Source organism: Rhinolophus sinicus, chromosome X (genome assembly GCF_036562045.2).
Source record: "Rhinolophus sinicus isolate RSC01 chromosome X, ASM3656204v1, whole genome shotgun sequence".
Classification (NCBI taxonomy): domain Eukaryota; kingdom Metazoa; phylum Chordata; class Mammalia; order Chiroptera; family Rhinolophidae; genus Rhinolophus; species Rhinolophus sinicus.
The window spans coordinates 31,576,981-31,649,069 of NC_133768.1; positions in this window are offsets into that span (position 1 = coordinate 31,576,981).

The window sequence follows — 72,089 nt, forward strand, 5'->3', positions numbered from 1 at the left end:
CAGTGAGAAATGATTTAATAATGAACTTACAACTGCAGGGCCTCCAGTCAGGCCTCTGGAGCCCCGAAGAGTGAAGAGGCAGTGTGGAGGGGCTGAGGGCTGCCAGGCTCCATCCTGTTCTGTCCCTGCTCAGGCCCAGGCTCTGTGACTGAGGTTACCCCAGAGCAACTTGGTTCAGACACGGGTAGAGTCTGAGCGATAATTTTCCTCCCTCGCAAGATTGCCGGGTGCCTCTAATTAACGACAGTGAATTCCTTAGATGGGGTTGTTATCAGATGGAAAAGGGCTAATTGTACTGGTCACAATAGTTAACCTCTTCCAGAAGGAAGGGTGTGTGTGTGTGTGTGTGTGTGTGTGTGTGTGTGTGTGTGTGTGTGTGTGTCTGCCTGGTTTTTCTTTTTTTGTAAATTAGGCAGAAAAGCATGAGAATCATCTGAATTCTTTGGCATCAAGACACCAGTAAATGAAAGATTGTATTCACTGAGACTTTTTCACTAATCAAAGAGTGGTCAACATTTAGTGGGATATTTTTGTGTGCCTGCCAGGGCACTAAGAGCTTTGCCAGCCTGATCACATTTAACCCTCAGCATTCCCGAGTCTTAAGGGTGATTATTATTATTCTCAGTCTACAGGTGGAGAAACCAAGGCTTAGTGAGTTTAGAAGACTTGTCCAAGGCCCCACTCATGCTGGCAAAATGTGAGAACCTTTTACATTCAGAAGATCCTGCCAAAGACTGAGAGCTGAGTAGAGGAACTTCAGCCTCCTTCATCAAGAGGAAAGTAGAACCTCCCAAGTAGGGATCTGGACAAGTTGGCCAGGGCTGTTCCACTCTGCACACATATGGGCAGTCTCTTGCTTTGTGTTTTTCCCCAGCTCTAGGCTCTGCTCTGTGTTTACTTTGGTCCTTCCTTGGACTACAAATAATATCTCTGTTGTATTGCCGTGTAGCTCAAGTATCTGGCCTTCAGTTTGCATATACCCCTCACAGGCAACTCTACTAAGGTACACAAATGTTGGTTTGTACCATGTGCTGGGTGTTCTGGGTAGATGAAGAGGCAAAGATAAATGGCATCAAGGCACTACTTGAGAAGCTCATAGCCTGGAGAGAGAATGAAATGTGAAAATACGTAATCGACACAGCAGGCTCAGAATAATAATAATAATAAGAAGAAGAATAGAACAGTATTACTAACAACAACAGTGATAACTGTTTTTGGAGTGCTTCCTATGTGGAAGGACTTGTGCTGAGCACTGGATTTAATAAGCCTACGAGATAGGTATTAGTATTATTTCTACTCTAAAGGTGAGTACTGAATACAAAAAAACTATACAGTCCCCTCTTCTGCTACTTGCCTTAGGTTTCCTGTTCCAAACTGTAGGCCGTTAGGATCAAAGGGCTAAGTATTTTATGAGGAGACAGTATGTTTGATATATTAGAAACGCTATGATCCTGGACAAAATGGTGGCTTTGTGAGAAAGAAAGAAGTGAAAGCAAGGCTAATAGGGAAGCTGGGAAGAGGGACTAGAACTGGGAGTGGGAACAGCTGTAGGTCTCTTGGTAACTAAGCCAAGGAGATTAGCACCTCAGAAATCTATCATTTTGATCACTGGCCAAGCCCATGTTCTGATTCATGATTCATATGAGAACAGAATCTATTCCACCAGATTCTCCTGCTTCCAGGCTGGATGTTTGATTGTTGACCACATGCAGAAGGAAGCCACCAGCAATATTTTTAGTGGAAGAACTTGGATCCTGTTTTCTTCTTTCTACTTCAGTGCCTGCACATATGTGGGTTGTGTATATATGGGAGTATCAAAACATTTAATGAATAAATTGTTATTCAATGTCAAGCTAAAATATTCTATTGGAAATTAACATGGATTTAATAGACTCAACACATAATGGCATCCTATTATGAGGTATGATCAAATAATACGGTGAATGTTTAAATTTTAAAAAAATTTATTACAGTAAAAACACATTGCCATTAATCCCTCTCAAAATACTCCCCCTCACTTCGAACACACTTATCCCATCGTTCTTGCCACTTTCTGAAGTAGTTCTGGAAGTCCTCTTTTGTGAATGTCTTTAGTTGTGCTTTCGTGGCTGCCTCGATGTCCTGAATCATTTAGACTTTGGGAAAGAGCCAGAAGTCACATGGTGCCAGATCTGGTGAATAAGGTGGATGAGGACACACTGTAAGATTTTTATTTGACAGAAATTGCCATACCAGAAGTGATGTGTGACACAGAGCATTGTCGTGATGGAGAACGATTTATAGCACACTTTAAAACACACCTTCTTCAACCATAGCTCACACCTGACTGACTGCTGAACAAGTTGAAACTTGTCACACACTGTTACTAAGGTTCGACATGCCGCTTCCCGTATTGAAGATCCCTACCTTTCCGTTATCTGGCACTCAACAGCAGCATTCACTGTATTTTGTGATCACGATGGAAAGGCTCCGTGTCACACATCACTTCTGGTACAGCAATTTCTGTCAAATATAAAAACATTACAGTGTGTCTTCATCCACCTTATTCACCGTATCTGGCACCATGTGACTTCTGGCTCTTCCCCAAAGTCAAAATGACCATGAAAGGTAAACATTTTGAATCGATTCAGGACATCAAGGCAGCGACAACAGCGCAACTAAAGACACTCATGAAATAGGACTTCCAGAACTGCTTCAGAAAGTGACAAAACGATGGGATAAGTGTGCTCAAAGCGAGGGAGACTATTTTGAGGGAAATTAATGGCAATGTGTCTTTTACTGTAATAATTTTTTATTTAAACATTCACTGTATTTTGTGATCACATCTCATATATGCTAGGCTAGGTAGCATGCTAATATACTAGGATAAGGTAAAGAAGGTGGTAAGCAAAAAAGATATAGCCCCTGCCCTATGGTTCTTGTGAGATACATATATTAATCAAATAACAATATAGATAAATGTATCATTTTGAACTGAGAGAAGTATCACAAAGGAGAGGATGGAACATTGGAAGATTAAAAATAAGAAACACTGAAGAAGTGATGCTTGAGCTGAGATCTGAAAGATAAATAAGTTTGAAAACATGGGAGGAAGAGCATTTCAAGTAGTGGGAACAGCATGTGCGAAATTTATTTGTGGAACTGAAAGGACCCTAGTGTGGTTGAAGCAGCAGGAGTGGAGGTGGGCATGGTGTAAGATGAAGGTGGATAGATTGGCAGGGACCAGATCATGCAGGACCTTATGTAGCCATGCTAAGAATATTGGTCATTATCCTAAACAATGGGCCATCATTGAAAGATTTTAAAGCAATACAAGGACATGAAGAGACCTGTGCTTTGAAAATATCACTGTTTGCCATATAGAGCCTGGATTAGAGATGATAAGACTGGAGGCAGAAAAACCAGTTAGGAGGCGATGTCTAGAAGACAGATATTGGACCATGATGTTGGTAATGGAGATAGTCAGAAGAGGGTAGAATTGAAATATGTTTAGGATGTAAAACTGACAAGTCGTTGTTACCTGGAAGGTTAAAACAAGCATCAAATCTCAAAGACCAGGTGAGAATATGGAAGGACGATGGGAATTCAGAATGGAGGTTCTAAGAGGTAAGAAGAAGAAAGTGGTGTGTGAAAAACAGGTTGGGTAAATCAAGTTAAGATTTAGTCTGAAGAAGGAGGACTGTGGTGCCTGGAGTGTTTAAGCAGTAGACTTTTTTCCTAAGAGGCATTGGCCATTCCTATACAGGGCTCTGGTGTGTAAGTACCTGTGGAGCTGTAAGCAATAAATCTGTAATGATCAATATTGCTATTCTATAAAATAGCAGCCATGTCATGTCACCAAGTGCTCCCTAGAGGCCTTCACTGAATAGAGCAATTCTTCTAGTTGTTTTTTTTTTTTTTTGTGTGTGTGTGTGTGTGTGTGTGTGTGTGGTTTTTTTATGATAGTTTATAAAACAGGGTAGGTTGTATCAAAGGTGGGTTTTCAGATGGGGAGATTTGAGTGACCTGTCCTCATGAGTGACTTTAGACTGTACTTCTGAAATTATAACTGAATTTAATTTAAAAATATAGGTAGTTTATAAATAGGAGGGCCCAAGACAATGGAATAGATTATAAAGTCTAGAGATGTAGCCAAGTACATATAGGAATTTAGTTATAAAGGTGGCAGCTCAAACTAATGCGGAGAAAGATGGACTGATTAACAAATGGTGTTGGGATAACTGGTTAGCTATCTAGATAAAATAAAAATGAATCCAGTCCTCATATTATATAACAGGAAAAATTCCAAATTTGATCTAAGATTCAAATGCAAAAAGATGAAATCTTTTAAATTATTAAAGAAAAACGTGGGGGAAATTCTTGTATAACCTTGGAGTAAGCAAGGCTTTTCTAAGTATGACTTGGAATCCAGAATCCATAAAAGAAAAGTTGATAAATTTAGTAATATGTAAATCAGACTAAACTCTCTTCATGGCAAAAAGTACAATAAACAAAGTAAAAAAATAAATAAATAAAGACAAACTAGAAGAAGAGTTGCCACCCATATCACAAAGTACAAATCTCCCTAAAAAAATCAGTAAGAACAACAACCTAATAGAAAAATGCACAAAGAATACAGATAGTTCACAGAAAAGGATATATAAATGGCTCCAAATATTATGAAAAGATGCTCAACTTCACTTATAAGGTGAGAAATATAAAATAAAACTATACTAAGATATCATTTTTTTTTACCTATCAGATTTATAAAAAATAACAACAACCAACTACCAATTGTCTATTGGCAAAGCTGTGGGAAACAGGCATGCACATACCTTAATTGTGGGAGGGCAAATTTGGCATGACTCTCTATGGCAGACAATTTGGCAATATTCATCAAAATTACAAATGCCTGTTCTATTTTGCCCAGCTGTTTAATTTTAGTACTTTATCCAATAGGAATACTTGCCCTCTTGTGAAATGATATACATGAAAGGCATTGCAGCACTATTTGAAATAGCACAAGATTGGACACAACCCAAACGTCCAACAATAGAGAACTGGTTAAGTGAAATATATTACATCCATTCAATAGAATACGATGCAGCTGAAATGAATGAGGGCAATCTCTATACAGATACGATCAGCTCTCCAAGATATATTTTAAAGTGAAAAAAAGCAACAAGGAGACAATTATATACTCTTTGCTATCTTTAGGATATAGACCTGTCATCTATACTCATGTTTGCTTGTATATGTATAAAGAAATTAGTAAACATACACAAGGAGACGACCCTATTTCGTTGATTCTGAGATATACATTCTTTTCTCATTTGGACATCTGTGAAACAGGAATGTATCTTCCATTATATGGCATATTAGAGTTATAGTTAGCCATATTATTTTCTGTCTTAATGGTACATAAAATAATGATGTATCTTAAAGTTGATGATGTCTTAGATTTGATGGAATATAGTAATAATAATGGTTACCTAGGGTGAGGGGAGACTGGCAAAGCGATGAGCAGAAGTCTTTTCATGTATGTGCTTGTTAATATTTTTGTTTGAGCCTGTTAATTTATCACCTACTCACAAATTGAATAAACAATATTTATAAAAATTAGATTATACATATTATTACATATTATTTTATTACTATAGTTATATATAGTTACATATAGTTATATAAATATATATTTATTTATATTTATATAGTTATATATATATAGCTACATATATATGTAGCTATATATATAAATATATAAATATAAATATATATAAATATATATTAGATTAGTTCCTGGGGTCTATATCCTCCTGTGGTGATGGTCTAAGTAAGATACCGAGTTCTAAGCTATTAAAATGGGATCCAAACTGACCCACACTTGATGATAAGACAGCAGCCATATGCTGTGTTGACCTGGGTCCACCTGGAAAGCTATTGGCTCCTCAGCATCACACCTGGTTCTGCTGGTAGGCAGGACATATTATTTTTCTAGATGTGACTAATGCACATTTAGTTTGGGAACCAGGAAGACATTGCCTCATCATAAAGCTTTGTGAGAGGTGGAGGCACACTGCTAAGGTTCCTATTATGATCTAGTAGACATTTTCAGAGCTCTCAGACAAAAATCAATGCTTGGGCGAACGCACAACTAAACCAGGATCTTGCTTGTACTTTTTTCTCTTTTCAAAAACAAGATAAGCTCTGAATTAGGTAGGTTTTTCTTTTTGGCATTTATTTTAGTGATGAGAGCAGTTGCTTTTCTTCCCCTCCTCCCCACTCCATAAAACCTCTATCAGCCTCTTCTGGGTTAACTGTAATTTCTAGGTAAGACACTGACAAGAAGCAGGGTGACAAATGCCACAGGAAGAGCCAGATGTATAGCATCCTGAGTTGTGTTCCAAACAAATATTTTCTAAAGAAAAATAGAACTGGAAGAAATCCCAGCAGGTCTTTCTTTTTGCAAGACGAAAGGTTCATAACTTTGGGGAATGCCTAGTTTAGGTTCAAGACACCTAAATTTTGGATCCAGGTTCTTCAGTAAACAGATGCTTTTGAGGGACTCTTTTAGTGGCTCTTTCCCTCAGTTTCCTTATCTGAAAAATGGATGCAATAGTACCTATTTTGCTTTTCTTAAAGGGCTGTAGTGAGGATAAATGAGACAGGTTTGGGAAGACACTTAAATGTACATCTATCAAAGTACTACAGATAGAGGGAAGGTTCTATTTTTGACATCATTTGAAGGGGAATTGAATTTGTGCAGAGAGGCCATTTGACAGACACTCGTCATGTCTCAGCTAGAGATTCTTCTTTCCCAACTGCTCTGTGTGACAGTTAGGAAACATCCCTGAACAATGACAGTTGGGAGCAGGGAGGGGTTAGGCCTGTCACCACCTGATGTAGTAACAACAATAATAACTAAATTGTCTTTCCTAAAATACTTTCACATCCTTTATGTCACATCATCCTCTGAACAGTCCTGTGAAGTAGGTATTAGCATTATTATTCCTATACATATTACAGAGGAAGAACCTGAAATCACTGAGCTAAGCTGGAAATTGGACCCAGGTCTGTCTAGCTCCAAACTCTGTTCTTCTTCCACAATACTGTCCTGCCCACTCTCCCCTATGCTCTGAACTGATGTCAGCAACATGTCGCAGAAACCACAGAAAGCTGGGACTTGAGATGCTCTGGAGACCAGAGATGGAAACAGGGAGGGGAAATGGAAATTTTTTCTTCTTTGAACACAGGCTATTAGCACACACGTACTAGGACATACGGTGACCATCTGGGACTGGAGTCACTTAGGTCATTGCTGAAATTCAGCTTAACAGCAATATATTCAGGTTAGATAGCATTGTGATGCCCTAGTCCTCTAAAATTTTGCCTTCAGGAGAATGCCTTTGGCAAACAGTGATCAAGAATAGCCGTATATCTGTTGACACATAAAATAAAATGGCAATCAATGTAACAGGCCATGGTACTAGTTGACCTTAAATGTCTTCAGGCAGATTGTGTCCTAACCTAACCATGGATGTCACAGTTAATGATCCAACCATGCAAGATTATACAAACAAAAAGGACGCCCACACAGGGATTCAACTTGGTTCCATAAATCAGGTGCTCCTATTGGAGAGCCAGATAACCAGTTCCAGCTGGTGGTGAGTAGGGCTGTCTGAGGATACATGAATACAGCCCTTGAGCCAAATCTGGCTTCTGACCTATTTTTGTAAATAAAGTTTTATTAGAATAGAGTCCATACTTATTTGTTAATGTACTGTTTGCTGTATGCTACAATAACAGAGTTAAGTGGTTGACAAAGACTATGTAGCCTGCAAAGATGAAAATATTTACTATCTAGCCATTTACAGAAAAGCTTGTCAACCTTTGTTCTAGGCAATGAATGTGCAGGTGAGTTCAGATTTGTGAGTGCAGCCAAAAGTCCTGGCCATGGGCCCTGCTGATGAAACACAGGAAGAGAAGGATAATAGAGATCTCTGGCTAACCATGCCCATAGAGATGCTCCAAGAGGCCTGGCTCCAGCTGAAAGGAGGCAATGGTCCTGTGAATTCAAACATCAAGGAGCCCTAAACCACTTGTATATAGTATAGTGTATCTATGTAGGTCGAGACATGAAGAGACTCAGAGACTTGGTTGAACACTGTTGGCTGCCCTCTCTACCAACCTCTATGATGTTTGAATTAAGCTGGAACGAAGTGAGACCTCGTTAGAGGCTATTGTGTGCGATGTCTTGGGCACATTGGACAGGTAAGTGACTTGATAGGCAGTCTTCAAGGGATACTAGAGAATGCAGTAATAGCAGTTAATCAGGTTCTCACAGCCCTGGAGAAGCCTTTTGAATCAGGAACCCAAACTAGTAGATCTTGAGGGAACCTCAGAGATCATCTTTGTCAAAAGAATGGAATGGCTCATTCAGGGGATCCCCATGAGTTAAGTGGTGAAGTCTTCTAATCCCATTCAGGGTGTTTCCCACCGTTCCCTTCACTGTGACCTAACATCAAATCCACAGCACATTGTCTCAGATACTCAGTGGGCTGAAGAAATGTTTATAGGTTCAGAATGACCTCTCCCTTGTGATCTGGACCTGCTAGGCAGATGGCTGTTTGAGGGAAGCCACACACCCACGGACCTCCCTGAAGCTCAGTTCCTTTCAGGAGTTAAGAGGATGGGGAGGACTGTGAGAAAGGCTTTGTGGACATATGGCAGAGGAAGGAAGAGGTATCTGAGATGGTTGATGTATGGCTCTTTCATAAAAGACAAGAAGAGTAAATCTGAATCAGCACCAATGGAGCAGTAGCCAGGACAAATAACCAAGACATTGTGAAGAAAGGAAGTCCATCCCAAGAATATTGCCAGGGTCTATAACCTTGGAAAAGAAATCAATCAGCTCAGAATCTGAATCCGAAGTCAGAGTCACTAAGTAGAAATGAGGACAATGCAGGGAAGGAAAGGCATTTCATCCTAAACACTGGGATGATTCAGACGGGCTAAGGTCATGGCAACAATGTGAGGCATGTTGGATTAGAGATTCCACATACCGATAACATACCTGCTCTCCTATAATAATGATTATCGTGTTCCAGAATGCCAATGTTGTTTTAGAGGTGACTCTGTAAAAACCTTAAAGAAATGTGTCTAACCTCGGTCTTCATCACGACAACTATTGCTACAAATATATAAAAGGATAACCAATTATAAACCCAGGGGACTTTCACAACACCTACAGAAGTGCCCTAGGAGTTGAAAGGTTGCATAATTGAGTGCCACGTTCTGTTCAGCAAGAACCGAGCAAACACAAATGAACACAAGACTAGGTCAGCAGAAGACCTCAGCAGCATGGTGAACAAAAAGGTTAAAAAAAATAGTAGATTAAGAAAGAGCTTGAGAAACAGGGTTTGGAGGCTCCCCACTGAATATGGAGCTAGCTCTAACCCCAGCTCTTCTCACCACAGGCCACTTTTGAAATCTGGCTGACCTTCTAGAATATGGGCCTTTGAGTAAAGGAGAAAGAGCACGTGTGCTGGGAAACGTAATCCTGAATAAACTGTAAAGCTGAACATTGGTTTAGTTTGTCTTTGGCATTTGTTTGAAACCAGTTGAACAAATTTTACTGCACACATGTGGACACTGTACTCTGTAATAGGTACTGGGGGCATGAAGATAAATCAACACAGCCACTTCCGACTGGGGCCTTCTTGTTTAGTGGGAGAAACACAGACAATGAATACATAATTTTGGTATAATTTAGGGCCAGAGTGTTAAGGAGGCATAAAGGAGAGTCATATAACTCAGTATGGGATGTTATGGAAGCTTCTGGAAGGAGAGAACATATAGTTCCCCAATGGGGTCCGTAATGGGATTATCAGTGAGGCAGGAGGAGAACCAGGGGGCATAGAAACCAAGGGAATGAAGAGATTCAAGAAGCAGTAAAAAAGTAAGTGTCAAATACAGCACATAAGGATGAAAACGTTGTCACTGGACTAGGAAACAAGGAAATCATTGATGATGTTAAAGATAGCGTGTTTCAATGGAGCAGGGGTGGATGGCAAGAACAAGTGTTGAGAACTGAATGAAACTGAGGAAATGGATACAGGCAACATGGACCACCTTCTGAAACATGGTGACTGAGAAGGAAATGAGAGAAATGACAGTGGTTGCAGGAAGTTAAACGGAGGTGTGTGTGTGTGTGTGCGTGTGCGCGTGCACACGCACTTGTGTTTTAGTTGAGGGTTTTTTTGTTATTTGTTTTTTTGGATCGGAGGCATATTTATCATGTCTATAGGCTGAGAAGAAAGTGGATAGAAAGGACACAATGACTGAGAGAGGAAAGAAGGGAGGTGGCATATGGACCTGTGAGGGAGAGGCTGGTCTTATACAAGAAGGCTGACTCCATCCTCTGAGATTAGGAGTGGGTCTGAGGAGCCATGGCAGCCAAAGAGCTAAGTTAGTAGGTGGGAAGTGGGGGGCAGCCTCGGTGGCTTGTTTTCTCAGTTTGTAGGAAAACCAGTGTCCTCACAGTGCCCAGCCTGGGGAGGCTGGGTAGGAGGCCTGAAGAAAGCAGCACAGGCCTGAAGGGTCCCTGAGAGGAATGGGTGAGGTGCTTAGCAGGGACCGGCTACAGGAAGGTCACACTTGCTTCACATATGAAGGTTTCAGTCACCATGGTGTGGAGGTGGCATTTCTTGTTGTTTCCCTCTCTGTCAAGGTCTAACTAGAATAAGTAGCTTTGCATTTTGAGGTGATAGATTTGACTTTACAGTCATTGGTCCTGGGTCTTCTAGTGGAAGGAGGGCACTCCTATAACCTTGGAATAATCAGGGTGCTGGTCACCAGAGCAGAAGGTGGGGCTGGAGGAATATTCTGACTTCCTGCAATTAAGGTTGGGCATCCGATCTCTCTTGGCATCCCTCAAAATGGTTCTGCCCTTCCTTGACAAGGGCTCATTCTGAGCCATTCAACAAGACACGCCAGGGGTCTGCACAGATCACAGGCCTTTACTGCAGCCACTGTCTCCCACTATGACTCCTTCCTAGTTTTATAGTCCACTTGAGCTACCCCGCATCTTTTCTGCCCACTCCCGAATGCTGTGAAGCTATCTATACAGTTCATATCCCACCTCCCCCAAGACCTCAGGCTTACAGATCTCTTGACTGCCCTCCACCCTCCAACCCCATTCCTGTTACAATTCACTTCACTTCAAATCAATTCAATTACAATAACCTTCTTTGTTTATACCACTGTCTTGGCATTAATTATCTACTGCTTTGTTGTTGCTAATGTTTCATGTTAGTATATCTTATCCCTCCCCTCAACCCAAACAAAACAGTGACCTTCTAGAGGGCAGGAATGGAATCTTGCACATTTGGTTTTGGTGTTCCCCAGCAACAACTCCATAGCTGCTGCTAAATAAATACTGCTGGTTTATTTGGCTGAACTGATGGATAAAGCAGGCATGGGTGTGCTGTGCCTTGGGGCAGGCTGGTTCTTTTCTGACCCATGGGATACCAGGGTTTTGAAAGCAGCCAGTGTCCCTGTCTGGGAGGACCCAGGGAAGAAAGTTGCCAATAAATGTGACTTTAAAAAAATTTTTTTATTGGGGAATATTGGGAAACTGTGTTTCCCCAGGGCCCATCAGCTCCAAGTCTTTGTTTCTTTCAATCTAGTTATGGAGCGCGCACGTCAGCTCCAAGGCAAGCCGTTGTTTTCAATCTGGTTGTGGAGGGTACAACTCAGCTCCAAGTCAAGTCATTGCCTTCAATCTAGTTGTGGAGGGTGCAGCTTACTGGCCCATGTGGGAACTGAATCAGCGACGCTGGTGTTATGAGCGCTGCACTCTAACCAACAGAGCCATCCGGCCGCCCTAAATGTGACTTTCTTTTTAAAAAGTGTGTAGATGGAGATTAACAGCTGCTCGTTAGTCTTCCCTGATTGGGACATGCTACTACAAGAGGGTGTTTAGAGAAGGATCTAGAGTAGGAACCTGCAACCTCTGTGGCTCCCATGTCTCCTGCAATCCTCCAGCCACCCCCTCCTCCCATCCTGCCCTTGTTTCCAGACATTCATTCCTGCAGGTAAGGCCTGCCAGTCATACCAGGGGCCCTACAAAGCAGAGCCTGGTCCCCCAGTGTTCCTTCTGCTCGCATGTGATTGTCCTGTTGCAAAGATGAAACAAGACTTTTCTTTTTTCCCATCTATTTTATGGAGTAGGAAAAAAATGATTCCATAAGAATCACAGAGATAATTGCTATTCCTTCGTGGTCTCTGTTGGAGAGATGTCAAGATTTGTGCTTCATGAACTTGGGCTTTGCCTGCTGAATCAGTTGCACCTGGTTACAGGGCTGAATGAACCACGGAGAGTTGGGAGGCTGAACTGTTTAAATGTTGGTGTAAAGAAAGCCCTTCTTGGGATTTTTCAGAGGAGGAATATTACTGGATGAGTAATGGTCTTGAGCGTCCTTATTAGATGAGATGTTTGGATTTGGTCTTAAAACTGGAACAAATTAAAAGGCCATTTCATTGGTTCATACAGTTAGATGTAAATTAAAATCATGGATTTTCTGATTCACTCAAAGCCAGGCTATCTTTCATTTTAAGCCTTGACTTTTTTGCATTTATGTTGGATTCTTGGATTGCTTCTCACAATAAAAAGAACAAATGTAATACTTGGGCAATGCAAAACAGGTTTCAAGGTATTTTATTATAAAATTTTAAATTTCCTTTGTTTATCCTGGCTCCATTCCAAGCCACATGCCAGGTACCCTTTACAGTACACGTGAAACAGGCTTCTTATGCCACTTCTTCTAAAATAGCACCAAATGCCACCAGGGTAGAGCACATAGTCATGTATTTAAAATAAGAATAAGGAACGCCTAAAGGTTAGGAATGGTGGTGTGCTCATCATCTTAAGGACCCTAACTTCTCCATCCTTTAAAATTGGATTTGTGGGGGGCCAGCCTGGTGGCTCAGGCGGTTGGAGCTCCGTGCTCCTAACTCCGAAGGCTGCCGGTTCCATTCCCACATGGGCCAGTTGTCTCTCAACCACAAGGTTGCCGGTTCGACTCCCACAAAGGATGGTGGGCTGCGCCCCCTGCAACTAGCAACGGCAACTGAACCTGGAGCTGAGCTGCGCCCTCCACAACTAAGACTGAAAGGACAACAACTTGACTTGGAAAAAAGGCCTGGAAGTACACACTGTTTCCCAATAAAGTCCTGTTCCCCTTCCCCTTCCCCAATAAAATCTTTAAAAAAAATTGGATTTGTGGGTTCCACAGCATTGGTTCACTCCTGTGATGTTTGGTCCCAAGAATGAAACTTGCTTCCCTGTTCACCCAGATACCATCGGATTCTGAGGTGCAAATTCTATTTACTTCAAGCTAACCCCAGCTTCCTGATTCAGCATAGAATTACTTGGGTAGCAATTATTGGTCTTTCTGTAGCCACAGAAACCTATGTTGCAGATGGGACAATCTTAACAAAGATCCTGTCCTAGTATCTCCGTAAATATGCTTATACTTGTCAGGTCATATGCTCTATATTTGGACTGCTATATCTGGCCATTGACAGCATGAGACAGCACAAAGCAACATTTTTGTCAACTGTAATGTAGATTCATCATTGTCAAATTCGAATGCACCTGTGAACCACCTGGGGCTCTTGTTAAAATGCAGATTCTGGTTCAGTAAGTCTGGGCAAGAGCCTGAGACTCTATATTTCTAACGCATGTACCGTGTTTCCCCAAAAATAAGACCTAGTCGGACAATCAGCTCTAATGCGTCTTTTGGAGCAAAAATTAATATAAGACCTGGTCTTATTTTACTATAATATAGACTGGGTTTTAATATAATATAATATAATATAATATAATATAATATAATATAATATAATATAATATAATATTACCGGGTCATATATTAATTTTTGCTCTGAAGGACGCATTAGAGCTGATTGTCTGGCTAGGTCTTATTTTGGGGGAAATATGGTATCTAGTCTCCCTTAAGGTTAAGTATATGTTGAAAAACCAAAGACTAAATATGTATGTTAAATATGGCAGAACAAACCATCTGAAAGCATTTGGCTTCTGATTTAGTGTCACAGTTCCTTTTCTTTAACTCTTAGTTCACTTGCTTCTGACCCTAGAGGACTTCAGTTATTTGGCTTTTAATTCCAGAAGACGAGAACCTTTGGGGCCTGCCTATTATTAATGCTTGGTGAATGCTGTTTTTTCTTATTGAAACTGATTATGAGTGTCCTTTGCATTTTAGGTTCTAAATTAGTCTTGCAAACATAGTGACACCTAACTAATTTTGGTCCTGGCTCATCTCCATTCTATCTGGCCCCCCAAGGTATTTCATCAGGCCATAGTATTTACTTGGCTTCAGATATAGCTAGTGTCTCTATAAGCAAAAACTCCATTCTGCAATTTATGTGCTTCCTGAATTCAGACGCGTTTTCCCCAATTACCCAAAGGTAGAATTATAGCACATCGAGATTATAGCAAAAGGGACTTTGGGGGCCAGGTCCTGTACAGACCCTTGTAGATCATTCTTGAGATTCCATCAGACTTCTTGAGGTGACTGGGAGTGCCCCTGCATCACAAAGCAGTGTGTTCCATGGTTGTGTTGCTCTGATTACTAGAGAGTTCTTAAGTATCTTTAGCTACATATTACCTCTCTGTAATTTCTCCTGTGGTGTTGCCTTCTGGAACTAACTCCTCTTCTACAATGTGGCTCTTCAATCAATTTAAAACTACTCTTATAATTCCTTGTTTCTTAACTCCAGGTACAAATGTCCTATTTCTTCAATTATTTCTTGTATATCGGAGTTTCCCTATGCCTCACCTTCCAGACATGCTCAAGTTTGGCAATATCTTCCTTTCCTTAGCCTTCTCTGATATAGCCTGTCCAAGCCTGGTTCTGAATGTCTATATAGGTAGTCATATTTTGCTGTTGACTTATATTGAGTCAAGAAAACCCCAGGGGCTTTTCAAAGGGACTTGACTTTCCCTCAGTGGGGCCATTGACCATTTGAATCCAGTGCAGATGCTTACATTTATATTTATTGGATTTCATCTCATTTCTTTCACCCATTCCTTACATCCAGTCGAGATCTTGAGTCCTGATTCTATAATCTTGTATGTTAGGGTTTCTGGCAGCTTTGGCCCTCGCAAATTTGCTAGGTACAGCCTTTATATCTTCATCATTGGGGATAAAACTTGAAATGAATGAGACTGAATGCTGATCCCTGTGACCTTTCACTTAATCTGTTTGCCCATTAATTTATTCATTCAGTTGTTCATCCTGTTAATAAACTTTGGTTAAAGGCTACTCTGTTCCAGGCACTGTGCTAGCAGCTAGAGACCCCGAGGCAACTAAGACATGATTTTTGCTCTCCAAGAGCTCAGCATTCACCAGGAAGACAGCCTGCTTCTAAACCCAATCTGTGATCGTCTATTTGTTATGAGGATACTCACATCCTGTTGGGTCTTTCTAATCCTATCTATCACCTACCAGGCCCCCCTCCCACTCCCCTGAAACCTGCCTTCCTTATAAAGTGAGGACCAAGACCCTGGGATTTGGAGGGAAAGAACCAGAGACTGAGATTATCAAAATGCAGTGGGCTCTACAAAGGGAAGTGCAAAGGGAAGAGAGAGAGAGAGAGAGAGAGAGAGAGAGAGAGAGAAGAGAAGTTGAAAGGGGAAGGAAAGCACAGAGGAATCTGGGAGGTAAGGAAACCCTCTGACCTCTTGGCTGGTTGGAAGTCCAGTGTGGCTGGTTGGATGTGATTGAATGTATGTGTGAGGTGAATGTACACAGGTCAGGACAGCTTGTGTAACCAGTATGTAGACATGCATAACCTCTGACGTGAACAGAGCAGCCCTTGATTGTTTGACTTTATTCAGGGAAGAGAGTCTCCCCCCAAACCCAAATGCAAACTGAGCAGGTCTCATTTCTACTCATTGTTAGGTAATAGATTGCTATGGTCACTTAAAGTCATAACTGAGTAATTAGAATGTCCTATCCAAGATGTGAAAAGTCAGAATTCAAGCTTGGCTTAGCATTAAATCTTTTCCTTGCCCTCCTCTTAGACTGATAGGCTGCAGTAGAGGCAGAGTGAGGAGTGAAACCTCTCCTTTCTCCTTGCTCACCTCCTCCGTTTGTTAGCTGCTGTTTTGCTGAAGCCACTGGTGACACTGGGAGAGGGAGGAGAGGCCAGAAGCAGACACCTCTAACTTGATGGAGCGGCCTTGCTCTTCCTGAGTCTCATTTTCAGATGGTTAAAGCTGGGGCCCCGGCTGGCATCTCTGGATGGGCATGGAAGACGAATAAAGCCAACTCTTTCCCTCCTGAGGTGTTTGTTCTCTTGGGCCCTTCATAGGCTCCCATGGCTGGAGACCTCTCTCCTTCTATAGTTCTCTTGACCTCTGGCTAATATGTCACCATATAAGGTGGTGGCCTAGGACTGCTCCTCAGTTAGAAATCTGGCAGGACATTTCTAACATCTTTCTGCTGAGATGGACTTGCAGTTCAGGACCCAAGTTGGCTCCACATCAGCTTTCCTTCTTCCATGGCCACATCGGATCTATGGGTCACACTCTTGCATCTCTTGTTCCAACATATTCTGGGAGTCCAGAGTCACCCCAAGGCAGCAATCTCTACTGACTTGGCCACCAAAGCATGTAATGACCCTTTTTTTCACACCTGGATGGCCCGGGCTGGAGGCAATCCCTGACACACAGCCCACTTTAGCTTTCTTGCACGTGGGTGAGGTTCCTTGGGGCTCCCAACTGCAGGGAACATATTGCAAAGCACCTTGAAGGCCCCTCACTGGGCTTGGGATTAAAAAGAGTAACAGCCTAACCTCTGCCTTAAAAGGGGGAGAAGAAGGCATTCACTGCAGAGCTACAGCTCTTCACCAAGCTCCTCACGTACAATCCTCTCTTCCCACACTCTGACCCTTTTTTTATATTCTCAAAATGAGAGATGGGGTTCAAGAGTACTTAAGAGCAGCTACTTAAGAAAGGAGGTTGATGTTACCTCCTAAGGTTGAGTATTCACACACCTAGGTATATAACCTGAGAGAAACCGTGGCATAGCCAATAAGAGATAGGTGTAGGAATGTTCACAGCAGCTTTGTTCCCAAACTAGGGTTGCCACATACATACAGGACGCCCAGTTAAATTTGAATTTCAGACAAAGAACGAGCAATTTTTGGCTAAAAGAATGTCTCAAACAGACAATAGTTTAGTGGTTACCAGAGGGTAAGGGGGTGGGGGGTGGGAGATGAGGGTAAGGGGGATCGAATATATGGTGATGGAAGGAGAACTGACTCTGGGTGATGAACACACAATGGGATTTATAGATGATGTAATACAGAATTGTACACCTGAAATCTATGTAATTTTACTAACAATTTTCACCCCAACAAATTTAAAAAAAAAAAGAAAAGAATGTCTCAAATATATTATGGAACATACTTATACTGAAAAATATTCATTGTGTATCTGAAATTCAGATTTACCTGGGTGTCTTCTATTTTTACTTGCCAAATCTGGCAACCCTGTCCCAAACCATGCCCATCAAAGGGTGAGTAAAAGAATAAATTGTGGTCTACTAAATTTTCCACAGAATGTTAAATTACACAGGAGTTTAAATGAATGAAAAACAGTTACACAGAAAAATATAGATAAATTTTAGTTGTAAAAAAATCAGAAAAAAAATAAGCTCCAAAAGATTACATACAGCATGTTCTTTTTTGTTAAAGTTAGAAACAACTAAAATAAAATGTTTATATATTTGAAAGGGATGTGTGTAGCTGCAATAAAAAAGAAAGAATTGGAATGATGAATATATGATTCAAAATGATGGTAAATATTCTCAAATGGGAAATCAAAAGTATAGGGTAATGGGAAGATGACATATAGGCTACTATCAAGTTCCTGGCTTTTGTTTTGCACCGTGGCTTTGCTAGTGCTCCTGGAGTATGCAAGGACTAGTGGCAAGAGTGTGTCATTAGCCAATAATTATGAGTAATCCAATAATCTGCTGAGTAATCCAATTTCTGCTGAGATGGCCTTGCAGTTCAGAGTGCCTGATAGCCAAAAATTGAATTTAAATGATACAAAGAGTTAAAACAGGTAGGGAGAGTCCCAGTATGGAAGCATACAGTGTTTTTCCAAGAAGGAGGGGAAGAGGTATTTGTAGGGAAGATGCCTCCACAAAGGGGAAAGCTGAAATGGGCCTTGAAGGATGAGTAGAAGTTTACTACCTGGAGGGGGAGGGGAAAGCATTCCAGGAACAGCATGTTGGGAAGCAAATCAGCACAACAGAGCCTGGCTTGCTCAGAGAACAGTAGTGAAGCTCAAGGTGGTCATAACCAGAGTTGGGTGACAGTGGTGAGAATAGAAGCTGGAGAGGTGGGGAGGAGGTCAGGGTATAGAAGCTCTTACATGCCTTGCAAAACAGTGTAGAACTAACAATTGTCACCCCAATAAATTTAATAAAATAAAATGTAAAAAAAAACAAACAGTGTAGAACTTACTCTTGGGCCTAGGGGCAAGAAAGGGTTATACAGGAGGTTGTAATTGTGAGCCCCTAGGAAATTCTTGTACCAAAATAGGGAGTCTCTTGACTTCACCTATGCAAACTATTGTGATTGTTGCATATGGTGGACAGTGAAGAGGACTGGCAAGGCAAATGCTAAAAAGACAGAGCCTCATGAATTCCATGGATGCTGAGTAAAAAAATGGGCAAGGGATGCATTATATCTATATAGGATGATTGACAGCTCTGAGAATAGAGATGATTATTGATTTGGTAGGAAAGGGTGTAGGTAGTAGGAAAGTATAGCTAATTCTCCAAAGGTGATCCTAAGAAAAGTTACAAACCATTAACAAAGAAATATTACTGGACTTCAATGATGGTGCCTTTGGATTTCTTGTGCCTTGCCTGTATCAGCCACTCCTCTCCTACCAAACCCATGGAACATTTTTGTGAATTCATTCTATTTCATTAGCAAAACTCCCCTACTACCACATGTCAGGTAGCATATTGGGTGTGGGAAATACCAAGATGAAAAAATTGTTAACTCATATCCTTATTGAGGTTATAGCTAAGTAGTAGCATAAACTGTCAGCAAATATCTATAATGTTTGAAAGTACTAGACTACAGTTACATACGAGTTACTACAGGAATATAGAAGAACGGGCAATTGGTACTGACTAAGTTGCGGTGTCAAAAACAGGGTCGCATTTGAGCTGGAAGTTGAAAATTGAACAGAGTTTGGATGCGCAAATGATGGGGGAGACCATGCAAAGCAGAGAGAACAGCAAGAGCAAAGCCCTGAAGCTGAGGCTGTCAATGGTAGGCTGGTGCCAGGTTGGAACAGGCCTTCCAGATCTTGCCGAGGAGTGTGAACTTTATTCTATATGGATCTTAAGCAGGTGCCAGGTGCAGATCTGGGTCTTTGGAACAGGCCTCCTGACCACGTGTGGACGATGGAATGGAGGGGGCTGAGGCTGAGGTCACAGAGAATAGCTGAGATGCATCCTGTGAGTCCTAATGAGCCTACGAAGTGGCCATGGGGATGGAGAGCCAGTGATGCCAGGGCCAGAAAGTTTGCAACCAATGCAACCTAAGTCACTCCCCTCCCCGCCAGCCACATGAGGGAACTGTGTGAGGGACACGGGTCTGTGAGGAGACCGGACGACAGGCTAGGAGAGGGAAAGGGTTTGGGAAGGGCTGCAGAGACAGGAAGGGTGTTTCCACCATATACCTGCCAAAAGAAACCTGTGACTCAGTGGATGGCATGTGTGATTACCCAGAAGACTTTACCATCTCGACTTATCCTGACTCCTATCTACTTCCGTAATTCTATACTGCCTCAGAGGGATGGCAGCTAAGGGGTGGGGTCCACCACAGTGCCTTTTCTCGAAGGTCAATAATATCTACACCAGTCATGTACCTATTGCAGGGGAGCTCCTTTGTAGAAGGAACATACCAGGGGAAGGCTGAGAAAGAGCAAGCGCAACATCTTTTTTTAAGGACTAATACTCACCTCCGATTGGAGTGACCTTTCTTGTGTAAGAATTGAGTTATATCAGTCATCAATAATTATCAAGGTATGTCCTAGTATTTAGAGAGCTCCCACTATGTGCTGGGAGCTGGGTTAGATGCTTTTCTACACGATCTAATTTATTCTGCAGAACATATATGCGTGGTCAACATTACTAGCTCCGTTTTACAGGTGGGGAAGTAAAGCTGCGAGTTCTGATCTGTTGGTCATCAGAAGTGGTCTAGAAATATTCGCCCTATTTGAACTGCTGATGGCATTGCTTGTAATCTGACCTGTATATCGTTTCCTTCGTTAATGATCAAAACACTGGCTGCAGTCATGTTAGATAAAAAGCCCTTCTCTTCCTCCCACACTACAAAGTACTTCTTTATAGCACAGTCATTCTGAGAGCCATGTTTAGTTGCAAGGTCTTTGAGAAACTGGCCACCATGGGAATTACGTTAGTAAAAGACCAGTAGAAGATTCAGCAATGCCTAGTGTTCTGTTGGCGTCAGCTGATACTTAACAGTCCAGTGGTTAGAAGATGGGCGATAAAAGGAAACTTTGGGCTGTTGATTAAATTGTTTATTTAAGCATGAGCTTAGTTATGTCTGTGGCATAATGTGCTGTAGAAAGAAGATAGGGATCTGTCCTCATAGAGAGACACCCACAGGGTGGCACTAATCCCCACCCCCCCGCTCACTCCCACAGCTGCCTCTCCCACAGCGTGCTGTGTCTTTGTTTCCTGCCTGGCTCCGGATTTTGAGGACTTTGTGAGGCTGGAATTGGGCAGAATGACAGAATGTTAGGCCCAGAGAATTGTTGTGACAGTGCCGGTGAAGGCAGAGAACAGCCTGGAGTTCGGATCTCCTGAGGTCTGGTCTCCTGGTTTTTCTTTGTTTTGTGCTCTCCCGCATGTGCTGCCCCTACAAGACATGTTTTGCCTTCTCTTCCTGGCTCTTCTCTGCATTCTCCTCCTGGCTTGTGAAACAAAAATTGGCTCTTTCTTCTCTGTTTTCCTTAACTTTCTTCCCCCTTCTCTGTGTTAGACATATATGATTTGTATGTAATGCATAATTTAACCCCACAGTTTTGAACATAGGCAAGCCCAACTCTCTGGGAAAATACTAGACTAGTGGTCAGCAAATTGTGGCCCACAGGTCAAATCTGTTTATGTAAATAAAGTTTTGTAAATAAAGGTGCCTGTTTTAGTAAATAAAGTTTTATTGGAACACAGCCATACTCATTGTTTTATGTACTGTCAATGGCTGTTTTCATGATATAGTGGCAGAGTTGAGTAGTTGCAGCAGAGACTGCATGGCCTGCAAAGCCTAAAATATTTACTATCTGGCCCTTTATGGGAAAGTTTGCCAACCTCCGCACTAGACAAAGATATTGCAAGCTAAATTCTAATTTAAGCCATTTCTGCCCCCCAGAGAGCCACAGGCCTAACTTTTATGCCTGCAGAATAATGGGAGATCTGAGCCGTGTTGCCACTGAAACATTGAGAATATAAAAATTCAGCAAGAATGCTGTGATTCACTAACTAAATTAAGATTTAGTTTATAAACTTTCATTTTTGATATTCTGAATACCAAGGAACCTCAGATTCAGTTTCCTCTCCATTTTTTTAAAGACTTTACTTTTTTTTTAGAGCAGTTTTAGATTCACAGCAAAATTGAGAGGAAGGTGCAGAGATTTCCCGTATACCTTCTCCCCCCACATATTCACAGCCCCCCTCATTATCAACACCCCTCACCAGAGTGGAACATTTATTATAATTGATGAATTGACAGCATTTTCATTCAAAGTCCGTAGTTTACGTTAGGGTTCACTCTTGGTGTTGTAACTTCTATGGGTTTGGACAAATGTATAACGGCATGTATCCACCATCATAGTATCATACAGAATAGTTTCCCTGCCCTAAAAATCCTCTATGCTCTGCCCATTTTCCCTCCCCGAACCCCAAACCCCTGGAAACAGTTGCTCTTTTTAACGTCTCCATAGTTTTGCCTTTTCCAGAATGTCATATAGTTGGAATCATAGAGTATGTAGCCTGTTTATATTGGCTTCTTTTAATTACTAACATGTATGTAACATTGTTCCATGCCTTTTCTTTTTAGTGAGGAATAATATTCCATTGTCTGGATCTGCCACAGTTTATCTATCCACTCACCTACTAAAAGACATCTTGGTTATTTCCAAGTTTTGGCAATTTGAAACAAAGCTGCTATAAACATCTGTGTGCAGGTTTTTGCGTAAACATTAGCCCTTTCCCACGTTTAAACCTTTGATGCCTCCTCCTCCATAGGCCAGACCCTTATAGCCATGGCAGCCCCTCCTGCTGGCCTGCTTTTGCACCTTGGAGACTTCCTGGCTGGAGTCTAAATCACCCTGCCCCAGTTGAAACATAGACATATTTCAGCTGATGGGGAGCAGAATTTGTCACCTCACAATATGCCTCTTTGGCATAAGGATTATTTTAGATTGATTATTTTTTAAAAACCTGCAGATACACAAAAAACTCTGAAAACTGAATATAAGATATCTTTTTGTAAAAGATATGTACATTTATAAGGGGGTGTCTCTCTCTCTCTGTACCAGGAAGAGAAAGATGACTCTAAATCTCTAGAAACTCTTATCAATGGAGAAGACCATGACTTAAATCTGCATAACAACTTTACCCTTGTTTACTGTGTTTTTCCTGGTCACCTCCCATAACTGGTCTCCCCCACCAACACTTTTCTCTTTAGCTGGAGATGATATTTAAGGTGGTGGCTTGGGCCATCTGAGGGAGTTAGTCAGTATTCCTGGGTTTCTCTCATGTATGCAGGATGTATGCATATTATTATTAAACTTCTCCATGGTTTTTTTTTTCTGGTTAATCTGTTCTTTCTATTACAGGAAGGTCTCAGCCAAGAACCTAGAAGGGTAGAGGAAAATTTATTTTTTCTCCCACACACAGCCATACATCTGGCAAGAAAGAAGCGCAGAGGGGGCACTAGGCTGTCATTCAGTATTGCACAAACTTTGTCCCGCAATAAATAAAAGTCTCTCTTCCAAGAGGTGCTCTGAATTAAGACATTCCTTCTGGCATTTTCCTTTCCTTCCTCTCTTTGCCTCTCACATATGTTAACATGGGACCATCTAACTTTAGATTTAATGCTCTCCTAATCTCAAGAAATTTTGGAGAACATAAAATCCAGCCTCCCTTCTCTTTAACAGCCACGTTCTTTCCCCTCTTCATTTCTTTGGTCAAAAATGAGAGTCTTTCTGTTTGTACAGTTTGATTTTTTTTCAATTTTTTTTCTGCATTTACATCTCTTTGTCTTTATTGTGTATGGTCTTTTCCTCTCTTTCCCCTCCAGGGTACCTAAGAGCATTCTGCGAAGAGCATATTTTGCAGAAAGCTCTCCATGGATTATAATGCTCACATTTATTTGCTGAGAAAGACTTTCATTAGGTTGCATTAGAATTTTCTGGAGTCACCTTGAAGAGGAACTCCTAGTGAAAATGTTTGGGTCCAGACTGTTAATTGAACTGTGTGCAGCCTAAAAATCTTTCTGCCACCTCCTGGAACTTTTCAGCCTGATTGCTAGAGATGGAGCATGGTGACCTGTTGCCACCACCTCAGCAGGTGACTGGTGTCAGTCCAGCAGCATGCTGGATCTGAGGTTTACTGCCTGGGAAGACAGATGGTAATGTCTCACTCCTATGGGTCTAGGATAAGGGGGAAAAATAAGGCAATATTTGTGCCCACAAAACATGGAGTTCCTCTGGGGATTAAGGCCAAGATGCTGGACTCATTCCAGCCAGTGAAGACCCCCAATGTTGCAGTAGTGTCTGGGCTCTCTTGGCACATCTGCACACAATACAGGCTGACCTGGCACAATGTGCTGCCCTCTCTGGCTCACCAGTGAGGGCAATAGAAGTTGTTACTGTAACAGGGATGCTCCCAACATTTTGCTTCGAAGCCGAAGCCTGAGGTCAAAGTCATTGTGGTGGCTTTGTACTACAGTAGCTAAGCTGGAACTACATTTGGTGGAATTCTTTTCTTTTCTTTCTGTGCTTAGGGTTGGCCAGAAGAGAAATTTGTGGGAGATTTGGAAGGTGAAGTGAAGGAGCAGCCATTTCTATGGCTGATGGGGGTGGCAGCCAGGCCTACAGTCCTTCCAGCACTGGCCAAAGCTCGTCCCTCAGCTTCTCTGATTGCTGAGGTTGGCGTGTGTGCAGCTTCATGCTAGAGGACACCCGCCTGGGCTGCAGGCCACCTGTATCAACAAAGTTGGAGACAGTGAAAAACTGATACTGTTCCCATCTGTCCAGACGGACAGTATTTTGTCCTCTCTGGTTCCAGTTTGTCCTTTTCCTCCTCCATTTCATGCCCATCCCTCCTTCCTGACTGCCTGCCCTGCTGTCTTCAAGCTCAGCGCTGGACTTGGAGCAGCAGACCTATACAGACTGCTTACCAGATCTCATGACTGCGGAGAGCTCTGCCTTGTCATAAATCCCTTAGTCTGTAGCCTGGGAGTGGTTTCTGCTTCTGACTGAACCCTAAATGATACAGTCAGACAGCCTTGCTGCAGTCCCTAGGCTTCCAGGGCAACAAGCTCCCTGCTTCCAGTGTCACCTCTGCTTAGAGGCTCTGCATGGTGTAATGCCAGTTTTGATAAATGATGAAAAGCAAATGGGGAGACTCTAGCCAAGGAAATCCTCAGGGCGCCCAGCCAAGAATTAATCATCAAAATGCCTGGGTCACCCCCTAAGTCCCGTCTGATGCTGCGTAGGATAGAACCTGCTTGCATTACCCTTTCAGCCAGAGCAGAGTATATAAGTATAATGGACACTGAATCAATCGTGGGTGCTTGGGCCAGAGATTCTGAGCAAAATCAGATGAGTACAGGATACAGTTAATTATCTCCAGAGGTTTCTCCACTCTTTGTGTTGGAAAGGTAGTGAGGAAGGGTCAGGAAAACTTTTGTTGAATAACTCTGTGCATGGTGATACCTTTTGCAGTGGGACTTAGGGAGTTGGTGAGGGACACCTCCATCCACAAGATGAAGTACTGGGACTTAAGAACTTCAGAAAGTCAGAGGGGTGTGGCTTCATGCCTCGTTGGTTAGTAATTAAACAGGACCACATCAGGTACTCATTGTTAGTTAATGGAGAGCCAGAGAGTCTCATAGGCCCCCAGAAGTGTCTATTGAGATGTCAGCCTGGCAGAGCAGGCTCATTGGGTGGCTGGGGGCACCTACTTTGATGTTCTGTGATTCTCTACCCCACCCAGGATCTATGGAGATGCCCTCCCTCTCTCTGCTCCAGTTCCATTGGCTCCCATGATACACTTTGCCTCTGCCAGGCTCACTTCTACCTCAGGATGTTTGCACTTACCATCCCCTTTACCAGGGTCCCTGTTCCTCCAGAAAGCATCCTGAAAAGGCCCATTCCTTCACCCCTTCTCTTCCCTGTTTAAAAGCCACTTCATCTCAATGAGGCCTTCCCTAATTACCTTACTATAAATCACAGCCCCCCCCCCGCCCGCTCTCCTTCCCTCTCCCAGAAGTATTCTTGCTATAGCGTGTATCACCTTCTAACATGCTATTAAAAGAGAACAGAATTTGCCACCCCAAAATATGTCTCTGGCATAAGGATCATTTTAGGTGGATTATTTTTAAGCAATTGCAGACAAAGGAAAAGCTCTAAAATGAAGTATAAGTTATCCTTTTGAAAGAGATAGTTAAATTATAAGCGAAATCTCCATTTGTAAGGGTGTCTCCCTGGCATGTCAGATAGAGGGGGATGACCTCATCTCTAGAAATTCTTATCAACTAAGAATTCTTGGACTTAAATCTGCACAAGAACCTTACCCTTGTTCACTGTGCCTTTCTTGGTCACCTCCCATAACTGGATCCCCAGCCCCAACATCTTTTTTTGTCTTTAGCTGGAGATGGTATTTAAGGTGGTGGGTTAGGCCACTTTGGAAATTTATTCAGTTTTCCTGGGTCTCTCCCGTATATACTTATTATTAAACTTTTGTGTTTTTTTCCTGTTAATCTGCCTTATGTCAGTTTAATTATTAGGCCAGCCAAAGAACCTAGAAGAAAATCCCCCCCCAAACACACACACACTGCATAATTGACTAATTAGAATGTAAGCTTCTCTGGGACAGACTTGCTCTGCTTGTACCCTGCTGTATCCCAAGTGGGGTGGCACATACTGGCGCTCATTGGGGCTTTTGTCTTGCCTCACTCCACGGGGTGCTGTCATTACCACCTCCTGAAACACAACTCCATAGCTGTGTCCTTTAGAGTTGTGCAACTCAGAGGTACAGAGCCCAATATTTGTTGAAAGAAGACCATAGATGGCCTTCTTTCTCTGCTTACCTTCGCAACCCAGTAGCTTCTCTAAAATCCTTTCAGCAGCTTCTAATTCTACAGCTCACAGTCTAAACCATCCCTGTGTCAGGATGGGGAAGCTGGCACGAAGAACCAGGCTGATTTTGTTTGTTCATGGTTTACGTTCAAACTTTGACATCTTATTTCTGAGAGATGTGAGAAAGGCTCTTGATAAGCTGTCTGCAGCAGTTTCTCCTAAGGGCTCTGCCAAAAACTGCATGGGATTTCAGGTTCTGGTTTTCTTTGCCTTATTCAGGTAAGCTTGTTTAGAAGGAGGAAACATTTGTGTTGCTCAGCAGGTTTGAGAGACCCGGTGGGAATGGCTGTTTATTTGTCTTTTGATCACAAAGCCTGGAGTTTGGCTTCAAGGCTGAAAGGTCTTGAAGCCTTTTTATCTCCTTCCCCTGAGACTTGAAGCTCTCCTCTGACATTCCTTTGGCGTGTGGGGGAGGGGTGCTCACAGGTGGACAAAGGTCCTCTGGCTGGTCTCCTCTAGTAACTGTCCTTAGTCTGACCTCCACTGGGGACGGTGCTTCCTTCTGAGATTGGCTTCAAAGCCCAACCTCTCTCTCCTTCATCCTACAGATAACCAAAAAGAGGGGAAAACAAAGCCACCAACCCTCCAAAAACACCCAGTAAATATTTATTTGGGGGAGTGAATCATTCGTGTTTTAAGCCACGTCTTATCACCAGAGAATCTGTGAACTGAAGTGAGATAAGGGGCCGCAATGTGCAATTCATTCATTTTATAGATGAGGACATGGCCGTCTGCGGGGGTCCTGGGGCCTGCCCGAATCACACAGCTTCTCCAGAGATGTTGCTGGACCATTCCCCCCTGTACCCCGTTGTGTGATACCCCAGGTAGTTTTTAAGGTGCCCCGCAACCCAGTGCATTGTGAGCTGCCCCTGACTAGCCTTAAACCCCAGCGAGCAAATACAATTTTCTTTGAATCAGCATGCAGCACAGTGCAGCGTTCCCCACAGGGGGACATATTGAGAGAATGAAATTCAAATCACCCCTCTGGTATGCTTTTCACTCCCTTTCCTGATAATGCACAGAGATGTCACCGATCCTGTAGGTGAGCAGGCGGGTGCTTAAAGGGCCACCCGTGCCCTTCTCCTGTCCTCAGGTTAGGAGCTCCTGTTAGGAGCCATTGAGAGCAGCCTGGGGCTGAGGACAAAGGAACGTCTGGGACCTTGCTACTTGACACGAGGCTTGCTTCCCCAAGAAGCTGAAAACCCTTTTAGAGTACATGGCTGCACCCACGTCCCACCCTCTCACTTGGCTCTAGGCTGAGTGAACACCTGGGAGTTCAGCAACCTGAAGAAATTGTGAACCGATTTTGAACTTGCTTCCTCAAGTCATTCTGTTTCACAGTAGATTGCTTCACGTCTTTCTTTAAAAAATAAATAAAAAATAAATGAAAAACCCTTAGCTTGGTGAAGTGATTTTACTCATGCAGAAAAATGTAAAGGTAAAAGATGAAACTGTAAGAGCGAACCTTTGTGCTCCCTTGGTCTCCTAGAAAAAGAGGGCAGGCAGGGCTCCTGTGCACGAGGCAGGAGCTGCTTTTGCAGAAATGGAAATGCTCCCCTGTCTTTCCTTCCACACTAAGTTGTTTCATTATATTTTCAGGCGAGCAAGTCATGGGTTCCTAGTGCGCGGTGCTGTCTTTTTCAATTAATGCTTTTCACAGAAGTTCAGGTTTTAAACATCTCCCCCTCTCTTCCCAGGTCTGTTACATTTCCCAGAATGGTTCCCAGTGCTGGAGATAATTCCTTTTCGGAGAACCTACATTTCTCACCTGCTGATTGCAATTAGCTACTGCCAGCTGGGGCCTGGTGTGCAGCTGAAAAGCTAACGAGAAGTGGAGACCACGCGGAATCCAGACAGGGCAGAGGATGTGAATAAATAGGGAATGGTGGCCGTGTTTATGAAAGGCTCCTGTGAATTTGAGTTTTCCTGACCCTTTGGATGGCCCTACCTCTGTGCTCTGTACTCCCCACCCCTCCCCTATTTACTTTTTTTTTTTTTTGTCTCTGGGATTGTAGCCTGAACTTTTAACATCACAGTCACGAATTTACCACTAAGTACACTTTGTTAGGCAATAAACAGCCTTGGAAGAAAAATGAAATCCGACCAGGACTTCTGTTTCAATAATGTTTGTGAGCTATGGTGGATTCAGACAGGCCCTGAATGCAGGTCTTAAAGGTAACCTTGAACATGAGGGCTTAGAAAGGTCTCAGGGCCCACCTAACTCAAACCCCTCATTTTATGGATGAGGACGTTGAATTCCAGAGGGGGAGCATGGCTCTTCAAGAGCGTTAGAGGAAGTGTGGGGACAGAGCCCCAGAAAGTACTTTACAGGCTCTCGGCCTCACGTGGAAGGGTGCTGGCTCGGGTGGTGATTGGCCGTCGGCTGTGGCTGATTGGCCGTTGGCTGTGGCCGGTTAGCCGATTGGCCGCTGGTATAACTGCTGCGGCTACGAAGGATTGCCGAGCAGAACTGAGCAGAGCCGAAGAGAGCGGAAGAGGAGAGCGGAGAGAGAGGAACAGAGGAGAGAGTGGAGGAGAGTCGTCGGTCGGTCGGTTGGCGGAAAAGCGGACGGCAGGTTGGCGTCCGGTGGGCCCAGCCTCCACTGAGACCATAGTGGTATGACTCCCCTACCTATGGCTCCGTGGGTGTTCCTTTTTGGCCTCACCATATCCTGCGTTCTTGTGTGGGGAGCGGGACCAGAGACCCCGCAGGCCGCCCCGCCTGAAAGATGGCGCGGCGAGAAGGCTTCCGCCCACGACAAATGGCGCAGCGAGCAGGGTCTCTCGCACGACAGGAAGTCACAGGGCTGGGTGAAGTCCATGTTTCCTGACCCCAAGCCCAGGGCTCTAACCACTCAATGTCTTACCTTTGACCATGATGGGCAGCCCACCTCTAGAGTTTGCCGAAGGTGGAAATGTGGGCAATGTGGTCTCTAAGAAGACATTTATTTTCTTCCTTATTGGCCAGGCTTGGCCCCAGTACCAATGTCACACCCTTGGATGTTTTCATCCTGGGTTGGTACCCGTGTTTTATGGCTCACAGCTGCTGACCCCGAACCCAAGCCTGCCCCTTAAGGGGAGTATGCTTGGCCTTTGGGTTTGTACCAAAGGCAACAGTAGGGAACCGACAACAAACCAGGGGGAAATTAGCAGCTGTCCCTGGTACCGCCACAGTGTAAATGGAGGGAGGTTGGCTTGATAAGGTCTGCAGCTTCTGGTGCAACCATATCTTCTTGTTGGGACTGAGCTGAGTCCTTTACAGCCCTTGCCTTCTTCCGCTTAAAGGGTTGGGCATTCCCTGCCCAACGCACTTTCCACTGGGAGAGGCTGCCTTGTAGGCTTTAGGGTCAGAGAGTTGGATAGGCTCCAGCAGCAGGTGGTAATGAAAAGTTACTGTGGACTCTAACCCCAGCTCTGTTCTTTGGTAGGCATGCTTCTCAGCCTCTGTCTCTTCATCTGAAACATGAAGACTCATAATGCATGGTTCGTTGGGCTTGCTGAGAGGATAAGGGAAGGACACATAGGAAAACAGTAGGTTCTCTACAAGTGTTCATTTCCCTGCCTTCTAGTACTAAGTCTCCATTTTACAGATGAGGAAAACTGAGGTCTAGGGAAGTAAAACTACTTTCCCAAGACCACAGGCCCCTCCACTGCCCCCAGCCACCTACTTTATCTCCTTTGAGGGACCCAGGGAAGAAACTACAATGAGCTTTACTAATACAAAGTCCATTCTCCAAAGGGAAGTGGTTCTGTGTTCTGGTAAAAGTTGAACAACTATCTGGGGTGAGGAGGGAAAGGGAAGTGGGGGAGGAAGCTCTGACTTGATTTGGGGTGGTTGATTTTTACTTTGAGATAACTGTAGATTCATATTCAATTGTAAACAATAATACAGAAAAGTTTCCTATACCCTTTGTCCAGTTTCCCTCAATGGTAACATTTGCAAAACTGCCATACAATATCACAACCAGGATATTGACACGATATAATCCACTAGCCTTTATACTTTCCCAGTTTTACTTATGCTGATTTGCGTGTGTGTGTGTACTTAGATCTATGCAATTTTATCACATGTGCAGGCTTATGGATCTACCACACTCAAGATACAGAACAGTTCCATTACCACAAGGATCCTTCTGTTGCTGTCTCCATTTCCCTCCTGCTCTACCTCACCCATGTGACTATCCACCATTACCGCTTTGCCCTGATTACTGTAGCTAAATAATAAGACTTAATGTCAGGTAGAATGATTTCTCCCTTTATCCTTCTCCTTCAAGATTGTTTTGGCTATTCTAGGGCTTGTGCTTTTCCATATACATTTTAGAATAAATTTGTCTATGTTTACAAAATACCTTGCTGAGATTTTGATAGGAACTGCATTAAAGCTATATATCAATTTGGAGAGAATTGACATCTTTACTATGTTGAGTCTTCTAATCCATTTATTAGAATGTCTCTCCATTTATTAGATCTTCTTTGATTTCTTTCATCAGCCTTTTGTAATTTTCAGCATACGATCCTGTGCATGTTTTGTTAAGTGTATATCTAAGTATTTAACTTTCTTTGGATTGAATGTAAGTAGTATTATATTTTTAATTTTGGTTTCCACATGTTCATTATTAGTATATAAAATGCAATTGATTTTTGTGTGTTAATCTTCTGTCCTACTTGCTGAACTCACTTATAGGTTCCAGTAATTTTTTGTTTAATGGATTCCTTGGGGTTTTATATACAGACAATCTGCAAATGGGGACAATTTTATTTCTTCCTTTCTGATCTTTTATTTCTTTTTCTTGCCTATTGCAATAGTTAGAATTTTCTGTACTCTAGTGCGTGTGAGTGGTGAGAGTGAACATCCTTACTTTGTTCCCTAGGGGAGATCATACAGTCAGTCATTCACTGTTAAGTCGGTTTTGTATAAACGTTCTTTTTTTCTTTTTTAATTTTTTTAAATTAGGGAATATTGTGGAACAGTGTGCTTCTCCAGGGCCCATCAGCTCCAAGTCGTTGTCCTTCAATCCAGCTGTGGAGGGTGCAGCTCAGCTCCAAATTCAGTTGCCGTTTTCAATCTTTAGTTGCAGGGGGCGCAGCCCACCATCCCATGCGGGAATTGAATTGGTCTGTAGTTTTCTTTTTTCGTACGGTCTTTTTCTAGTTTTGATATTAATATAATACTGGCCTCATAAATGAGTTAAGGAATGTTGCCTCCTCTTCTATTTTCCAAAAGAGACTGGATAAAATTGGTGTCAATTCTTCTTTAAATTCTCCACTGTATCTACCTGAGCCAAGGGACTTCTTTTGGGGGAGTTTTAAATTACAAATTTAATTTCTTTAATGATTATAATAGTATTCAGATTATCTATTTCATCTTGATTGAGGGTTGTTGGTTTATGGTTTTTGAGAAATTGATCTATATCTTCTAAGTTGTCAAACTTATGAGAGTAAAGTTATTCACTATATTCCTGTATTATCCTTTTAGTGGCTGCAGAACCCATAGTGATATCTCCGATTTTATTCCTGATATTGGTGATTTGTGTCTCATCTCTTTTAATGTGTCAGTTTTGCTAAAGGTTTATTGATTTTTTTCCCTAAAGAACCAACTCTTTGTTTCATTGATTTTTCTCTGTTTTCTTGTTTTCAATTTCATTTATGTCTGCTCTTATTTTTATTATTTCCTTCCATCTGCCTGTTTTGGTTTTATTTTGCTCCTCTTTTTCTAGCTTTTTGACATAGGAACTTAGATTATTGATTTGAGATATTTCTTCCTTCCTAATGTAAGAATTTTAGTGCTACAAATTTCCCTCTCAACAATGCTTTAGCTACATCCCACAAATTTTTATATTTTGCATTTTAATTAATTTAGTTTTATGTATTTAATTTTTTAAGACTTCCTCTTGAATACATGGATTGCTTCGTAGTGTGTTGCTTAATTTCAAATTGCTTGAAGATTTTTCTTCTTGTCTTTCTGTTATTGATTTGTACTTGATTCCATTATGATTGGAAAACATATTCTATGTGATTTCAAATCTTTGAAATGTGTTGAGGTTTGTTTTATGACCCAAGATAAGGCTTATCTTGATGAATGTTCCATAGGTGCTTGAGAAGAATGTGCATTCTGCTGCTGTTGGGAGGAATATACAGTAAGTGTCAGTTAGAGCTTGTTGATTGATGGTGCTATTCATTTCTTCTATATCTTTGTTCGTAGTTCCATTAATTTCTGATAGTAGTTTTGTCTAGTAGTTCTGTCAATTGCTGAGAGTGGGGTATTGAAGTTCCCACTATAATTGTGGATTTGTCTATTTCTCCTTTCAGCTCTATCCGTTTTTGGACCATGCATTTTGAAGTTCTGTTGTTTGGTGCATACACATTTAGGGTAGCCATTTCTTTTTGGTGGATTTATCCTCTCATAATTATGTAATACCCTTCTTTGTCCCTAGTAAGTTTCTTTGCTCTGAAGTCTACTTTACCTGATATTAATATAGCTAGACCTACTTTTAGAAGTTAACATTAGCATAATATATCTTTTTACATTATTTTATTCAGCATTCCTATGTCACTATGTTTGAAGTGAATTTCTTTTAGACAACATATAGTTCAGTCATGATATTTTATCCACTCTGCCAATCTGTGTCCTAATTAATATATTTAGACCATTTACATTTAAAATAATTATTAATCTGTTAGCCTTAAATCTGCCATTTTGTTATTTGTTTTCTGTTTGTTTCTTCTGTTTCTTTTTTCTTAATTTCTATTTTCTTGCCTTCTTATAGGTTACTTGAACTTTTTAAAGGATCCCATTTTGTTTTATTATCCCATTTTTGAGGATATCACTTTGTATAATTTTCTTAGCGGTTGTGCTAGGTATTACAATATACATTCATATCTTATTACAACCTAACTATTACCACTTTGAGTGAAGAATTGAAATCTTACTTCCATATATGTCCCTTTACTCTTACTTTTAAAATATAAGTATCTCAAGTATTTTCTCTACATTCATTAAGTACCACAACAGATATTGTTATAACTTTTGCTTTAACCATCAAATATGATTTAAGAAACTCACCAGGAGAATCATACTCTATTATATTTGCCCTTATTTTTACCCATTCCATTGTTTGTTTTTATTTCTGAAGTTGCAATCCTTCTTTTATAATTTCCTTTCAATTCAAAGAGCTTCCTTTAGGCATTGTTTAAAGGTAGATTTACTAGCAACACATTCTCTCAGTTTTCATTTGTCAAAGAATGTCTTTATTTCCTCTTCATTTCTATAGAATAGTTTCACCAGATACAGAATTCATGGTTGACAGTTGTTTTCTTTCTACACTTGAAAAATGTTGTGCCACTTCCGTCAGGCCTTCATTGTTTTTGATGAGAAATCCATTGTAATTTGAATTGCTGTTCCTGCTAGTTAATGCATCAGTTTTCTCTGGTTGCTTTTAGGATTTTTGTCTTTGTCTTCCGTTTCCAGATGTTTAATTATTATTTGTCTTGGCATGAATTTTGTTAAGTTTATCTATTTTGGGTTCACTCAGATTCTTGATTCTGTAGGTTTAGGTCTTCTGCCCAGTTTGACGATATTTCAACCATTATTTCTCCAAAACATTTTTAGTCCCACATTCTTTCTTTTCTCCTTCTGAGATTCTGATGATATGATTGTGAGATATTTTTTATTGTCCATAATGTCCCTGAAGTTCTATTCTGTTTTTTTAGTCTATTTTTATTCTGTTGGTCAGATTGAGTAAACTTTATTATTCCTTTATAAAATGTACTGATTCTTCTGTTATCTTCACTCTACTATGAGCCTATCTAGCAAGTTTTTTTCTAGTTATTGTATTATTCAGTTCTATAATTTCCATTAGTACTTTTTAAATAATCTCTATTTCTTTGCTGTAGTTTTACATATTTTTATTTGTTTCAAAGGAATTCATAATTATTTGTTGAAGCAACTTTATGGTAGCTGCTCTAAAATTTTTGTCACATATTCCAAAATCTAATTCATCTTGTTATTGGCATCAGCTCATTATCTTTCTAATCCAAATTGTGATTTTACTGGTTCCTTTTTTTTTTTTTTAAGATTTTATTGGGGAAGGGGAACAGGACTTTATTGGGGAACAGTGTGTATTCCCAGGATTTTTTTTTCCAAGTCAAGTTGTTGTCCTTTCAATCTTAGTTGTGGAGGGCGCAGCTCAGCTCCATGTCCAGTTGCTGTTGCTAGTTGCAGGGGGCGCAGCCCACCATCCCTTGCGGGAGTCCAACCGGCAACCTTGTGGTTGAGAGGACTCACTCCAACCAAGTGAGCCATCCAGGAGCTCAGTGGGAGCTCAGCTCAAGGTGCCGTGTTCAATCTTAGTTGCAGGGGCGCTGCCCACCATCCTTTGCGGGACTCGAGGAATTAAACTGGCAACCTTGTGGTTGAGAGCCCACTGGCCCATGTGGGAATCGAACCGGCAGCCTTCGGGGTCAGGAGCATGGAGCTCTAACTGCCTGAGCCACTGGGCCAGCCCCTACTGGTTCTTAATATGTTGATTAATTTTTTATTGTATCTTGGACATTTTAGATCTTATTTAGGAGACTCTGTGTTTAAATATTTTATTTTGGCAGGCATTTGCCTTGTTTAGATTTAGTTTGTATGTTCTGTCTTACTTTTGTGTTATAGTTCCAATGACAATTTTGCTTTTTTGAGCCTTTGCAATAAATTCTGGTCATTCAAGTGGCTCTGCTTGAGTGTCTGTTATAGCTCTGCTGGTGCTACTTTCAGAGATAGAAGGTGTTTCCCTGGGCCTCTCCATGTTCTTAGGTGGGGTGTGAGGGATACAAGACCTGTGAGAAGGAGAGAATTTATTTTGGCCTGTTCACTGGTCATCTGGTACCTTTTGGCTTCCCATTCTATTTCTGTAGGTGCCTCTGGGGAAGTGAAGAGCCAACTTATTTAAGCTGCCTTTTGCCACTGAGTGGAGGATCAGGGGACATGGAGTCTGGGTGACTCTCTACCATTAGATGGATGATTGGATGACATTGGTCTTGGGTTACCTCTGCCACTGAGTAACCCATAGATGGCTGGAAAACATGGGGCTTGCTAGCCCCACTGGTACCTGTGTAAATATCTACCTGTTGCTGGGTGGGTGGTATGGGTTGTGGGGTGGATTGGTGCACTCAGGACCCACTCTTGCCCCTGCTATGAATAGATTGAGCCCACTGCTATTGTTGGATGTGGGGCCGGTGATGGGGTGGCCTCCTGAGCTCTGCTGGTACCACTGCTGTAAGCAGATTGGCCTGCCATTGCCATTGTGTATAGGTCTCCTTGCTAAGTTCTGGCTGGACTTCCCTTTCCTTGTTAATAAAAAAGAAAAAGAAAAAACCCAGAAAACTCATCACAGTATTTTTCATTAAGTCCTGAGGTCCCTCGTCATTTTGTCTTCTTCTACCCTATGTTCAGAGTCCTACTATCATTGTCTGTTGAATTATTTTCAGGGTATTTAGTTGTACTTAGAGGGGAAGAGCAGGAAAAATTGAGTCTACGCCATCTTGTCCCAGAACCTGAAGTCAGTTTTTTTTTTTCTAAATCAAAATTATTGCTCAGAAAAGGAGCATTTTTCTGGATAGTAGATAGAGAAGTGTTCATTTTATATTATACTTTATACATTCCTGTGGGTTTGAAGTATCAGAAATAGCTGAACGTAAGGCTATGCCAGATGTAACGTAATCTTCCATTGCCATTACACTGTCTCTCCTACTGTGGTTTATGCTCTATTATATTTATTTTAACAAACAAAATACATGTTTGTTCTAGACACATTAGCTAGAAATGGTTTCAATCAATGATAATTTGAGTGATCATCTGACAGAATAGATTTAAAATGAGGCAAAGAAATTTAATGCAAATTTAGTCATTATTCATGGGAGTATGATGACCTTACAATTCCAAGAGTTCGATGATATAAGCAAGCCTTTTAAGCATCACTTTAAAAAGCAATGCATACATGGTTACCTTTGGAGATAATACATATAAACCTATAGGATGAATTTTTTTTAAAAACTGTCTTGATACAAAGATGGCAACTTGAAGTTTTCTACGCTTTCAGTGACACCATTATACTTACACTAAGAGTGCTGTATCTTAACTTTGAGGAAAATAAAGATAATGTGACCTGGAGAACTGTGTCAGATGGATCAAACATATCCCTGTGATTACTAAAAAAGTCACTGATGTCGATACGTAATTGGCTTAAATTCAATGGTTTCACAAGGAAAAAGAATAGGATTTCCAATTAATACTTCATTTTATATAAAACATGGTTTTAAATACATATATACAACTTTATTAGAAAATTTAATATTGTAAGTAAAACTTTCAGTATTCCATCTGTATCTTTGAAAGTTTATGTATTTAAGCTGACCAAAAAATCTTTTAAAAAGAAGTTTTCAAAAAAATAAAAAGAAGTTTTCATTTGGAAATTTGGAGGTTACATTATATTTGGTATAGTTATTTTGGTACATCAAATACCCAGAACACTATAGTTGTAAGCCCACTACCTAGATTATGAAACAATAACCTCTTTTCATATTTACCACATAGGTTTTAAAAAGAAATAAAGTGTGCAGTGAAAGTCTTCTGTGTAGCCTACTACTATCTCATTCCCTTCTTCTTTCCGCTAGAGATGGGTATTCATCATTTTCATGCATGTCTGATATATTAGGTTGCTGCAAAACTAATTGCAGTTTTTGCAATTATTTTTAACCTTTTAAACTGCAATTGCTTTTGCACTAACCTAATAATTGCATATATATGTGTGTGTGTGTGTGTGAAAGTAACACTTGTTTTATTGAAAACAACTCTTGAATTGTTTCATGAGTTTTAAAACATTACACAAATGAAATCATGCTGCATGTATCATTCTGTGTTACTGATATATTTGAAAATTATTTTTATTATCTTATTTGTGTTTTCTGCTTACCATACTTTTGTTCTTCTTTCCAAACTATTGAGGGATTGAAAAAAAATTAATTCCCTTTTATATGCACTGCCACTTTGGAAGCTATATGTTGTATTTCTAATTTTACTAGTTATCTTCACATTTTAAACATACATATTTAATTATAAATGTTTTTTCAAAGTCTTAAGCTATTTAATGTATCCTTTTTCCTCTCCCAAACTTTCAACTACCCCCAATAGCCTCCCCAGTTTCCTTGTTATTTTGTCAAGAATTCTAATCCCATCCTTTTATAAACGTGCAATTTATGGCTCTTGTTTTTAATGGTCAATAGCTAATTAAATTTATCAACCTATATTATTATTAATATTATCACTATTATTTATTTGTTTATTTATTGGTTAACCATTGTTTATTTATTTATTGGTTAACCATTGTTAACCATTGATAGCTCACTCCTCTCTGGGTTCCTTTTTCTTCTTATTGAAGTAAGTATGTCCTTTCATTATATATCTGTGGACATTTTATATTAAAAATATCTTTATTTTTCCTCACCTTTAAATTATATTTTAGCTGAAATGAAGATCTAGGTTGACAATTATTTTCCCTTAGCAATTCAAAGACTCCATTGTCTTCTCATCTATTGTTGTAGACGAGAAGTCTGTGTCAAGTTTAATACTTTTTCTTGTGGCAATAATTTGTCTTTTCATTCTAGTAGCTTTAAAAAAAATTTTGTTCTTGATATTCTGAAGTTTCAATATAATGTCTAAGTTTAGATTTATTTTTATTCATACTGTTTAGAATTTGGTATAACTTTTAATCTCAGTGTTTTCTATCTTTCTCAATGATCATAATTTTGGAAAATTCTGTTCCCTCATTTTGAACTCCAATCAGATGTATATTGCAGGCTCTTCTCAGTCGCTCTCTTAACTGCTCTTTCATTATATCCTTTTGTCTCTTTGTACTATGTTTTAAAAATTATGCAAGACCCAGAGTCAGTTCTCTGGGTGATGAACACACAATGGGATTTATAGAGGATGTAACACAGAATTGTACACCTGAAATCTATGTAATTTTACTAACAATTGTCACCCCAATAAATTTAATTTAAAAAGAAAAAAAAATTATGCAAGACTATATTCCAATTCACTAATTTCTCTTTGATTAGGTCCAAACTAGAGCTGACCTCATTTATTGATTGGTTTATTGGTTTGTTTTCATAATTTTGTATTTTTTATTTCCAAGATTTATTTATAGCCACTTGTTTCTGTTTCATTTTAGCCATTCTGCTGCCTTACATTTCATTATTTCCTGTGTGTTCTCTCTTTCTCTCTCTCTCCTCCCACTAATACTGTTAGTTCCTTATTTCTTTGAAGGTCTTAGATATACTAATATACTATTGTTAAAGTTTTTTTATATCACTGTTATTTTCATTTTATCTAGAGTAAATTTATTTAATTGTTGATTTTGTCAACTGCTCTTTTTTTTTCCATGTATTTGGAATTTTCATTTTCAATCTTACCTTGAATGGCAGTTTGGTGTTACTATTTTCCTTACTCTCTTTATGTGGTCACTTCTCCCTGTCAGGCAGTTTTTGAGTTGCCTTCACCTGATTCACTGGAGCTCCAGGTCTTATATCAGTTGCTCAGAGCTCCTATCAAATGATGACACTAGGATATTATCAATCCAGTTGCATAGCCATGAATAGCTTCAACCAGGTCCTAGCTATAGGGCACTCTTACTCCAAGTTTAACCCATAGTTGCCAAACCCCATTGCTCTCCTCCAACTTAAACCTAATTCTTTATTCTGGTATACTGCCAAGCAAGCCCATAGCTTTCGTCCAATTACTGCTTTGAATTTCTGCTTTATTTCTGTTCCACAGAGATTGGGTTTGTTTTGCTTTGTTTTTTAGTTTGTTTGTTTTCTATTTTTGAACTTGGCTAGGTTTCCTTAATTTTACCTTATAATATTTGATCTATCATCCCTATTTATCTGTTGGAAAAGGCTTTATTTTATTTCCTTGTTTTTATTTTCCCTTGATCTGATTTACACAATTTATATCTATTTAGAATATAAATATAGTCTAATATATTCAATATAAATAGATATGACAAAACCACGGTATTATGACAAAACCACGGTATTCTCTAATAGGGTGGCTACCTAGAAATCAGAAAGAATAACCTTAGGGAAAAGCTACCCAAGCTGAACCTTATAGGCCAGGTAGAATTTTTCCAGGTGAATAAAGAGATGGAAGTACATGCTCATCAGAGAGCAACTGCACAAGGAGAAGCAGAAACTACTGTGTACGTTACAGTAATAACTGGAGACGAGGTATGAGGAGCTTTAAGGGGAGGAGTAAGAGATGAGCTTAAAGAGGTGGGCAGAGCTCAGATCATTGAAGGGGCTTGTGCACTCTGTTCTTGAGTGTGATGCTTTCCTGAAAGTAGTAAATAGTAATTCAGAAATTTTAAGCAGAGGAGTGGCATAATTAGATTTGGATTTTAGAAATATCACTCCAGATTGTAGGAACTTGGGGCTAAATACAAGCAATGGAGAGGATATGGACTCTGGCAGCAACTAGAGGAGTTGGGGAGGATGAGATGGGTGGGAGAGATGCTTAGGAGGCAGACATTACAGAGGTTGGTGATGGAGAGCCTGAGCGGTCTGAGGAAAGGCAGGAGTCAAGGACAACTCACAGTTCTGTGGATTTTGTAATTGGGTAGGTAGGATGTTGTCATTGGAAATAATAAGGAGGGGCAGACATGTGGGGAGGGTATGGGGGTGATAATAAATAGGGTTTGGGACACGTTAATTTCTAGGAACTTGTGGTTCTCACAGTTGAAGATGTACTTTAGCAGGTGGACATGCAGATCTGGAACTCACAAGAGAGCTGTGCGAGGTGGGAGGAGAAGGCTGTTGACAACATTGGCCCTTTGAATATATACAACTTCTTAGGCTCACCTCAGTGATAAAAGCAAACGTAGAAAATTTGTCTTTTTCTCCATGTATTATTCCCAACATCACTTTTATTTACTTATTTTATTTATTTATTTATTTATTTATTTATTTGAATTTGGACTAGATGTTAGAGGAAACCTCATGACTATTTGCAAACTAAAGATGGCATCTTCCCCCATACTTTTGTTTTTTTAAATTTTATCAAATTGATGGCGTGGCATTGGTTAGACAATATATATAAGTTCCAAGTGTACGATTCTGTAATACATCATCTGTGTATTGCATTGTGTGTTCACCATCCGAAGTCAAATCTCCTTCTGTCACAATATATAAAGAACTCATACAGCACCATCATTTTTAAAAGAAGATGATAGGACCAGAAATCATTGTTCCAAGGAAGAGAAGACTTGGAACAGTCTTTCTTGCTCTCTTGCAGTTCAGTTGGATTCCATCATTAGCCAGTCCCTATTTACTGGTTGTATTAGGCCGCTCTTCATTCAAACTACCACATGTTTTTTGTTTTTGTTTTTGTTTTTTTAGAAAAGCCTGACATCAACCCAGTTAACTTATAACATGGAGGTCGAACCTATTCCCCAAGAACTTTCTACTGCATGGGAGAAGCATAGAGAGTGGTAACCAGTGTGTATTAGGTCCACTAAACAACAAAAAGAAATATACTTTGGTTAAAGAGCTTTAGGTGAGATGCAAAGGCACCTTCCATGAGGATCTTGGTTAAGTGCAAGAAATGGGTTACCCAAGGTGTCAGGGAATCTACACTCTCAAAAGTTTCTAACAATAGAACAAGCATTTGTTTTATTGGAAAATTTTTTTTTTTTATTAAATTTATTGGGGTGACAATTGTTAGTAAAATTACATAGATTTCAGGTGTACGATTCTGTATTACATCATCTATAAATCCCATTGTGTGTTCATCACCCAGAGTCAGTTCTCCTTCCATCACCATATATTCGATCCCCCTTACCCTCATCTCCCACCCCCCACCCACCCCCACCCCTTAAGGTAGCTTAGCAAAAGCATCAAAATTGTTTAGTGTCCCTTCCACTGCCCTCAGGATGAAACACAAAATCTTAGTGTGGCTTATACAGCCCATCATGATTTCTTCCCTCACGAACTCCCTGCTACTTTCCTCCAACTCCAAACCTACTGAATTTTCACTCTTTCCAAAGCTCCATGCTCTCTCCCTTTGAGTCTTCTCTCTATTTGGAAATTCTTCCTCTTGCCTTGTATCTCTGTTGCCTCTGATTCATCCTTCAAGTCTCACCTTAGATACTCCTTCCTTCAGGAAACCTTTACTGATCTTCTAAATTGTACCTGTCCCTCTTATGTGTTCACATTTATTAATTAAATCATTCAATAAATGTGTTTTACGGACCTACCATGTGTGAGGCACTATGCTAAATTCTGAAAAAATAAACCTGCTTAATAGAGTCCACTAGGGAAGAGAGGCAATAAACAAGTAAACCAATGGCATTAGTGCAGAAGATGAAAATGTTCTAAAATAAAATATATGAAATATGTACTAAAATATCTTCCAATAATGTAGCATGAAAAACAAAAATATTTATTTCTCTTTTAACAGTTGGAGGTGAGTGTTCCAGATCAATGAGAAGTACAGCTTCAAGAAGTTGTGCAAGAACACAGAGAATGGCTCTGCTATCGTCAATGCATAGCTTCCAAAATCACTCTAGTCCATTGCTGTCCAATAGAATATTGTATAATGATGGAATTGTTCTATTTATATCTGTGCTGTCCAATATAGTATCCACTAGCCACATGTGGCTGTTGAACACTTGAATTGTGGCTAGTACAACCAAGGAACTGAATTTTAAATATATAATTAAAATTTGAATATAAATAGCCACATGTGGCTAGCTAGTGGCTACCATATTGGACAGGGTAACCTTGTTGCCACTCCAGCCAGTGGGATGGGAGAAAAAGTGGAATTCTGTGGCCTGGGATCTCCTCGTAAGCAAGTGAGGCCCATGTTACACCCACAGCTTCTGCTCACATTCCACTGGACCTTTCATTGCATCTAAGTTGACACCAGTTGTAAGATTCACCATGATTTTACATGCCACTAAGAAACACAAAATATGCTGCTAATTAAAGTGTTATAATGCTTTTTAAAAATCACAGACTTTTAATTTTATACATATTCAAAGAGGCTTTTAGATGTACTAAGTACACATGAAAAAGAAATTATAAGTAAAATAAACTCCTAAAACTTCTTTGCAATGAGTCTAACTCTCCTGAAATACTTTTCAACTCAGAACTGATGGTGTCTACGGTTTTCCACAGAAGATATTTCTCTATGCTCCCCCAAACATCAGTAATGTGGAATTTCTTAAAAGAGTGCATTATTATTGTATCCAGGATTTTCTTCCAAGATGCTGACACCCATTTGGAAGTTTTGATTCTGGTGCTTTAGCATTTGGTCAAATTAGTAGTATTACCTTCTACCTCAATTGAAATAAGTGTTGCTAGAAGTTGAGCAGTTTATGACAAATAGATATTCACTGTGTTAACAGTGGTCCTGCTCGACACCTGAATTGGTCTCATCAGCATCTTGTAGCTTTGAAATTTCTTTCATCTGTTCTGAAGGACTTGGCAATTTCTCCTGCTTTCAATTGCATTGTTTGACATGAGATAGGAAATCTTTTTGCTTGTACCTCCAAAGCAAAGTATAACACAGCTTCATCTACTTGTAGATGTCTTCCTTTCTTAGGTCTTGAAACACTTGGTTGTTGCTTTGCAAGAAAATATGAAATTGCTGTCATTCCTCCAATGATGAATATTTGCTTCGCTAATATCAAATGTATGCCCCATTGCTCTGTTTACATGCCTCTCTGTGTACATGATCCCTTTTCATTTCAACGCTAAATCATAGTATAATCTTTCTGAAGACATTTTTAACAACAATTCAATTTAGCATGTATAGCACCAGCAAGCACAGATCTCAACTGAAGTGATGACAATATGAATAGCTATGACCAATGTTGTATATATGAAGGCAATGACAACCATTTCACGACTGCCATCTAGCCTACAGCAATGGTAACATGTCATTGATTGGGGGACAGGAGACAGTGCCAGGACAAACCAAAGCTAAAGCCAAGCCAGTTATGGATGAGCTAAGAGGATTCTGATCTGTGGGGAAATAGAAGAAAAACCCATATATGGGGAGAGAGAGGCAAAAATGCGAGCCCATGATAACCTTGAGAGGGAGAAAGATGGAGGGAAAGAGGGGTAAAGGGAGGAAGAGTTGTTTTTTGAAGACTTCTCAGCTTATATATGGATATGTATACATACATGTGCACATGCACACACACACACATATACATACACACATGTTTGTGTTTTAATCAACCAATTCTTACTTGAGCTAGTTCAAGTGGGTTTCTGTACTTGCAAACAAAGACTGGAACATTAGCCTTTTAAGACCTGTTTCAGTTCAAGGGCTGACCTTCAGAAAAAGTCCAAAACAGCTGACCTGACCACAAAGGGAACTGAATAAGTTGGGTCAGTTTGAGGGATTCTGACTAAAGAAGAAACATGAATTTCATGCAGCTTAATATGAGCTAACACTCAAGCACATACCCTCTGTCGGATTTCACCCATGACTAACAAGCCTTTTAATCATGGCAAGAAGACACAGAGATTTCACAAACATGCTTTTGCAATAGCCCCATTTAGTGTTCCTGACCCTGTTTTCTTGCCAGATTGTGAGGAGCACCTGCTCCTTTTTAAGCAGTTGTCAGATCAATATTTAATCAATTGCCTTTTGATATTTGGTAGCGCTGTATAAATGGGATGCCAATATTTCTGTTCAGAGCCATTCCTCCGGTGTACCTCATTCCGTTTCTGTGAAAGCCTTCAGGAACCTCTGAACGCTAAGTGACACGTCCTCCGAGATCTATGATGTCTCCCTCTCTGCTGCAGAGGGGCTCTGTAGCTCGAGGAGATTCGGGATGCTGGTGCTGGTGCCACTCTTATTAAAGCGATGTCCAAACTGAGTCATGAAAGAGGGAGAGCAGCGCTGCATTAGGGACACTGGGGGGCTTTGCCAGGTGAGGGCTATTTAATAGACCAGCCACATTAAAGAAAGGCAATGATGTAGTGAAAGGAGCCTAATGAGCAGAAGTGAGGCTACCGTATCTAAAGAGAAAAAATAATGAGCTGCGAAATATCCCCCAAGGCGAGATTGCCAGCCTTCTGCGAGGAGGTCTCACCCTATAGGTAAAAAAGGCTCATGTGGTCCCTTCTCTTTGCATGGTAAACAGGAGTTCTGTGGGCAATTAGAGGCTGAGCTGAATGTGAGATTTGAAGACCTAGAATTATGTCACTGATTCTTTGGAGATTTCTACACCCAAGACCTCAGTTTTAATTCCCAAAGGAAACAGGGAACATACTCGACCTGTGACTAGAAATTAGGAATATCACATCATCAAAACAAGCCTCTCAGTGTCTACGCAGCAGATGGACATCTGGATGTTAGTTCTAAAAAATCTCAGGGACTGGCACTAGAGAATCTTTATAAAGCTGTCCTCAGGGGCCATGCCATGGGGCTGCCCTGAGGGCAAAACCACCTTCTAATGAGACCCTCTTGGTCTTTCAGTAATGACCCCTCCTACAATGGGATCCAAGCTGGGCATGCCCTACTCATGATCCTATTTGTTTTACATTTGTGCAGGAATGCCAGGCCAGATTTTGGTACATTTGGGTGGGAAAATAGAATTAAACACAAAGAGGTACTACATCACTAAAGTTAAGGAAATAAAAGAAGGTTTGGTTCCTACCCTTAAGAAATGTACAAATCTATGTCACACAGACAGTGGATCATTTACGAGCAACTTTTCAAGTTCACATAGTGGGAAAGAGGATGGCACCTGTGCTTCCTAGATGACGAAGGAGATAGGATGATAAATATACATAATAAAACTGTTAAAATAACACAGCCTCATGATAATAAATCTTTATTACTTATAAATGTTTTCTTCAGCATTTTCTAAATAGGTGCTCACAGCAAGCCTATAAGACAGACGGGGTTAGTATTATTTTGCCATCTTACATTTGGGAAACTGAAGCTCAGAAGGATCCAGTCAGGAGTTCCTAACCTTTTATCCACTGGGGTTCAAGGGCAAGTAGAGTTCACATGCATGATGCACTTCCACGGTCATATCCAAATTTAGAAGAAATTCAAATTTCTAGGGTAAACATTTTTTTTTTTTTTTTGGTGGAGGGGGAAAGGCAAGGTTAGGCATTATAGTCATAAAAATTTTATCAATATGTGAATAATGAAATCACCATTTAAAAAATATTAAAATTTGATCAGTAAAAAATCCAGAGATGTCCAATCAGGGCTTATAAGATCACTATATTATTTTGATCAATCAAGCAATCCACAGAGCCATTCATGAACCAATGATGATAATGCAGGTGCTCTTAAAGTTATTATTTAACAAATCACCCCAGAACTTAGTAGCTTGACGCAACAGCAATTATCTTTCACTGTTTCTGGGGATGATTCTGGCTTGGAATTTGTCATGCAGTTTCAATCAGATAGTGGTTGGGGCTAGAACAGCTGAGGTCTCCTTCTCTCCGTGTAGTCTCAGGGCTAGTTTGAGCTTCCTTACAGCACAACAGCTCAGGGCTCCAGCCTGCATGTTCCAGTGAGCAAGGCACAAGCTTTACCGACCCTTGCTGACAAAGACACATTCTATTGGTCACAAGCCAGTCACATGTCCTACCTAGTTTCAAGAGAAGGAGACAGAGACCCCCACCTCTCTGTGGGAGGAGTGTCACATTGTAGCTGAGCATGTGAGAGGGAGTTATTGTTGCAGATATATCTGGAAAATAAAATCTGCCAGAGTATATCTTGAACAAAAGATTATGATTAATCTAATTTTGTGCCCCTGGGGTCTATATGAGAAAAAATACAGTCAATCAAATTTTCTTTGTTGTTTTTTTCTCAAATTTAATCTGCTTTATTAACACTTTCCTCACCACTTTCTTTTCTTTTTTAAATTAGTTTCAGGTGTACAAAATGACATAGTGATTAGACATTCATATACCTCGCAAAGTGATAACCCCAATAAGTCTCTTACCCATCTTATTTTTGAAAAAAAAAAAAGGAGTCTTGAATTGTTCCACACTTCCATTCCATGGGTAAATTTAATAGAGCAGTAAGTATACAAATGGAAGGAAAACTATAAATAAATCTCATGTTATTGTTTAGTATCACAAAAGATAGAATTTACAGAGAATTAACGTCTTATTATAAACATGAATTACATTTTACAATTTCACTTGTATTATCACTTTGTCTGTCTTTTACTTGAAAGTTAACAGTTGTATCATAGAAATGTTCCTAAGATCCTTTTTACTCGGGTGCAATATAGAAGCCCATGCACCACTTTTTCTTCTCTCGTCTTACCTTGCAGTTTTGTTATTAAAAATTTGTTATAGTGTAAAATTTAAAGAGAAGTGGGAGCAATTGTAGAATACACAACTCATGGGTCCTGTAAAAATCTATAATCATTATAACTAATACTGATGGAGCAGTAACTGGCAGGTTTGGCTGAAGCATGGTTTAAGACCTACACAAACTTTTCCAACTCAGGACCTATATCAGTCACAGAGAAAGAATATAGAATCCTGAGTTTTTGGATACATAGCCCCAAGTCTATGGGTGATCTCAAAAATTCATGCACATATTACTTTCTCTTCCAGAACACATCGATATTTTTGTTTCAATATAAAAAGAAGATGTTTTAGATGTTGTCAGTCTATTACACGGCTTCAAACTCCTCTGCATACTCCTCATAACAGTTCGATAGGCAATGGATAGTCATGCTTAGTCCCCATGAGGCTGGTTATCATTTCCCTGACGCTTTCTCTCTTCCTTGAGAAAACACATCAGAATGCAGGTAAATTAGATGTAATTATTGACATTACTTTGAATTCACTCTAATTTATGTCTTTTAAATTGCTTTCAAACTTCAGTACTTGGCTATTATCATTAACTAATTACTTGAGCCACACCTCACAGCGATTATGACACTCTAGAATGTTCTAGGAACCTCTGCTAAGAATTGCTGGGATTAGTGACTAACCCAAGGTCATGTGGTTAATTAATAACAGTGCTGATAGTCAGACCCTATCTTTGGACTCCTTATCTTATGTTTTCTCTGCTACACTTTAGAGTCGTAAAAACTACTAATAGAAATTCACATTCTTAAAGAAGGTTGGAGACCTAAGGTAGATGTAAAATAACATTTGGCAAAGAAAGTAAATTTAGTAACTTACATTATGTTGTTTACACATTTAATTACTTATTTATTCCTGAGAGGATTAGAGAAGAAACATGTGGTACGGAAGAGTCTGTTTTTAAGCCAAGCCAGACTTCGCTATTTCTGCCCCCCCCCCATAATTCCACAGCACTATCGCTCCATGCTGACCCCCACACCCTGTGCCCAAGGAACTGTGCAGATGTTGGTGATGCTGAACTCCACTGAGCCTTGATAATGATGAAGCAGAAATGCCATGTCATGGGCCCTGTGGGGACAGAGCCAGGAGTGCAGTTTCCAGGCTCTTGGCCTCACGTGGAAAGCTGCTGGCTCAGGTAGTAAATGGCCATCAACTGTGATTGGATGGCCATCAGCTGTGGCTAGTTGGCCGTCAGCTGTAACCCGTGAGCCATTGGCCACTAATATAACTGCTGTGGCTGTGCTAGCAGAAAATGGAGGCTAGCAAGAAGATGGTGGCTGAGCTAGCAAGAGCAGATTGCAGTTAGCACGGCGGATTGCAGTTAGCAAGTGAGGTTGCTTGGCAGAGAAGTGGACGGCAGGTTGCGGATAGTGTGGCTCCTACTTCCTGTGTCTCCAACCCAGCCGTCAGCGAGACTGTAGTGGTATGACTCCCCTACCTATGGCCCCGTGGGTGTTCCTTTTTGGCCTCACCATATCCTGCGTTCTTGTGTGGGGAACGGGATCAGAGACCCCGCATGACACCCCACATGACAGGTCCCACAAAGTGAGGAGTGTTATAAGCAGTTGGGGTGAGGGTTCCACAACAAGGTGGCTGGAGCAACACAGTGCTGGAGAGTTTAGTTATAGTTGCTTCAGTTCTCCATGGCAAGGGTTGGGGACCCCTACCACTGCTTGTCATCATGTTGTACCCAGAAACCACCATTGCCTCAGAGATGTAGGCCCTGTTGTTGAACCAATTTCCCTTTTTTCCTTATGGGAAATTCCCTCTCAGGGGCTCTGTTTCCCTTCAGGGGATCATGCTTCTACCATAGACTTTCTAGATAAATATAATGTATATCCGTGTGTCTGAACCCCAAGATTTTTTTACCCAGAAAATGTCTTACCTCCGATTAAAACAGTGGATGTATATATAGTGGTGGGGTGAGGGGATCTCACCTGACTTCACTTGCCATAAGCATCCAAGTTCCAGCTTTGTATCCTCTAATAGAACTTGTCATACTGGCTTGATGAAGAAGATCCTTGCTGAATAGTCTGAGAGAGAGAGAGATTGAGAGAGTGTGACTGGTCCTAGGACACAATTGCTAAACTAGCTCATTGCATGTACTTGAAAATCCACCAAAAAACATTGAACAAAAAAAACGCAGACTACATGCCACTTGGGTGTCACTGCTGTTGTTGTTTGCTTTCTTTTTTTTTTCTTTGATCTTTGCTTTATGCCAGCAAAGAGGCTTGGGATGTTAGAAAAATCCTGGAAGCCAGCAGGTCTGGATTTCAATCCTTCGTCTCCTGAACCAATCTAGCTAATTCCTCCCCTGTCTTGAGACTCGGTCCTACATATTTTCTGGATGGTTAGACTAGATGGTTTCCCAGAGACTTTCCAGTGCTAACAGGCTGTGCTTCTATGAACTTGTGAATTCTTTAAAGTAACCATAGTTGTGAGTTTTCAGAACAATTACCCCCAGCAAAGTCTCCTGTGAACTCCACCAGTGGAGTTGGCAAATTGCCAAATTGACTTCTGTGGAAAGTACACTGGATTCTGAGTTTCTTATGGGGAGAGGGGCCTTCAAAATACTAGAACTTAGACCATATTGGTGGCATGCCCCTTCTTAAGTCTTAAATAAAAACAGAAAGAAATATCTGCCCTTCTGCTACCTTTGAAAAAGTCTGAAACAAAGAGAATGCAGGCAATCTATAATAAGGAGATAGGGACTCATATTCTAGAAACAAAAGTCCCTGAAATTGCAAGTAAAATAGCAATGGTTATTTTGAACCCTCTGTAGAATTACTAGGCTGAGTCAAATGCTTTTGTGGCACAAGTTTTATTGAAACTGTCAACAGGGCAAGAGAGTGATGCAGTGGGTTGCTAAGGAGAAGACTGAATGTGGCAAGTGTCTCCTGAGCTTGCATCTGGGTCCTAAGACCCCAAATGTCCCCAGCTCAGGTAAGGTCAGCAAGAGCAGAAGAGGAAAGGTGTTGCTAAAGGTGTTGGATCACTTTGGTGTTGAATGATCCAACTCTAGGTTTATAGGGCTTTAGGAACACTCTCTGGTGACAATCAAGGGATCAACTCTTTCTTCAGAAATTCCAGTGTTTTACATCAGGAAAAGTGTTTTCCTATCTTGCTCAAGAAAAGATCCCAATTCCCTAACCAGCACCAAAACCATCTGGGTTTCCCAAGTCTTATATTAAAAAGCTTATTATATTTAAAAGTCCTCCATCCATCCTATCACTTGGTCACTTCCTACTTACCCACCAATACCCAGGTCACTGACACATCTCCCTGGAATTCCCCAGTTCCCCAGATAGGAAGGTGAATTCCAAGAGACAGTCTCTTCTCCCGGAGCTCTGAAATATCACCACAATCCACCCCTCTATTATGACAGATGACATTATATTGTAACTATTCGCTCTGATTTTTGTATCGGTTAGGGTGTTTTAATTGCAAGTATCCAAAAACAAAGCAAAACAAAAAAACTGGTTTAAATTAAAATGAGAATTTATTGGTTCATGTCACTGAAAAACCTACCCTCAGCTACAGTTTAATTCAGCTGCCCAACAATGTCTCCAAAATCTATCTGGGTGAGCTCCATTCTCGTGTTTCCTGTGCTCTCTGATTTTATGTGCTGTTCTTCAGGAGCTTCAAGCTTAAATAATCTCAGAACTCCTGCCAAGAAAGAAAGAGACACCTTTTTCCCTGAAGTTAGAGTAAAAATCTGAGACATGAATCTTCTTGATCCTGACTAGCCTGGCTTGTATCATGTACCCATTTCTAACCAAACACAGTGTTCTGGAGGATGGAAGTCTCTAATTGGTTTAAAAGAGGTCACTTAAATGTAAGATCTGAAACCATAAAACTCCTAAAAGAAAACATAGGAAGAAAGTTTACAGACATTACCCAGAGTAATATTTTTACTGATATATCCCCTTGGGCAAGGGAAGTAAGAGGAAAAAAAGACACATATGAGATTACATCAAACTAAAAAGTTTTTTCACAGCAAAGGAAACCATCAATAAAGAAAGGCAGCCTACTGAATGGAGGAAGATATTTGTCAATGATGTATCTGATAAGGGGTTAATATCCAAAATTTATAAAAAATTCAGTCAACTCAACACCAAAAAGCAAACAATCTAATTAAAAAATGGGCAGAGGACATGAAGAGACATTTTTCTAAAGAGGACATACAGATGGCAAATAGACATATGAAAAAATGCTCAACCTCACTAATCATTAGAGAAATGCAAATAAAAACCACAATGAGATATCATCTCACCCCAGTCAGAATGGCTATCATCAACAAGACAAATAGTAACAAGTGTTGGAGAGGCTGTGGAGAAAAAGGAACCCTTGTGCACTGTTGGTGGGATTGCAGATTGGTGCAGCCACTATGGAAAACGGTATGGAGGTATCTCAAAAAACTGAAAATAGAACTACCTTATGACCCAGCAATTCCACTCTTACATATCTATCCAGAGAATTCCAAAATGCTAATTTGAAAAATATCTATGCACCCCTGTGTTTATTGCAGCGCTATTCACAATAGCCAAGACATGGAAACAACCGAAATGCCCATCGGTAGATGACCAGATTAAGAAACTGTGGTACATTTACACAATGGAGTATTACGCAGCCATAAAGAAGAATGAAATATTACCATTTGCAATGATAGGGATGGACCTAGAGAACATTATGCTAAGTTAAATAAGTCAGACAGAGAAAGACAAATACCATATGATCTCACTTACATGTGGAATCTAAAGAATAGAATAGATGATGAACTAATCAGAAACAGTTTCAGAAACATAGAGGAAAAACTGAGGGTTCCTAGATGGGAAGGGAGTGGGGATAAGGGGTAAAGTGAGGGGATTAGAAAGTACAGTCAGTAACCACAAGATTGCCACGGGGATACAAAAGTCAATTTGGGGAATGTAATCAATAATGTAAAGATTTTGTAGGGATCCGATGGACACTTGTCTCATTAGGGAGACCACCTCAGGGATGATGTAGATGCCTGATCACTGCACTGTACACCTGAAGCTGAAGCTGAACAATAATGAATGTCAACTACAAATTTGTACATATATATTGTAATATATATACACATATAGTCACAAGAAGTGGAGTGTAGCATTAGGAATAGAGACAGTGGAAATATAATGGCTGTGTGTGATGTCAGAGGGGTAGTAGATTGGGGGAGGGGGTTATCACTTTGTGAGGGGTATAAATGATAAATGTCTAACTAACACCATGTTTTGTACACATGAAACTAATTTTTTAAAAAAAGAGGTCACACGTTTTGCTTATAGAGCCCAGAAGTGGAGGTGAATTTCTTGAATCTTGTAGGCTGTGAGCAACAGAGGAGTAGTTTTTACAGTAAATGAAGGGTTCACTGATGCTGAACTGCAAAAATAAGTGTCCATCCTGTACTGTGAGCTCTCAGCAGATAGTACTGTGCCTGGCATACAGTAGGCGCTTAATAAATACTGAATGAGTTTGTGAATGAGAAAGGGAATGAATGTAGCCTGGCCCTACCTCCTTTTCGCCTCTCCACTCTAATCCATTGCAAAAACATCCACTCATGGCCATTGGAAGCCATTAGCCTTCTGGGGATTGGGGCTTAAACAGTTGATATCTTTCTATACTCTTCTCTCTCCTACAATTCTAGCCAATATAACTCTGATGGGTCATGATTGAATTGCTTTTGTTCAGAAGCCACAGAAAGAAATTATTTCTTGCTAATATTCTTGAAGGATTTTCCACAATGTGATTAGATTATTGCTAATCTAATAAGACACCATATTAATGGTGATATTAATATTATGTGATTTTTTCCAGCCATCACATTGCTTATTGAATAAAAATTTTTGAAAATTTTCTTTCTGAAAAGTTTTGGGTTACCAAGATGTAGACAATAGTTAGTTGTGTTACTCTCTAGCCGCTTATAGCACATTCATAAAAACAAGCAAACAAACAGAAACTTAATATTCCTATGGGTTAGTACAATTGTGAGTGTTTTATTTCCTTCCTTATACTCATCTGTATATTCACTTTCTTTGCAATGAACATTAATCAATTCGTACTTTGGATACTTTCTTTTTTTTTTTTTTTTGAGAGGAGGCACTTCACAGGAGATTCCATTCTTATCTACTTAATTATCACTTTGGGGCTGATTCCCTCCAGATTGAAGTGGATTGAATTCAGGGGCTCTTTGGTGAGACAAGAACAAACGGAGTCCTGCCTACCATATGTCTCACTATCTATAAGGTATAATGATGCTTATGAATCGTTAAGTAAAATATGTTTATCCTCCTACCTTGACAAATATACCTTCACAATGACATGGAAATTCAACTTTGATTTTACAATCCTTGGAAGCCTCAGAGCTGTTCACTGGAATGTGCTGGCATGGGAGGGTGGACCTCTGGCCCCTGGCCCACTGGCCTTCTCTTCCCACCCCTGGCTTCAGCCCACATGGCAAGAGGCCTTATGAGCCTCCATGTCCAAGCTCCATAATCCCACTTGGAAAACAGCCACTCTTTGGCCACCTCTTGGGGTTAAGGGTACACATCGGCTGTGTGGTCCACCCTCAGGGCGAGGCCCTGGGGAAGAGGCTTGTGCAGGCCCTAGGTACATTTCCTTGTCTCTCTGAACTCCTCGCCCCCAAGGTATAGCCAGTGATAGGTCAGAGCATGATCCTCTAAAGGACAAGGCCCAGGACAGGGTACCTCTTATCTGGGGCCAGGAGAGGAACTGCCCATGACTGAGGCTGCTGTATCACAGGTAAGATGGGGTGGTCCCTGTCATTATGACTGCTGTTCCAAGGAGACCTCATTCACCACACACACACACACACACACACACACACACTCACACACACACTCACACACTCACACACACTAAGGTCTGTGTCTCAGAAATGATCTGTATATCAAAAGGAAACCTCAGATGTGACCATTGTTGAATATAGAAGCTGCTTGTCAGGAAGTCACGTGGATGTGGATGCTCTCTGGTCCTGGGCCTCTAGGTCCTTAAGGGCCCTGCTAAGAGGTCAGCCCCCAGTGACCAAGACAATCAGCAACTGAGCTTTCAAAGTTGTTATAAAGATGTTGTCACTAACCTTTCCATATTTCTTCAACAGTCACCACTGCAATCCTTGCCAACAACATTATTTTGCGAGCACTTCCAACTTTTGACCCGATAGAATCTCTGTGTTGGAGCATGGGCAGGCCAGAAGTGCCAAGGGATTGATGCCTCTAGAAGCATATCTCAGCTAATGACGAGCAGAGCTGGAGGATTAATATCCCAACTTCCTCATCTTTCCACCGGAGTAATTCTGAGGCATGAGCTCTCCACACTCTCCCAGAGGTGCTCAGCGGGACTGCGTCTCAGTTGTCTGCAATACTAACCTGCTCATTAATACACCCGTTTGTTAATTTCCTTTCCTTCCTCGTCACACTTCTCCACTCCCCTACCAGTATTTCCTGGGATATTTTCCTTATGTATTTCCCTAATGAACTCTCTGTACCCAAATTCTTCTTTGGGGGTATGCTTCTGGGGTACACAACCTAAGACAGTTGTCTATGTCTGGTTCCGTTGATTTTGACTGCTTACAGCATATCAGGCACTATTCTCTGCACTTGACAATTATCATCTCAATTTTACACACGAGGAAACCAAGGCTCAGTGACATCAAATAACCTTCCTGAGCTCTCACAACTAGAAAGCAGCAGAGACAGGGTTTGAACCAAGTGGTCAGACTCCAGAACCCAAATGACTGGACATTGAGCTCTCATTGTATTATATGTGGCCAAAATGTCCATGCTTAGCTTGAGATTAGATTTAAACCAAAGCGCAATACAGGGTTTTAGGAATCAGGTTTGAGACCTCACTCTACCATTTTCTAGTTGTCTGACCCACCATGCTCTTGCTTATATATTGGAATTATAACACTAGCTACCTTAAATGCCATGATACATTCACAGTGCTTTTCACTGTGCCAGGCATGCAGAACATGCCCTGTGCTCATGCCAGTCACCTTCCCTGTCCCCTCCTTCTCTTGTCAGGCTCCTTCCTAGGCTGACAGAAGGACGGGGAATGGCAGAGAGGAATGCAACGCCCAAAGCCTGCTGTTTCTAGAAAGTATCTGGCTAATTTATTTCAAAAGGTTTTGCTTCTATGAAGTTTAATAGAGTTGATGAGTATTAAAGGAATCATTTAATCTTCATTTGAATGTGAGCAGTAAATGTATTTTGGAGATTATATTCATTCCCCAGTGACTCCAAGTGCTTTCCCATTCCAAAGCTGATTTGCATCCATCAGAGCAGAGGGTTTTCAGCTGTGTGGAGCTGTCTGAATGAAAAGCAGGAGTTCCAAACAGAGGGTGCTGCTTCGCCTCGTCTGAAGCAAGGTGGCAGAGTTTTACTCTGGGCATAGGAACACACCCACAGGTTTGCACCCACGTGACCCCTTCTCCACTCATGTATTCCTGTCCTAAGCTGTTTTCCAACAGGTACGAGGCTTCAAGTCTGTAAAGCAGGCTTCAGGAGCACCGGACTTGGAGACAGGTCTTCCCCCACTTCACAGCCTGCTGGTTCTTCCACTTTACTGCACCTAATGGAAGGTCAGCCACAACCGCTAAAGGTGAAGCTGGTAAGATCTGTCTGGGGAGGCATTTCACCAAATGAATATTAATAGCTTGGAATCAGGTTAAACTCATGAAGGAAGAAAAGGCTGCCTTACTTGATAGGAAATGCATAATATTACATTTTTACAACCTGTAAGCGCTTGGGACGGCCTGTGGCTTCAAGGATGAGAAGAATTTGTGCTCCCTGCCAGGAGCAATTCAGTCTTTAGCTTAGCCCAGCAGCATCCAGCATCTGAGGAAGGGCTTGGAGTTTAGGGTTTCTCCTCTGGGCTGGCAAAACACACCCACATCAGGGCAGAACGCTGATGGGCTAGTTAGGCAATAGACATGCATTGAGTCCCATGGTGGGGTGTGAAGGGTAGTTGATCAAGAGGAAAGGTGGCCAAGGATTTCCAAGGGTGTTTGGTGGGCCTTGTGCCTTCCCATGCTGGGTCTCTCATCCTCACAGGAAGCCTCTGAAGTGTTCCTCAGGCACACACTGAAACTCGTTTCTTCAAATGGGAGCACATACTTGGAGAGCTTAAAAAACTGACCAAATTTCAATCCCACTTGGTCTTGGAACCCAAACCTTCCTTTCTGTGACCTAACTTGTGCTGTTTTTCAGACATTGCACCACCTGTTGACCAGGAGTGAGAAGACCTGAATTCAAAGTTTGCTCCAGCACTCATGAGGCCTTGAGCCAAGTCACTTACTCTGTCAAACATACTGTTCCATCTGTAAAATGGGAATAATAATGCTGACTTATATAAATGATAAGATTGTCACAAGGAGCAAAAACATGTCAAAGTGCCTTAAAGGCAGTTAAGTCTATTCAAATATAATGCATTGTCGCTTATTGACGTTGGTGATAATGATGGCAACCGTGATGGTAATCATTGGATCGCCAGAGATGCTCAGTTGGAGAACTTTTCAAGTAGGGACACTCAGTAGCATGAAGCTCTTTATGGAGAAAGCCATGGGATATGGCATTTGGGAGGATGCTACTAATTAAGTAGCAAGAGGAAGCCAGATGCCCGAAAATCAAAGGCAATGTAGGGTAGGAGGAAATGCAGGCATGTTTGAGTATTCTGGTGGTGAACTTAGACTAAGAAGCAAGAAGAAATCGGGCAGTAGCTGAAGGGTCAGCTGGGTCAGAGGCCAGCAAGGCAGCAAAGAAGGGGGTAGGGGGGAAGCCGGATAGGACACGGGCTCTGAGCAGCAGTGAAATCTGAGTGTCTCTGTTAGTTGTCAGTTTCAGGTCATCTTTTTGAACAGCAAGCAAGCAGCCTTATGCCAAAACCATCTGGGCCTGCTCTGGGACAAGCTCCGGCTGCAAGAGTACATGGAGGTGGAGTCTTACAATATTTATGGACTTCAGATGCATGCCCTCTGGAGTTCTAGGAGGCGAAAGCACATTCCAGATGCATAAAGGCTGAGTATCCATGTGTGAAACACCACAGGGAGGCTCTGGTTAAGATGGTCTCAGCTGAGGCTGGGTGACTACATATGAAGATGAGGAGTCCAGATCCTCAGGCCCAGCAGGCTCTGGGGTGACTCCTCATGTCGCTCACTCAAGGAGTTTATTTAATGTGGCCACTTAACGTTCTCCTGTGGGGGTATGAGTGTAGCTGTCTGTGGCTTTCTCTCCCCTGTGAAAATGTGAACTCCTCAGGGTGACAGAAATAGGTTACCCTTGTTTCTGAAGGTGCTAGAACTAAATCCAGCCCTTCATCTGTGTTTGTTACACAAAAGACGGCTTGTTCCCAGTGGCTGGGGTAGCAGCAGTGTCTTTGGCCCCAAACCTTGGGCTCAAGCCTTTTGGCAGAGGCAGTTTACAAAGGAGTGACTGTAAGAAAGTATAAAAGACCACAGTCTGCTGAAGGTGAAGGGGTAAAAAACAGGAACTTTTGTCCTTTTGGGGGCAGGAGGAACCACCTGGGGCTTCTCAGGTGTGAGTTTAATCTACCCATGACTCTGATAAGGAGTCCCTTCTCCAAATACATTATTTATTACCTTTCCACACCAACCGTTCAACAGCTGAGAGAGGAGCAGGGCCTTGCAGAGGCGGTGAGGGGAAACACCAGGAGAGCAGAAATCAGGCATTTTGCAATGGAAGACAAGTTCGGCTTCCGGTGGGGAAAACAGAGATGAAAGTAGGGCACTGAGGTGGCCAGTTCACCAAGAGTAAAGTTCCTCCTCACCTCGGAAGAGGGGAAAACACTGCAGGCAGCACTTCTCCATGAGGAAGGAAGTATGGGCTGTCCTGGGAAGTGTGAGGACAGCCTTTTTTTCATAAACTTGAGATTTTTTCATAAGCTGCAGATGGCAGGCCTCATAGAAAACAAGGAGTGGAGGCACCAAAGAAACAAATGATGCTTTGAAACCTCCACACTAAAAATGTTTTCCTGCAACCACAGAACTGAACAATGGTAATCTCAGTGGGCCCTTAAGAGTCATTGAGCTCAACGTCTGTGTGTGACCAAATTGGAGAGTGAAGGACAAAAAGCCCGGTTCTTAGCTTCTAGAATCCAGGCCATCTTTCCACTGCTCCCTTGTGTCTGCTCTACTTTACAGGGTGCTTTTGAGAATAAACACAGGAAACTAAACAGCAGCCATGATTTCATTGTGTAATAACCTTATCAGCTGAATTTGTCTGATGTGAATGACTTTGAGAAACCTTTGATGACACTCTATTGCTCAAGTCCACAAATCTGCACATATCTCCCTCCCAAGGTCTGTTGCTCAGCTCCAGTGTATGTAATATGGAGAATCTTTCTAGTGAATTCCTCTTTCTGCCAGAGTTGATTTCTGTTGCTTCTAATTGAAGAACCCTAACTGACATTCCCATTCATGTTGTATTCATTCATTCATTCATTCATTCATTCATTCATTCATTCATTCAATAATCATTTATTTAGCACCACCATCTGCTAGGCACAGACATCATTACGTATAAAGCATGGCCCCTGACTTCAAGGACCTTAGAGTCTAATAAGGGAAAAATACAAGTAAAAAGAAAGGCTGTGATGGAGTTAGTAAGTGGGTGCCAGGGAAGTACAGGAGGTGCAAATAGCTGAGACTTGGTGGAGTCGGGGAAGGCTTCCAGAGGAGACGAGGCTTGAGTTAAGTTCTGATGAGCTGGTAGAGGCAGCCCAAGCAGAGAAAAGTGGCGAAGATGCATTCCCCTTGGACAGGAAAGTATTGTGTGACGGCCTGAAGGTGTGCAGTAGCAGGGCACATCTGAGGCACTACCCGCAGGTTAGCTGGGACATAGATAGAAATGGAATGTGGCAGGAGGGACAGCTCGAGAGGTTGGCAGGCAGGCAGCAAACCAGGATATCTACTAGTGATTAACCAAACAAACAAAATGTTCCCCCAGAGAAGTCACTGAGAAATTTCTTTTTTATTAAAGTTTATTGGGGTGACAATTGTTAGTAAAGTTACATAACTTTCAGGTGTACAATTCTAGATTACATTATCTATAAATCACATTGTGTGTTTACCACCCAGAGTCAATTCTCCTTCCATCACCATATATTTACCCCCCAAAATCTGAAAACATTTATCCATAAAGACACGTGTGCTCCAATGTTCATTGCAGCTTTGTTTACAGTGGCCAAGACATGGAAACAACCAAAATGTCCTTCGATAGATGAATGGATAAAGAAGTTGTGGTATATATACACAATGGAATACTATTCGGCGGTAAGAAAAGATGATATAGGAACATTTGTGACAACATGGATGGATCTTGAGATTATAACGCTAAGCGAAATAAGTCAGTTAGAAAAAGCAGAGAACCATATGATTTCACTGACATGTGGTATATGAACCAAAAACAACAAAAGAACAAGACCAACAAATGAGAAACAAAAACTCATAGACACAGACAATAGTTTAGTGGTTACCAGAGGGTAAGGGAGGAGAGGGGTGGTAGACGAAGGTAAAGGGGATCAAATATATGGTGATGGAATGAGAAGTTTTAAACAGTGTTAGAAAGATCACTCCAACCTCAAATGCAGACTAAATTGCAAGAGGTCTCAGTGGAGGAAGGGAGACCAGTCTTCTAGGGGGCAAGGATGGGGTCCAAACTAAGTCACTTGTCATGGGACTCAAAGTGCTAAGGTTCAGGTCAAGGAGAGAGATGTTTGGAAAGTAGACTATTTAGAATATGCTCATCAAGATAGGCAGGTGAGAGCAAAGTAAAAGCCAAAAGATGGTGTCGTGCTGTGCTCTTTCTTCTCTTTCACCTCCTATATCTAATCTGATCATGTCTTTTTTTCTGGTTGAAGTCTTTCCATGATTTCCCTTAGCTTTCAGAAAAAAGTTCAAACTCTTAGGTTAATCAAATAAAGCTTTTTCTAATCTGGTTCCTTATAACCTTTCTGTTAGCAGAAGCAGGGACAAAGTTTGTTTGCTTGTTTCCCCATACTGTACTTTAAAATTTTTTAAGCCTGCAGAAAAGCTAATAGACTAGTACATAAATACCTCTGTATGTTTCATCTACATGCACCAATTGTTAACATTTTATTGCATCTGCTTTATTTATCTTTTTCACTTTTCAATGTATGCACATTCACACACAGAAACGTTTTTTTAAATGGACCATTTGTAAATTGCAGACATCATGACAGTGCCACATCTAGATACATCAGCATGTATCTCCTAAGAGCAAGGACATTCTCCTACGAAACTGCAATACTCAGGAAATTTAACATCAATCCAATAATATTATCTAATATACAGTCCACATTTACATTTCCCCAGCTGTCCCCAAATATATGCTTAATAGCTTTTTTTAAAAATCTGGAACTCAAAAAACATGAATTTCATGTGGTAGTCATGTCTCTTTAGTCTCCTTTAATTTACAACAGTCCCCTCTGCCTTTTTCTGTTTTTCATGACATGACCTTTTCTAAGAGTCCAGGCCAGTTGCCTTGTAGAATGAGTTGCAATCTGAGTATGGCTGATTGTTCCGTCATGATCAGATTCAGGTTGTACATTTTGGGTGAGAATTCTGCATAGGTGATGTTATATCTTTTCTGCTGTGTCACATCAGGAGGCACTTAATAGCTGTTTGTCTCATTATTAATGATGCTACTTTTGATCTCTCCACAAAAAGGCACCTTTCCCCCCTTTGTAATTAAACAGTAATTTGGGGGGTGATACTATGTGACTGTGTAAATAACTTGTTCTGAACACGTTTCACCCATGATCATCCATTAATGTTCCTTGCCTGAATCAATTACTCCTTTGTTGGTTACAAAATATTGATTTCCTAAATCTATTGTTCCTTATACATTTATTAGTTAGCATTCATCTGTAAAGAATAGCTTTCCCTCTGCATTCCTCCACCCCTTCACCATTTTAAAAAGTATTACTATGGACTTCTTATGGATTCCTTTATATATATATATATATATATATATATATATATATATATATATATATATATATATGTACATGTACATATGTATCTGTCATTCTTTTTAATGTTTTCATTGTCTTAAGTCTGGCCAGTGGGGGTCCCTTCAAACCAATCACTGTGTTCTTTTGGCATATTCCAAGTAGCCTTTGAGCACTTCTTTGCTTTATGACATGATATTATTTCCCAGCATCATCTGTTACTTTCTTGAAGGACAGAGTTGTGGGGGGTTAGATGATGAGTTTAGTTTTGCATACGCTGCATTTGAATTTAGCATACCTCTATGATGTCTAGTGTCTGGTAGGCAACTGTGTGCACCTGTGTGTGCGTGCGCGCACACACACACACACACACACACACACACACACACACACTGCTATATATATATATGTATCTTCAGTTTCGTTTCCAATGTGCTTGAATGGTGATCTTTTCTCTTGACAGTCTAAATAGCCCCTCCCAGCTATGCTGCAACTTTGGAAGGGGAAATGTCAATTGTTGGTGGATTGCTGACTGTCTCTGCCATAGGGAGTAATTGGTTTGCCAATCAGTAGTCTCTAAGAATGATGTGAGCAACATAATCCATTGGGCAAGTAAAAAAAAAAAAATTGAGCTTCTGTTTAGTTTTATTTTTTATCTATTTTTCACATTTCTAGTATATACAGGTTTTATAATATAGAGAGTAAATAAGTACTGCAATGCATGTATGTCACCTGTAAATAATAAAAAAAACTATACATACAGAGGCATCTATGCCCAATTCTTAAAATAATCACCTGATAAAATATTTGGAGAACATTGGTATCATTGTAGTTGAAGCTATGGGTTGAAAGAAGTCATCTGGGTGATGTTTGTAGAGTAAGAAGATCAGAGGGTCTAGAATGGAAGCACAGGGAAGCCTCAACCTTTAGGACTTCAGAAAAGGACTAGCGTAGATGCCTAGGAAGGAAACTGAGAGAAAGCCAGCCAAGAAGCAGAAAAAAAACCTGGGAGAATGATGTCATCAAAACACACAAAATAGTGAAAGTAGCAGCAGCCCCAAATACTAATGAGAGACTAAGAAAGACAGGCAAGAAATGTGTCCACTTGACTTGGTAGTGTGGAGGCCATTTTACTGCTGACTGATTGCAGTGTAGAAAGTAAGGACAACTCAAGAACTTTGTCTGTGAAGGAAAGGAGAGAGATCAGACAGATCCTGGAAGAATATGTAGAGCCAGCTAATGCAGTAGTCACTTTAGCTGCTGTAACAAATAGCCCCCAGTTATGAAGTGGGGATGATGATAGAATATGCTGTGAACTTTTGAGAGACCTGTGAAATAGTGTAAAGCTTTCAAGATAAAGGGCTGCAGAAGTCAGACTTGACATGACTAAAGGCAGAGAGCAGCATAAACATACTTTGAGGGATGTGTTTTGACAGTACAGTACCAGGAGCAGAGTATGTGCTCAATCAGTACTTGCTGAATAACAATGACCTTCAACTCTCCTCCACCATGGCTGAACCTAGTCTGAGGCATTTCAGTGTTAACCCTTTATATGGCCCAGACTAGCCTGGAGCAAACTTGTGACAGACTCTGCTCTGTCTTTAGCATGCATAGTCTGTGTTCCATCCAGGGTCCTTCCCTGTCCTATTGAAGTGTCACCCCCATTCTAGGGCATATAGTGCTGTTCTGGTGCCCCACCTGGCCCTTTCCCCGACTCCTCAGCTGAGCAGAACCTTTCAATCTGGACTTCTCCTTATATTTCTTTCATCAGCTTGGCTGCGCTTGGGAACTTTGTTCCCTGCCAGATGATAACAGACAAATAATCTGTGCTAAAAGGTGAGCTTGCTAATGTATACTTGGGAAAGGAGCTTTGGCCCTGCCTCAGGTGAGGAGTCAGGGATAGGGCCCAGGTATACAGGGCAAAGAGGCTTTGCTTCTCATCTGGGCTCTACCACTTCCCACATGTAAGACCTGGGGCAGGGGCTGAAGTCTCCCAGGCCCAGTTTTCTCAGCCATAAAATGGGGACAGTGATGATAATGCGATCTAGCCTGTATATCATTATGAGAATTAAATGAAGTAATCCTCAAAACGTTCTTAGCATGTAAGAATAAGCATGTTAATAAATTCATTTATTCACTAAATATGTATTGACCATGTATTTGGGCCAGGCATTGTTCCTGGCATTGGGCATATGGTACTGGGGGGGAAAAAACAACAAATCTAATTCTTGCTGTCATGGAGCTTGCATTCTATTGAGGGAAAGGAAAAGTAAACAAATGTATAAATAATGTCAGATAATTAGTTCTATGAAGGAAAATAAAGGAAGGGGGGGCCTAGGGAATGAGTGGCAGTGAGAATTGACATAGGTGAGTAGAGACCTAAATTAAATGAGGCCTGAGCTACATGATGATGGGCGAATGGGAACATTCTAGACACAAGGAATAGCAAGTGCAAGAGGCCTCAGGCAGGAGCACACTAGGAGAACATGGTGAGTGTGTGTGTGTGTGTGTGTGTGTGTGTGTGTGTGTGTGTGTGTGTGTGTAGGAGAAAAAAGAGATGAGATCATAGGGGTAGGCAGAGGCCAGATCATTTAGGTCTTGTAGGCCACGGTAAGAACTTTTGATTCAATTTTATTGTAAAGATGTTAGAAACCATTGAGGACAGACAGAGATGACTTATTTTTTAAATGATTCCTTTGGCTGCTGTGTGGATAGTAGGTTGTAGAATGAGCAAGAGTGGAGCAGGGAGAACTATGAGGAGGCTGTCTCAGGGGTCAGGCAGGAGATGGTAGTGGCATGGACCAGGGTGAGAAGAGTAGGCATGACGAGAAGTGGTTAGACTTAGGATATGTTTTAAAATCAGAGCTGACAGCATTTGCTAATGAATTGAGAGTAGAACAGAAAGAGCAGAATCAAGTATGACGCCAAGGCTTTTGGCCTGAGCAACGGGGTAAATGGTAGTATCATTTTAAAAAATATTGGGCATGTTAGATATTATCAGCAGAAGCAGCAGCAGTAGTGATAACATCTTGACCTTCAACCCTATTTATTGACTATCTGAAACACTGCCTTGGGAAGACAAAAGTTCCAAGGCCATGATCAGGGTTAGTAGGAAAATGAATGTTGACTGGTTATATCTTTCTACCATAGGCACAGGAGCAAGAGTAAGGGGCTTCTATACTAAATAGTTATCAACCTGTGTCTAGCCCAGCGGTTCTCAAAGCACGGTCCATGGAGCTGCACCATCAGCATCACCTAGGAACTTGTTAGAAATGAAACCTATTGATGAGGAAAATCTACATATTCTGAGCTATTCAATCAGAAACTCTGCAACTGGGCCTAGTGCTCTGTGTTGCAGCCGGCTTTCTGAGTCATTCTACTGCACACTCAAGTGTGAGAACCATTGACCTTAGGTATTTCTTTGCTGACGGGCACCTGGGGAAGGCTGCAGTGTGTCCCCAGGAATGGATAATCATGCTTGTAGGTCCCCAGAAAGTCTGTGTGACAAGAAACCTCTGCTTGGGAAGGGAAAAGGAAGGAAAGAAGGTGGTGGTGGAGAGAACCTAAAAAATCTAAAAAACGGTCTTGTTCGGGGTGTTGGGGCCCTTAGAAATGGGCTCAAAAGCTCAGTGAAGAATCAACTAGAGTAGAATGAGACCCTTTCCGTGGTAAACATGGCTTGCTTTATACTTGTATTTGTGCGTTTTCACTCTTCTTTGTTTACTCTTAGAATTGTAAATTTTATTTTCAGAATTCATAACTTTCTCAGCAGTCTTCATGGTTAATAGGAAAAGGCCTTTTATCCACACCTGGGCCAGAGTTTTAAAGGGATACTGTCCTCAAGACTAGCCGCTGCAGTAATGGTGCCTGTGGGAGGTGAAGGACACTGAGAGGAAGATGGAACTTAAAGTGAGGATCCTTCCTCCACCCTAAAGCCTATTCCTAGGATGGCAGACTGACCTCAAACCTTGGAGGGGTTGAGGCTTCATTTTTTGTAAAAGATGTCTTTTTTCCTTTCCCCAAACAAAAGAGGTGCCTCTTTAAAAGAAGGCTCTAAAGGTGGGAATTTTAAGGCCTGATAGGTGATATTTCTGGTAAAGCATGCCTGATTCCCCTCACTCCAACTGGCAGTGCCAGAGCAGCCTCCTTGGCCTTGGGGTCAGGCAGACCCACAGACCCCTTCCCTTCCCTCGGTAGGCTGGCAGCTGAGGGAATTCTAATTGGCTGACCCATTACTTCTAGTTCCTCAGAGTAATCACAGATGCTTGCACACACATGGGTCCCAAGGTGCTGAGAAACATTTGGGGAAGCATGAGTTCTGTCTTGTATCTTGAACCAGAGTTGAGTTCAGTGTCGAAGAAAACTGCCTCTCAATCCAAAGCCTCAAATATGCATTGCTGCAGGCCGGAGTGCCCTCTGTGCTCTGGCCTGGGTCTCTGTAAGTGGCTTGGTGGCCTGGAAGTGCCCCTCCTTCTTTTCAAGACTTTCTCACTCCTCCACTTTGAGGTTGGCCCCGTGCCATGGGTACTGCTCCTGTCAGGGCCGCTTTCCATCTCTCAGCCTACCTGACTTCTCTGCAGCATTTGGCCCTGATGACCACCCTCCACTTTGAAAATTACATTCCCCTTGGCATTTATGACCTCCAATCCACTGCGGTCTCACTGGCTGCTAGCACGCTCCTCCCCCTCTGATCGTGTCTTAAGGGTTGCTCGGGATTCTGTCCTGGGCCCTCTTTCCTTCTCTCAGGCGATTTCATTGACTCCCAGGATTTCAATCACTATCTGCCTATATTCTCATGTGTCTCAAGCTCCACCTTCAGCCCAGACCTCTCTCCTGAGTTTCAGACCCTCTGTCCATCTACAGTCCCACTGCCCTTTCAACTACAACATGTTGAAAACATGCTCATACCCTGCTCCTAGACACCTGCTCCTGGCCCTTGTCCCTAATAACAGTGAATTGCTCCACCATCCTCCCGTCCAAGCCTGGCACCGGCCACACTGTCTTCACCTGCTTCCTCCTCCTCCCACCCCATACCCAGTCACTCACCCAGCCCACCTATGAAATGTCTCTAGATCCATGACCTCTCCCATTCCCCTTCTCATTCTCTTAGCTCCAGCTCTGCTGAGGTCCTCTTTTGCCTCTGCGTCTGAAATCATGCGTTGTGCTACTTCCTCTCTTGGCAACACTTGGATCTTCTCTACCTCATCATCATTCTGCTTTGCTGGTTAACCCCTTACTCTTCAAGTCTCAGCATAGATGGCATCTCCTCTGGGCAGCCTTCCCTGATCTCACCACCCCCAGCCCAACACTGGAGTAGGCACCCTGCTCTCACCATACTGCCACCACCCAGTTATTTGCCTGTGGCCCACTCCAGCCCTAAGTGTTGGGGCTGTCTCAATCACCACAATTGTTCCTGTACTCAGCGGAGTGTCTGGCACATAGGGGCATAGAACAAACAAGCCAGAGATGCTATTCCCAGCAGACCTTTAAACCAGGTCTGGGAATGGTCTGGGGCTTAGAGCAAAGAGGGTTCACATGGAGACCCTCGGTGTGGGGCCAGCAGCAGTTCTTTCTTTCAGTGGGCTTTCTCCCTGGGCTCTGTCTGGCATCAGTACAGGGTGGAAAGAAGACCCAACAAGAACTCCAGATGCGCCTGTACACTTCCTTCATCTGGGAAGATGACTTTTGCAGGCTGATAGATTTACACACCCGCTCTCATTACCTAGCATATTGTAAATGTGCATGTCAGGATAAGTGGTCCTATTTGGCTCAGTAATCTACAGCCCACGAACAAAGTGAGAAAATGGCACCTGTTTCCAAACCCTTCTCTATGGAGCCTGGAAACTCCTTCCTCTGTCAAGTCCCTTAGCCAGCAGGTCGTACAGCCCTAATATGACATTTATCACACTGATTTGTAATTATTTCTCTTTATTTATTGTATTTACTTTTTATTGGTTTCAGGTGTACGAAACAACACGATGGTTAGACATTTGTACCCCTCACAAAGTGATAACTCGAACAAGTCTACCACTAATCTGACGCTGTACAAAGCTATTCCAATACAACTGACTATATTCCCTATGCTGTACTTTACATCCCATGACTATATATTTTATATATATATATATATATATATATATATATACAATATATATAATATATATAATACACATATATAATATATATGATAATTGACATTCAATATTATTTTATATTAGTTTCAGGTGTACAGTGCAGTTTACATAATTTATGAATGATCACCCTGATGATTCTAGTACCAATCTGACACCATACATAGATTTTACAACATTATGTAATTATTTCTTTACATCTCTGACTTTGGGAACTTGGCAGGGACCAGATCTTACTCATCTCTCGGGTCTCGGCCGGTGGTATGGAGGCTGGCACAGACCAGAGGACCACAGAGTTTGCTGATGGAATATCCCAGGTATATACCGTTTTGCTATTGGGGGTATCAGCCAGGAGTGGTAGTGATGAATTAGTGCCAGAGCCCCACTCTGATTCCAGAAGGCTTGTCCTACATTCTCCCAGCCTTATTCATAGGAAAGATTCCACAAGCTCCTTTCAGGGTTGCTGGCGCCAATAGTTAGGTAACAACAGGTTGTGATGCAATGTTACTGGGTCAAAGTGTGATGCAAGGGCCTCTCTGAGCCACTCAGCAAGGAGGAAGCAATGTGAGAGGAGAGAGGGTGAACGCCCCTGGACTGGGTCCAACGCCTTCAGGGCTTGTGCTTCAGGGAGTCTATCTGGGTGTTGCTGCCTCTGTGAGTTTCACACACCTATGAGTCCTGTCAGGAAAGGAACTCAAATGCTGGGCTTTCTGCCCTCTCCACAGTACTGGGCTCAAAAGATTGCCCTTTCATTTGGCCAGAAGCTAACTGCATAAGTTATAGGAATTTAAGAAGGAAGCTCTTCTTAAACATGCCCCCCCCCCACTGAGCCACAATTCTTTTACCCAGGGATGCAGCCTTTCATGCCTCCCCCAAAATAGATGTGTCTTACCTGGGGTTTCCTAAGAAAGACACTTTGAGTCAGAGATTGGTGTGTGGGGAAGTTTACTGGAGTGCCCTTGGGAGCAACACTTCTAAGGGAGGGAAAGAAACAGAATGAGGCAGAGTGAGACTTTGTAACGTGATGCTGTTGGGACAGAGTCCTCAGCCCATCCCTCAGGAGCTTCAGGGCTAGGGCTAGGATGGCCTTGCAGAATTGTCCCAAAATGAGGCAAAGGGGCTAGACCTTTGTACTGCCTCCTCTCCTCTCCCTGGAAGGGGGTGTGACCTGGGACGAAGTGGCTCCCATCAGCTGGGAACAGTTCCCAGAGGGGGACTCAGCAGCTGACAGTCCTGGTGGCTGGGGACCGAGGACCTAGGAGGGGAAATCTGGACATCACAGTCCCCACCCCATGAGGCTGAAAACGCAAATCTACCTGAGAAAAGCAAAAATCTTTTCAACGAATACCAAGGAGTGAATGACTCAAACCGGAGCCTTTTTGGATAAGGTCTGGATAAGGGTCATGGAAGTAGGTTTAAGGTTGAGGTGAACAGGCCCAAGGTCAGGGAAGAGAAGATGAGGGTGTGAGGAGGAGCAAGGAAGGGAAATCTGGATTCCTGGGAACTTCGTTGCTGTGGAGTTCTGTTCGCAGCGCCTCAGAGAACTGCCAGGGACCTGGAGTTGCACCTTGTTCTCAAAGAGACTTTGGGCAGAAGATAATCTCTCTGTTTCAGCTCTCCCACGGGAAAGGAGCACTGGTGAAGGCAACCTAATCTGGGGGCTTCAGTATTTAGGAGACAAAAGGCAAAATACACATCTATGTTTGCTGCAGGAACACACAGATAAAAATGAGCTTTTTGTTAATTTCGAAAAAAAAGATATTAATTATCACAATCACAGAAGCTCAGAGCTGAAAAGAGTAATTCAGCCCACTCATCTTACTGGTGAGGAAATAGGCTCAGGGAGCAGAAGGGACTTGCCCAAGGTCACCCAGCTAGCTTGTTAGTGTCAAAATCAAAAATAGGCCCAATGTCCCCTGCCTCATGGTTCAACACTCATTCCTAACACCCAGCTTCCATAATCTTCACTGGGCTGCCTGTCTTCTTATAAGTACCCCCAAACTCCAGCAGACTGGGGATTTTCTAAGCCAGTTTTGTCTAAGGTGGCCCTCTCTCGGATGCTCCTATTTTTTGCAGATTTCTGCCACTGCTGCTCATGCCAGCGGAAGGCCAGCCAGTCAGAGAGGCCTTGGAGACATTTGCATTTGGGTAAAAGGGGCTGATGGTCTTGGACTCACAGCTGAAGGTTTTCTGGGGTGGAAATTAAAGTGGCAGCAGGAAGTAGAATGCGACCTAATTAGCAGTTTGGTCTCCGAGGCTGACCTCCTTTCGGGAAAGCTGGCACTCCTAGGAGTATAAAGCAGCTGTCGCCTCTTCCCTGCCTGGCCAGGTGGACTCAGAGCAGTGCCAGCCCAGGCATCACCCCACACCAGATGCCCTCCTGGAAGGAAGTCTCACCTAGTCCCCCAGAGCTCTCCATTTATGGTTCCAAGGGGTTGTGAAAACAAGTAGCACTCCCAGCATGAAACCCCTTAAAAAGGAAGAAAGAAAACAAAAGCCTTTCATGTCTCTGAGTGGGGGGAGGCCTGAGGACTTGAATGGAGCTCAGGAGGGGGAATGGGAATGGGGAGGGGAGAGAGGAGCAGAGGGTGGCACTGGGGGCAGTCGATGTGTTTACCAGCATCTCACACCTGTTGTTGTCTGCTGTGACCACACATGCAGGCGACCCTGGGAGCTCCAGCTAAACAGGCACAGAGTGTAATTAATCCATTGTTTAGCATTATTGGAGCTCACTGCTGCGCTGATTCTTCCTGGCAGTTCTCCCAGCCGAACATGAGAGGTTCCCCAGCCTGATGGTGGCGGTGGATGCAGCAACACCCAGTGCAAAGAGGGAGTTGGAAGGATTGAGACGTCAGGGCCTCAGGTCCAGGTCCAGGGAAGGAGGCTCTTGCCTGGGGGTGAGGGGAGGACAAGGCCCAGCTTTCTTCCCTGCAGGGGCACTTCCCACTGCTAGGAAACAGTCTGGCTCCTGCTGAGAAAGCACATTTTTTGCCTTGGTCTTCAGAGGCTGGCTGAGCTGTGGGCACAGAGTGAATGAATGAGGTTTGCCCAGTGACTGGGGCTGCTTGCTACTGCCTAGCTTCTCATCTGCTGTGTGATCAGTGGCTTTCCCTTGGCATAAATGCCCAGCATCCGCTGTGGAAGGATGTTAGTGCCCCCCACCCCACCTAAGGGTAAGAGCCAACACTTTCACAGCTCTTACTAAGGGCCAGGCACTGTTCTAAGCACTGTACATGTATTATCTCATTGAATCTTCACTCCAATCCTATGAGATAGGTGCTCTCATCAACCCATTTTACAGATGGGGCTAGGGTGGCACAGAGAGGCTAAGTAACTTACGCAAAGTAGCACAGCTAAGAAGAGGTAGAGGTGAGATTCAAACACAGAATCTGGCTCCAGAGCCTGTGCACCCAACCTCTGCATGTATAGTCTCTTCCTGGGGTCATGGTTCTCAGCTCCCACACCTACCACTGGTGGGGCATGATGAATTTTTCTTGGTATCTCAATCCCTGCATCCACCTGCCGGGGACATTTCCATTTTTGCCTTATAGATTCAGATTATCCATAGAGGGGAATGGGAAGCAGAATTTTTAACAAGCACTCAGCATACCTTTTATGACCTGGTCTGTTGGGGAGATCCTACAGATAGGGGATTACTTCCGCTTAATGGTCCTCAAACTCAGGTGTGAAGAACAAACAACAATCATGGAGGGTAGTAACAGTACCAATTTCTGAACACTCAAGACCTCCGATTTCTGGTTTTAGATCCACTGGTTGGATTTCGTCACCCCCTTGCTTTAGTGGATAAAGTAGGACTGTTAAGTGTGCTTAGCTCTTTGCTCCATGCTGGTGCCTGTGGCTGGGAGGGCCTGAGCAGCCTGTCCATCTTGATTGCTCAGCACTGGGTCGAGGCAGCCCTATAGGGTTCTCCAATTCTCAGAGGTACAAAGGAAGACACACTAAAGGACTGGCTGATGGAGCATGAAGCAGCTCCAGCAATTGCTGCTACTTAATTGGATGGTTATTGGATTGCCAGGGCTGGGCCTTACAGGCTTCTTACTTACAGCACTCAGCTGCCTGGATCAAGACAGTAGACAGCAAGGGAGGCTTTTTGCTGCTGTGGGCCCACGTGGACAGTGGACAGAGCTTTTCTTTCTCTCCCAATTCCAATGCACTGGGAGAAGAAAGCACATTCCTGGAAGCTGACATCATCAAAGAATAAAACAAAGACCACCCAAGCTTAAAAACATATATTTGCAAAGCTGAGGCTATTACCTTGCCAGGCAAGACTGCACAGGCCAATGAGTTGTTCTCTGAGTTAAGGGCTAGAAGGGGAAGTCCTTGGTAGTTATGCAGTTATGCTAATTAAGGATGCCAAACTAGCCCTTGGGATAGGAGGCAAGAGTACAAAGCTCTACACAGTTGGCTAAAACAAGTCCCATTGTTCATTGATTAGGAAAATGTCTTCAGTTAGGTCCAGTGAGGGCCTGACATCTTGGGTTCTTTGATCACACAGTTTTGTTTTGATACTTCCTAGGCAAATGTGGCTATAGATGAAAAATTGTCCTTTTACAACTTGCTGTGGCTGAGGCTGCCCGAAGTCTGCAATGACCTGAGTCTGTTTCTTGAAGTCACTTTGAGCACCTTCTGGGCTGGGTCAGTCACCAGCAATGCATTGAAAAGAAAGGCAGCTGCTCCCATGTCTCCTAAGGCACAGGATGGTGATCCTTCCCCAGCTAGGCAGATCAAAGCAGGCAAGGTGCCTAGGGGGCAAAATTTACGGAGGCATGCACTCTCATGGTGGTGGAAATGCAGACTTGACCCTTAAGAGTAAGTTCCTCCTTAAATTTTCTGCTGACCTCAGCCTAGTCCCACTGCCTTTCAGGCTGTAAGGCAGGGTGTTGGTTGGTTTCACTGGATAAACAATAATTTCATTCCCTCCAGATACATGCTGTTTCCAGTTGCTCTTGTTTCCCCCATGATAGAAATGGAGGGGTGTGTTTCGTGGGACCAGGAATGGAAAGTGGGAAGGAATGGATGTCAGC